This window comes from Carex rostrata, chromosome 20, assembly GCF_964058835.1.
Source record: "Carex rostrata chromosome 20, lpCarRost1.2, whole genome shotgun sequence".
Taxonomy (NCBI): domain Eukaryota; kingdom Viridiplantae; phylum Streptophyta; class Magnoliopsida; order Poales; family Cyperaceae; genus Carex; species Carex rostrata.
This window is the reverse complement of record NC_135937.1, coordinates 6,118,362-6,190,450: the sequence shown is the minus strand read 5'-3', so window position 1 is coordinate 6,190,450 and position 72,089 is coordinate 6,118,362. Positions and strand designations below refer to the sequence as shown.

Sequence of the window (72,089 nt, the reverse complement as noted above, 5' to 3'; positions counted from 1 at the left end):
CTGGCATGTTGTCATTTGTTAACAATTGAAATAAAAAAACAATAAAATAAATAAAAAGACGTTTTCATTTACCAACAAGTAAGATTTTCCCCCAAAACAACTTTTTCTTTTAGACCTTTCAACCAATCAATACGACCTCATAGAGCATCTTGTGCTTAAACATTCAAATAATTTGAACATACTATGCTGATCACTCTTTTTTGAATTTAGGAAATTATTTGGTATTTGATCCATCAAATAATGTAATTAAAATATTTTTAATAATATTGAAATATGGTTATGGTAGTAAGACTTATTACTATGCATATCACGGGTTGTTTCGTAATTTATATCAATATTTTTATTTTCAAAACCCTAACAGTTGATCCGAACCGCTCAATATAATCCCCTTATGAATATGTACTTACTGACCGAATTTTATATTTTATTTAGAATTTTTTACTATTGAGATAGATAGAAAATCACTTGATTTGAAAAATTTTGCACCATCCAAAAATAATAATTTTCTACCTATCTAAAATAATAGTAAAAAAATTCTAAAAAATATAAATTTAGTCGTCGTCAAGTACATATTCATATAAGAAGCATGTTGAATGATTCGGATCAACCGTTAAAATTTTGAAAGCAAAAATAGTAATCCGTATTACAGACCAAATCGTATTATGCATAATACTATAGACTCACTCTTTTTTCAATTAATAAGATTCAAAAATTCACTTAGAAATTGGGATTGATTACTCACTACTACGATTTGTTTTTTTTTGCTCACAACATGTTCTTAGATACTTGAAACACTACTAAACTATGGGATCCCCAAGCACATACAAAATATTACACAAGAGATGGACATTGTTAGCGGGGAACATTGTTTGTTGCACACCGTGGAAAGTAATAAAAGGTACTGAATATCACAAAATTAAAGAGTTTTTTTTTCTCATTAAATACTTTATCATGGGTCATCAATATATATATATATATAGCGAGAGAGTGTGTTACCGGTTCAAAGAAAGAGACGGTTTATATGGGTCGAAGTGCTACCGATTCAAATTTGAAATTTCAAAATCTAAAAAGTCGATCTAAACTGTTCATCTTGTTCTCCATATTAATATGTGCTTGGAGTCCAAATTTTACATTTTTATGATTTTTTTTTACTATTTATTAAGTGACTTTGAAAATCGTTGATCCAACGGTGGCTTCTAATTTTACTGTTTTGTTAAGCCACCATTGGATCAGCAATTTTTAAAGTGGCTTAATAAATAGTAAAAAATAATCAGAAAAATGTTAAATTTGGTCTCCAAGCACATTTCAATATAGAGATCACACCTAACGGTTCAAATCGATTTTTTGGATTTTAAAAACGAAAAAATGACTTATAAGCATATACCCTCATATGCTTATGGAAGTAGAGTAGCCAACCCCTCTCTCTCTCTCTCTATATATATATATATAGAGAGAGAGAGAGAGAGAGGTTGGCTAAGGCTACAGTGAGTTGCGAAGTAAAACACGTTTTTACTTCACGCAATATCTTCATTTTCAAAGTTCAAATAGCCGATTCAAACCGTTAGATGTTTAATCTATATTAAAATATGCTTGAAGACTAAATTTTACATTTTTTGGAATTTTTTTTACTATTTATTAAGCCACTTTGAAAATCTGAAAATCCGGGTGAACAGTAAAAATTTCTGGACCGCTGGATCGACGATTTTCAAAGTGGCTTAATAAATAGTAAAAAAATTCTAAAAAATGTAAAATTTGGTCTCCAAGCACATTTCAATATGTCGATCATGTTGAGCCGTTCGGATCGACATTTTGAACTTTAAAATCACAAAATATGAGCGTGAAGCAAAATAGTCGCTTTACTTCGCAACTCACCGTAGCCCAACTCTCTCTCTCTTTATATATATATATATATATGGGAGGGATCAAGTTACAACAAGCATTTTCTACATTTTCAAAGTCCAAATCATCGATTCAAACCGTTAGATGTGATATATACAATAAAATGTGCTTGGAGACCAAATTTTATATTTTTTGGAATTTTTTTACTATTGATTAAGATGGGTACAAAAACTAGTCAAATTCAGACCATTGAATTTTGTACCAATCTAAATAAATAGTAAAAAAATTTCAAAAAATATAAAATTTGGTCTCCAAGCACATTTTATTGTATAGATCACATCTAACGGTTTGGATCGACGATTTGGACTTTGAAAATGTAGAAAATGCTTGTTGTAACTTGATACCTCATATATATATATAGGCTAATAATATCAAAACGTTTGTTCCTGGACTCAGGAACAAACGGTTCTGTTCTCTAATTTGCAAAGTTCAAACATTCGATCCAAACCATTAGATATTCAATCTATATTAAAATGTGCTTGGAGACCAAATTTTATATTTTTTGGAATTTTTTTACTATTTATTAAGGGTTTGAAAGTCGCTGTTTTTCAGTGGTGCAGAATTTTAATAAAAACAGCGATTTTCAAACCATCTTAATAAATAGTAAAAAAATTCCAAAAAATATAAAATTTGGTCTCCAAGCACATTTTATTGTATAAATCACATCTAACGGTTTGGATCGACGATTTGGATTTTGAAAATATAGAAAATGCTTGTTGTAACTTGTTGTAATTCAAAAATTATTGTAACTTGATCCCTCCTCATATATATATATAGGCTAATATCAAAACATTTGTTCCTGGACTTAGGAACAAATTAACGGTTCTGTTCTCTGATTTGCAAAGTTCAAACAGTCGATCCAAACCATTAGATATTCAATCTATATTAAAATGTGCTTGGAGACCAAATTTTATATTTTTTGGAATTTTTTTACTATTTATTAAGATGGTTTGAAAGTCGCTGTTTTTCAGTGGTGCAGAATTTTAATAAAAACAACGATTTTCAAACCATCTTAATAAATAGTAAAAAAATTCCAAAAAATATAAAATTTGGTCTCCAAGCACATTTTAATATAGATTGAATATCTAACGGTTTGGATCGACTGTTTGGACTTTGCAAATCAGAAAACCGAACCATTTGTTCCTGAGTCCAGGAACAAACGTTTGTATATTAGCCACACTATATATATATATATATATATATAGGAATATGCTAGCATGTTATGCATAGCATAGAACCCCTCCATGCAACGGCTCGGATTTTGAGTTTTCAAAATCCTAACGGTCGATCCGAACCGTTCATCTTGTTCTCCATATTAATATGTGTTTGGAGACCAAATTTTACATTTTTTTGGAATTTGTTTACTATTTCTTTAGATTTATTGAAAATCGCTGTTTTCAGCAAATCTGGACCATACAAAAACAACGATTTTCAATAAATCTAAAGAAATAGTAAATAATTTTCAAAAAATGTAAAATTTGGTCTCCAAACACATATTAATATGGAGAACAAGATGAACGGTTCGGATCGACCATTAGGATTTTAAAAACTCAAAATCCGAGCCGTTGCATGGTGCTATGCATAGCATGCTAGCATATTCTTATATATATATATATATATATATATATATAGAGTTAGGCTGGGGTGCTATGGATAGCATAGTGGCCTCTATGCTACGGCTCAATATTCGAGTTTTCAAAATCCAAATGGTCGATCCGAACCGTTCATCTTATTCTCCATATTAATATCTGTTTGGAGACCAAATTTTACATTTTTCTGATTTTTTTTTACTATTTATTAAGTATTTTACAAAATTGTTGATCCAACGGTGGCTGCACAAAACAGTAAAACCGTTGGATAAGCGATTTTCAAAGTGGCTTAATAAATAGTAAAACAATTCAGAAAATTATAAAATTTGGTCTCCAAGCAGATATTAATATGGAGAAAAAGATGAACGGTTCGAATCGACCGTTTGGATTTTGAAAACTTGTATATTGAGCCGTAGCACGGGAGGCCACTATGCTATCCATAGCACCCCAGCCTAACTCTATATATATATAGTGTGGCTAATATACAAACGTTTGTTCCTGGACTCAGAAACAAATGGTTCGGTTTTCTGATTTGCAAAGTCCAAACAGTCGATCCAAACCGTTAGATATTCTATCTATATTAAAATGTGCTTGGAGACCAAATTTTATATTTTTTGGAATTTTTTTACTATTTATTAAGATGGTTTGAAAATAGCTGTTTTTCAGTGGTGCAGAATTTTAATAAAAACAGCGATTTTCAAACCATCTTAATAAATAGTAAAAAAATTTCAAAAAATATAAAATTTTGTCTCCAAGCACATTTTAATATAGATTGAATATCTAACAATTTGGATCGACTGTTTGGACTTTGCAAATCAGAAAACCGAACCATTTGTTCCTGAGTCCAGGAACAAACGTTTGTATATTAGCCACACTATATATATATATATATATATATATATATATATAGAGTACGGCTAACGCGCTTCCTCTAGCATATGGGCCGAAATGCTTCCGGTGGAAATTTGAAATTTCAAAATCCAAAAAGTCGATCTGAACCGTTCACCTCCTTCTCCATATTAATATCTGCTTGGAGACCAAATTTTACATTTTTCTGAAATTTTTTACTATTTATTAAGCCACTTTGAAAATCGCTGATCCAATGGTTTTACTGTTTTGTTAAGCCACCGTTGGATCAGCGATTTTCAAAGTGGCTTAATAAATAGTAAAAAATTTCAGAAAAATGTAAAATTTGGTCTCCAAGCAGATATTAATATGGAGAAGGAGATGAACGGTTCAGATCGACTTTTTGGATTTTGAAATTTCAAATTTCCACCGGAAGCATTTCGGCCCATATGCTAGAGGAAGCGCGTTAGCCGTACTATATATATATATATATATATATATATATATATAGGAATATGCTAGCATGCTATGCACAGCATAGAACCCCTCCATGCAACGGCTCGGATTTTGAGTTTTCAAAATCCTAATGGTCGATCCGAACCGTTCATCTTGTTCTCCATATTAATACGTGTTTGGAGACCAAATTTTATATTTTTTTGAAAATTATTTACTATTTCTTTAGTTTTATTGAAAATCGCTGTTTTTGTATGGTCCAGATTTGCTGAAAACAGCGATTTTCAATAAATCTAAAGAAATAGTAAACAAATTCCAAAAAATGTAAAATTTGGTCTCCAAATACATATTGATATGGAGAACAAAATGAAATGTTCGGATCGACCGTTAGGATTTTGAAAACTCGAAATCCGAGCCGTTGCATGGAGAGGTTCTATGCTATGCATAGCATGCTAGGTGCATTGCAATGCATAGGCCATGGTGTGCATTGGACCATAAATCACCGATTCAAAGTCCAAATGACCGATCCAAACCGTTCATCTTGTTCTACATATTAATATGTGCTTGGAGACCAAATTTTATATTTTTTGGAATTTTTTTACTATTTATTAAGCCACTTTGAAAATCGCTGATCCAACGGTGGCTTCTGATTTTACTGTTCCAAACAGTCACCGTTGGATCAACGATTTTCAAAGTGGCTTAATAAATAGTAAAAAAATTTTAAAAAATATAAAATTTGGTCTCCAAGCACATATTAATATGTAGAACAAGATGAACGGTTTGGATTGGTCATTTGGACTTTGAATCGGTGATTTATGGTCCAATGCACACCATGGCCTATGCATTGCAATGCACCATAGCCCATCTCTCTCTCTATATATATATATAATTTTACTTTTTGAAAATCTTCACAAATACTATGAAGTCATAAGAGAGATCGAACTCTTAATCTTTGAGTAACCAATAATCGTAAAAAAAATTCCCTAACCAATTGTTCTACTTCCTCTTTCTCCATCAACATTTATCACTGGCATATCCTCTGGGCTGCAGAGGATAGTATACAATCCACATCCTCAAGCAATCAAGCAGAGATAACATCTTTGAGTTGTTACTAAAAACACAGGTTGTATCATAGAAATAATTATATAAATAGCAACACTAAATTCCAGGTTGATGTAATATTTGTAGTTACTAAAAAGCATAGTTCATTCATGTGATTCCAAAAACACCAACACATTATCAGCAAAAAATGCTGATCTTTAAATAGGTTTGATCAACTTAAGAGCAAATTCAATTATATTAATCACAGTGTCAATTATTAATTGATTCTGACAGTGCTCCATTTAAAATCATATGATTTGAACTAAAAGACAATTTATCATCAAATGATCCACTGTTTCTGACAAGCTAAACCACCAATCTAATATTTTTGTACAAATTTGATTTAGCTAATTATTTTATTCCTAGTCAACAATCACATAAAAAAAATAATCATGTAAAAAACATGACATACCAGTATACCACCAGTATACCAACATACCATATATATATATATATATATATAGAGTTAGGCTGGGGTGCTATGGATAGCATAGTGGCCTCTATGCTACGGCTCAATATTCGAGTTTTCAAAATCCAAACGGTCGATCCGAACCGTTCATCTTATTCTCCATATTAATATCTGCTTGGAGACCAAATTTTAGATTTTTTTGAATTTGTTTACTATTTATTAAGTATTTTACAAAATTGTTGATCCAACGGTGGCTGCACAAAACAGTAAAACCGTTGGATTAGCGATTTTCAAAGTGGCTTAATAAATAGTAAAAAAATTCAGAAAATTATAACATTTGGTCTCCAAGCAGATATTAATATGGAGAATAAGATGAACGGTTCGGATCGACCGTTTGGATTTTGAAAACTCGAATATTGAGCCGTAGCATAGAGGCCACTATGCTATCCATAGCACCCCAGCCTAACTCTATATATATATATATATATATATATATATGAGATGGGCTATGGTGCATTGCAATGCATGAACCCTTTTATGCATTGCACTATAAATCATGGATTTAAAGTCCAAACGACCAATTTGAACCGTTCATCTTGTTCTTCATATTAATATGTGCTTGGGGACCAAATTTTACATTTTTTGGAATTTTTTTACTATTTATTAAGCAATTTTGAAAGTCGCTGATCTGATGGTCCAGAAAATTTTACTGTTTTTTACTGTTCACAGCAAAACAGCAATTTTCAAAAATGCTTAATAAATAGTAAAAAAATTCCAAAAAAATATAAAATTTGGTCTCCAAGCACATTTCAATATGGATTAAACATCTAACGGTTCGGATCGGTCGTTTGGACTTTAAATCCGTGATTATAGTGCAATGCATAAGGGGGTTCATGCATTGCAATGCACCATAGCCCATCTCATATATATATATATGAGTTTGGCTAGTATAACATCAGTGTCATTTCAACCTATATAACACCAACTCTAAAACCTATCAAATCGACTTCAAATGGTGAATCCAAACTGTTCAAACCAATCTACTTCATTAGTTGTGCATTTACATGCAAAATTTATAACTTTTCGAATTTATTTAGTATTAAGTCAAGCGGTCAAATGTGTGAGTTTTTAAGTTAATTTTAATACATTCATTTTTCAATATTTTTACCGCTTTATTTGATACTAAAATAACTCGAAAATATAAAAAAAAAAATTGTATGTAAACGCATCACTCATAATGTAAATCGGTTTGAACGGTTTGAATTAGTCATTCGAAGTTGATTTGATAGGTTTTAGAGTTGGTGTTATATAGGCTAAAACGAGTTGGTGTTATATAGAGAGAGATGGGCTATGGTGAGTTGCGAAGTAAAACGCGTTTCTACTTCACACCGTATTTTTATTTTGAAAGTCCAAACGACCGATCCGAACCGTTAGATGTTTAATCCATATTGAAATGTACTTGGAGACCAAATTTTACATTTTTTGGAATTTTTTTACTATTTATTAAGCATTTTTTAAAATTGTTGTTTTGCTGTGAACAGTAAAAAAGAGTAAAATTTTCTGGACCATCAGATCAGCGACTTTCAAACTTGCTTAATAAATAGTAAACAAATTCCAAAAAATATAAAATTTGGTCTCCAAGCACATTTCAATATGGAGAACAAGATGAACGGTTCGGATCGACATTTTGAACTTTAAAATCGCAAAATATGAGCATGAAGTAAAATAGTCGCTTTACTTTGCAACTCACTGTAGCCCATCTCTCTCTCTCTTTATATATATATATATATATATATATTGGCTAAGATAAAAGTTGTAGTTCCTGAGCTTTGGTGCTATCAATTCGTTTTTCAATTTTCAAAGTACAAAACGTCGATCCGAACCGTTCAAGTTGATCTCTATATTAAAATGTGCTTGGAAACCAAATTTTACATTTTTCTGAATTTTTTTACTATTTATTAAGCCACTTTCAAAATCGTTGATCCAACGGTGGCTTAACAAAACAGTAAAATCAGAAGCCACCGTTGGATCAGCGATTTTCAAAATGGCTTAATAAATAGTAAAAAAATTCAGAAAAATGTGAAATTTGGTCTCCAAGCACATTTTAATATAGAGAACAACTTAAACGGTTCGGATCGACGTTTTAAACTTTGAAAAATTAAAAAACGAATTTGTAGCACCAAAGCTCAGGAACTACCACTTTGATCTTAGCCAACCTCTATATATATATGAGGAGGTTCAAATGCCTCCATCATGCCTCTATTTTTAAAAACTTAAATAACTCAAAATTTAAATTATAAATGTCAAAATAAAACCGTTAGATGTGATTTATGTTATTTTCTCTATATGATCATAAAATATTATCACATTTCAATTTTGTTTTTATGTGAATTAATAAGTTGAAAAATCAACGTCTAGAAATTATCCACATTAGTACATTTTTGTACAATCTCTTGATGACAACCATAACAAAGTTGAAATGTCGTAATATTTTATATGTGCATAGATAAAATAATGTAGATCATATCCAACGGTTTTATTTTGACTTTAAAGTTTTAAATTTTTAGTTATTAAAATTTTTAAAAATAGAAGTATGCTAGAGGCATCAAAAATAGAGGCATTTGAATCCTCCTCTTGTATATATATAAACGAGATCAAGATACGGAGCACTGTTTGTAGTACAATGCATGATACAGTTCGTTGCTCTAAATTATATATAATAATCCCCAAAAATGTTCATGCAACAAAACATTTTTTAATTCCTCAATTTGTCATGGTCAGCTGCCACATGGCATCTCTTAGAGCCACAAATCATCCCTTGTTTCTAACCAAAGTATAGGATAAAGTCCGATTTTTTTATATATATCCAAAAATTAAATCAAATTACAAAAAATAACCGAAGCATTGTTGAATTTCGATTATTACCCAATCCGGTTATCCAATAACCGGATTTGATAGAAATGTTCGGTTATCCACTCCCCGGACTCAAAATGCACAAATCCGGTTAATGGTTAACCGGATTTGTGCATTTTGCTTCTTCTTTTTTTCCTTTTTTTTGAAAACAGAAATTTTTTATTTTTTATTTTTTTTGTATTAAAATATTAGAAATATTGAATATATTTCTTTGAAAATAGATAGAATACAATATAATTTGATTTATTAGAAAGACTGCAACAAATAACCCGGATCAATATTTTTCAGATCGGATTTTTCGCGGCTGTAAGAAAAATTAATATATTTCTTTATGTGTTATTGGAAAAAAATAAAAATAATTAGATTCTGAGTTATTGATCCCAGTTCAAAAGTCACTTCTAAGTAATCCAGAAAATATTGTGACATTTCTAGTACATTTAATTTATAAAAAGTTGTATCTATTTTGAGAATTCTAGCACATTTTAATATAGAGTTATTGATCCCGGTTCAAAAGTCACTTCTAGGTAATTCAGAAAATATTGTGATCCTTCTAGTACATTTAATTTATAAAAAGTTGTATCTATTTTTGAAAAAAATCAAAAACTTTAATTTATTTAATTATTGTTTTTCAAAAAGAATTCTCAAAATAGATACAACTTTTTATAAATTAAATGTACTAGAAAGGTCACAATATTTTCTGGATTACCTAGAAGTGACTTTTGAACCGGGATCAATAACTCAGAATATAATTATTTTTATTTTTTTCCAATAACACATAAAGAAATATATTGATTTTTCTTACAACCGCGAAAAATCCGATCTGAAAAATATTGATCCGGGTTATTTGTTACAGTCTTTCTAATAAATCAAATTATATTGTATTATATCTATTTTCAAAGAAATATATTCAATATTTCTAATATTTTAATACAAAAAATAAAAAAAATAAAAAATTTCTGTTTTCAAAAAAAAAGAAAAAAAAGAAAAAAAAAAGAAGCAAAATGCACAAATCCGGTTAACCATTAACCGGATTTGTGCATTTTGAGTCCGGGGAGTGGATAACCTAACATTTCTATCAAATCCGGTTATTGGATAACCGGATTGGGTAATAATCGAAATTCAACGGTGCTTCGGTTATTTTTTGTAATTTGATTTAATTTTTGGATATATATAAAAAAAATCGGGGATAAAGTACTAGATTAAGATACGGTGTACTATTTGTAATTTTGTATTATGCATGATGCAGTTCTTTGTTCAGAATTACTAATATAATCCCCAAAAATTATTCCTGCACCCAAACATATTTTACTTGCTCAATTTGTCACGATCAGCTGCCATGTGGCACTCTAAGAGCCACAAATTATTCCTCCTTTTTGTAACCAAGGCATCCGATAAAAGGGATAAAGATACCAAGTACTGTTTGTAATCATGCATGATGCAGTTGGTGATATTGAATTGAGCAAGGCTCAAAGAGTCAATCCAAATCATTCTTGTTTGGTGACACCAAATTACATTCTATATTTTTAAAGTTCAAACAGTCAATCCAAACCATTCAACATGATAGATATGTTAAAATGTACTTGCAGATGAAATTTTACATTTTTTTGAATTTTTTTACTATTTGTTAAGATGAGTACAAAAATTCAATGATCTGAAAACAACGATTTTGTAAAATACTTAATAAATAGTAAAAAAATTCAAAAAATATAAAATTTGATCTGCAAGCACATTTTAATATATCCATCATGTTGAACGGTTTAGACGACTGTTTGGAATTTGAAAACTTTGAAAATGAAGAATGTAATTTGGTGTCACCAAAAAAGGGTGTAATTGAATCCCTCCTCATATATATATATATATATATATATATATATATATATATATATATATATATATATTTTGAGATGGGCTATGGTGCATTGCAATGCATAGGCCATGGTGTGCATTGGACCATAAATCACCGATTCAAAGTCCAAATGACCGATCCAAACCGTTCATCTTGTTCTCCATATTAATATGTGCTTGGAGACCAAATTTTATATTTTTTGGAATTTTTTTACTATTTATTAAGCCACTTTGAAAATCGCTGATCTAACGGTGACTATTTAGAACAGTAAAATCAGAAGCCACCGTTGGATCAGCGATTTTCAAAGTGGCTTAATAAATAGTAAAAAAATTCCAAAAAATATAAAATTTGGTCTCCAAGCACATATTAATATGGAGAACAAAATGAACGGTTTGGATCGGTCATTTGGACTTTGAATCGGTGATTTATGGTCCAATGCACACCATGGCCTATACATTGCAATGCACCATAGCCCATCTCTCTCTCTCTCTCTCTCTCTCTCTCTCTCTCTCTCTCTCTCTCTCTCTCTCTCTCTCTCTCTCTATATATATATATATATAGTGTGTGTGACTAATGTGCATTCGAATGTATATGGGCCGAAATACATACGGTCCAAATTCGACTTTTCAAAATCCAAACAGTCGATCCGAATCGTTCATCCTGTTCTCCATATTAATATGTGCTTGGAGACCAAATTTTACATTTTTTTTTATTTTTTTTTACTATTTATTAAATATTTTACAAAATTGTTGATCCAACGGTGGCTTAACAAAACAGTAAAATTAGCAGCCACCGTTGGATCAACAATTTTGTAAAATACTTAATAAATAGTAAAAAAAAATTAGAAAAATGTAAAATTTGGTCTCCAAGCACATATTAATATGGAGAACAAGATGAATGGTTCGAATCGACCATTTGAATTTTGAAAAGTCAAATTTGGACCGTATGTATTTCGGCCCATATACATTCGAATGCACATTAGTCTCTTTCTCTCTCTCTCTCTCTATATATATATAACTGATCCAAACCGTTCATCTTGTTCTCCATATTAATATGTGTTTGGAGACCAAATTTTACATTTTTTTTGGAAATTTTTTACTATTTTTTTAGATTTATTGAAAATCGTTGTTTTTCAGACAAATCTAAATTATAAAAAAAACAGTGATTTTCAATAAATCTAAAAAAATAGTAAAAAATTTCCAAAAAATATAAAATTTGGTCTCCAAACACATATTAATATGGAGAACAAGATGAATGGTTTGGATCGATTATTTGGACTTTGAATCCGGTAATTTATAGTCCAATATACAAAAAATATATATGCATTGCAATGTATGGTATCCTTTATCTATCTATCTATATATATATATATATATATATATAGAGAGAGAGAGAGAGAGAGACCAAATTTTAAAGCGAGTGTTTTACTTCACATCTATATCTTCAATTTCAAAGTTCAAAACGTCGATCCGAACCGTTCAAGTTGATCTCCATATTAAATTGTGCTTGGAGACCAAATTTTATATTTTTTTTGAAATTTTTTTACTATTACTTTAGAATTTTTTTAAATCATTGTTTTTGATGGTCCAGATTTTTCTGAAAAATAGTGATTTTCAAAAAATCTAAAAAAAAATAGTAAAAAATTTCCAAAAAAATGTAAAATTTAGTCTCGAAGCACAATTTAATATGGAGATCAACTTGAATAGTTTGGATCGATGTTTTGAACTTTAAAATTGAAGATATAGATGTGAAGTAAAACACTCGCTTTACTTCACGAAGTACCGTAGTCCAACTCTATACGTGTGTGTGTGTTGTGACAACTGATGTTGGTATTCACATTAATAATGCATATGAACACTGAACTGTTTGTTTGGACTTTAAAAATAGACATATGAGTCCATAGCATAGGATGCTCAGTAATATGAATATTATCATAGCCTCACTCATTAATGTTCTCTATTAGCTTAAAAATAGTATTTATGGTTGCAATCTTTATGTTGTGGAGAGATGCCTAAAGTTTAGAGATAAGACCGCTCTAATTTATATTTGGAATTTTCAAATATTGAAAAAATTATATACTTTTTCAGACTCAATAATTATTGAGTTATTTTTATGGAAGCAGCTAACAGTCCTCCAACTCCAGTCCCCCAAAAATCCCCGGAGATTTTCAACTAATTTTGTAAACATCAATACTAAATTCTGTAAACTAATTCAACAAATCCTGTAAACATAAAAACGCGTGAAAGCTGTTAAAAACGCGTGACAGCTGTTGGGGACCACCTTCTATGAACATACACATAATATCCTGTAAACATACACATATTATCCTGTAAACATACACATATTATTCTATAAACATACACATATAATTCTGTAAACATACATAGTGTACTTGCAATTATAGCAGTTGAAATTATGGCAGTTGTGGCAGTTAAAAACGCTTCAGAACTAAGCTAAAATGGGAAGGCTTTTATACACGGAGATTTTTAGAGGATTGTAGCCTGAGGAACATTACCTTTTCTCTATTTTTAATTTGCTGAAAACAACTCTGTATTATGTTGTTATATCAGTAAAATCATTAGTCAGGAATTTAAGACGTACCTTATTTTCTAAAATAATAATTTCTTTATAAAATAATCCTTCTAGAAGAAATTTTTTTCTAAAATAATTTTGTTGTATCAACTTTTTTTCTAAGTAAAAATTAAAAGTCAAATTACTCAACTATTTTATATCTTTATCTATAACGATTTCTAACCTGCAATATGTTGTAGAAACTTTTGCTTCTGTCAAGTGGGGTGAAATTTTGCTTATGTCAAGTGGGGTGAAATTTTGCTCATGTATTAAAGAAAATTGTTGATGAATTAACAAAGAAAAAAGGTACAGATTGGTAAAATGATCGAAATATAATATTAAAAGGTTGTACATATCTTAAACCGCCGACATTTTTAAAAATACCCAATTGACTAATTTTTTTTAATAATAATAACTATGTTTGAGCCAAATTAATAAAAATGCCCAAACCGTGAAAATTTTCCACAGTTTGGATTTTTTTTTTTTTTGCAAAACAGAATTTTTTTTATTTTTGTATTAAAATATTAGAAATATTAAATATATTTCTTTAAAAATAGATGGAATACAATATAATTTGATTTATTAGAACGACTGTAACAAATAACCCGATCAATATTTTTCATGCCGGATTTTTCGCGGCTGTAAGAAAAATTAATATATTTCTTTATGTGTTATTGGAAAAAAAAATAAAAATGCTGGAGTTCTGAGTTATTGATCCCGGTTCAAAAGTCACTTCTAGATAATATAGAAAATATTGTGATCATTCTAGTACATTTAATTTCTAAAAAGTTGTATCTATTTTGAGAATTCTTTTTGAATAATAATCATTAAATAACTTAAAGTTTCTGGTTTTTTTTCAAAAATAAATACAACTTTTTAGAAATTAAATGTACTAGAAGGATCACAATATTTTCTGTACTACCTAGAAGTGACTTTTGAACCGGGATCAATAACTCAGAATCGAAGCATTTTTATTTTTTTTTCCAATAACACATAAAGAAATATATTAATTTTTCTTACAGCCGCGAAAAATCCGGTCTGGAAAATATTGATCGGGTTATTTGTTGCAGTCTTTCTAATAAATCAAATTATATTGTATTTCATCTATTTTCAAAGAAATATATTCAAAATTTCTAATATTTCAATACAAAAAATAAATCTGTTTTGTAAAAAAAAAAAAAAAATGAAACCAAAATCTGAATTCATCCGGTTACATTGAAACCGGGTTTGTTTTTTTGTTTTTTTTTGCAATGTACTAGAAGGATCACAATATTTTCTATATTACCTAGAAGTGACTTTTGAACCGGGATCAATAACTCATAATCAAAGCATTTTTATTTTTTTTTTCCAATAACACATAAAGAAATATATTAATTTTTCTTACAGCCGCGAAAAATCCGGTCTAAAAAATGTTGATCGGGTTATTTGTTGCAGTCTTTCTAATAAATCAAATTATATTGTATTCCATCTATTTTCAAAGAAATATATTCAAAATTTCTAATATTTCAATACAAAAAAAAATCTGTTTTGTAAAAAAAAAAAAATGAAACCAAAACCTGAATTCATCCGGTTACATTGAAACCGGTTTTGTTTTTTTTTTTGGCAAAACAGAAATTTTTTTTATTTTTTGTATTGAAATATTAGAAATTTTGAATATATCTCTTTGAAAATAGATGGAATATAATATAATTTGATTTATTAGTAAAGACTGCAACAAATAACCCGATCAACATTTTTCAGACCGGATTTTTCGCGGCTGTAAGAAAAATTAATATATTTCTTTATGTGTTATTGGAAAAAAAATAAAAATGCTTCGATTCTGAGTTATTGATCCCGGTTCAAAAGTCACTTCTAGGTAATACAGAAAATATTGTGATCCTTCTAGTACATTTAATTTCTAAAAAGTTGTATCTATTGAAAAAAGACAAAAACTTTAAGTTATTTAATGATTGTGATTCAAAAAGAACTCTCAAAATAGATACAACTTTTTAAAAATTAAATGTACTAGAAGGATCACAATATTTTTTCTATATTACCTAGAAGTGACTTTTAAACCGGGGTCAATAACTCAGAACCCCAGCATTTTTTTTTTCCAATAACACATAAAGAAATATATTAATTTTTCTTACAGCCGCCAAAAATTCGGCCTGAAAAATGTTGATCGGGTTATTTGTTGCAGTCTTTCTAATAAATCAAATTATATTGTATTCCATCTATTTTCAAAGAAATATATTCAAAATTTCTAATATTTCAATACAAAAAAAAAATCCGTTTTGTAAAAAAAAAAAAAATGAAACCAAAACCTGAATTCATCCGGTTACATTGAAACCGGTTTTGTTTTTTTTTTTTGCAAAACAGAAATTTTTTTTATTTTTTGTATTGAAATATTAGAAATTTTGAATATATCTCTTTGAAAATAGATGGAATATAATATAATTTGATTTATTAGTAAAGACTGCAACAAATAACCCGATCAACATTTTTCAGACCGGATTTTTCGCGGCTGTAAGAAAAATTAATATATTTCTTTATGTGTTATTGGAAAAAAATAAAAATGCTTCGATTCTGAGTTATTGATCCCGGTTCAAAAGTCACTTCTAGGTAATACAGAAAATATTGTGATCCTTCTAGTACATTTAATTTCTAAAAAGTTGTATCTATTTTTGAAAAAAGACAAAAACTTTAAGTTATTTAATGATTGTGATTCAAAAAGAACTCTCAAAATAGATACAACTTTTTAAAAATTAAATGTACTAGAAGGATCACAATATTTTTTCTATATTACTTAGAAGTGACTTTTAAACCGGGGTCAATAACTCAAAACCCCAGCATTTTTTTTTTCCAATAACACATAAAGAAATATATTAATTTTTCTTACAGCCGCCAAAAATTCGGCCTGAAAAATGTTGATCGGGTTATTAGTTACAGTCTTTCTAATAAATCAAATTATATTGTATTCCATCTATTTTTAAAGAAATATATTTAACATTTCTAATATTTTAATACAAAAAATAAAAAAATTATGTTTTAAAAAAAAAAATTGTTATTATTAAAAGATTTAGTTAATTGGGTCCCTTTTAAAAATGTCGGCTTAAACCGTCCCACTATAAATTGATGATGATTGATTCCTCAGTGCACAGATTGACAAAATTGTTAGCTATCGCTGTGACGCTGCTACATGTTCAAATATCAACTTGGGAAAAATTAAAGGATTTTGTATAGTCCTTTAAAAAGTTTAAAATTACATGTTTATATTTTAAAACCAGGACTAATTGAAAGAGCTCTTCGATTCTTCTCGAGGCTTTAATTATTCTAATTTAACTTTGAGAGATAAAAGTACAAAAAAATTAGAGTAAATCGATAAATTGAGATGTTAAATTGTTTTGAGTTTTTTTTGCGAGGGTGTACTTGCAATTCTGCTAAAAACATTTATTCTGTATCAATTATGTTTCCATTAAAATTAAAAAAAATAGTAATGTGATAATCTGGATATATGTTACTGATATAGACTTTTTTTTTTGCTGATGCGCTAAGAAAGAAAATGTCAACATATTGTTAATTAGTTCTCTTTTGCTGATGAGAATCTAAGGGACTATAACATATTAACATTTGACTTTATTTTACCACACATTATATTCTACTAGTTTTCAAAGACAAAAATTAAAAGCACGGGCCTCTCACGTGAAGGGTAGTTCTGAGTTTTGACGGTATCAAGAGGGCATTTTCGACCAAGTACTCTTTTTTTAATTTCGACCAAGTCCTCTATATATAAATATCAAGAGCAAGCGGCCTATCTAACTTACCTCTACGGCTCTACCCTTCCATCCACAACTTTCTCAACTCTTTCTTCTTCCCCAAAAAAAGAAGAAAACACAAATAAATCAAAGAAGAAAAAAAAACAAAGCTGCAATCTATAGTCTCTGATCATCAGATCCCAGAATAGGAATGACAAAAGTATACCCAAATCTGAACCAAGATATTATACAGTCTGAGGAGTTCAACTGTGGCAAAGGAGGCGGCGAGGCCGAGGTAGTGTTGACAGTGTGGAGGAAGTCACTTCTGTTTAATGGGCACGGGTTTACAGTTTTTGACCCGAAAGGGGATCTCTTGTTTCGGGTTGACAATTATGCATCAGAGAGTAGAGGAGAGATTGTATTGATGGATGCCAACGGCAAGCCTCTTCTCACCATCAAGCGAAAGGTTCAATCCATATATAATTATTTTGATCCATGTTTATATAAAATATTTATCTTACTTTTAATCTTTCATGCCTTTAATCATAGTGCCATGATAAACATATGTTATATTAATTTGCTAATTTTAATTTTATCTTTTTATTGTATATGTACAGAGGTTAAGCCTAAGCGAACAGTGGCTCGTGTACACCGGGGAGTGCACAACCGGGCAGCCCCTCTTTTCTGTGAGAAAGAACATAGCACCATTAAATAAGAAAAATTTACTCGAGATAACAACAACAGGCCGTGCATCTCGTCTCCATGTTGAGGGATCCTATACGCGCCGGTGTTGTTCTGTATTAGACGACACGTGTCGAGAAGTAGCCACAGTCAAGTGCAAGGAGTTGCCCTCTGGCAGTGGGGCCGCCTTTGGCCGTGATGTTTTCAGGTTGGTGGTCGAGCCAGGATTCGATCCGGCACGTGCCATGGCCATAGTTATCCTCTTAGATCAGATTTTCAAAAGATGAAAATTTTATTAGAAAAGGAAAACTTATGAGAGTAGAGAGTTTCTTGCACAGTTCGATCAAATGGCGTGCGTCTGAAATGTATGTGTCATTTTACAGTTTTACCCCTTAAGAGTTTTTATTCGCATTAATGGACCAGGGAAATTTTTATTTGCTAGATTAATTAGGGATTTTTTTGAAGGTTTTTTTTTTCTAGAAAAACCTGTTGATTCCTAATTTTTTGCTTGCTTCCCTGTTTTTTTTTCCTCCTGAAAAATATAGGAGGGAGGTCAATTTGGACAGCAAATAATAACTTTTACTGGGTATTTATGCAAAATCGAAATTAGAAGGGTTGTTAGATAAATTTGTCAGATAAGTAAAATTTCCTTTGTGTATATTTTTTTATGCTTCCACTTTATATGTAATATTGGGATGGTATTGATGAAGCATTTGTGTTCATTTTGAAAGTCTTTAATTAATTGCTTGTGATATCTGAATTCATAAAAGAAGAATAATCCTCCAGTAACTATATTGGTGATTTTTAAAGAACAATACAACTATATTTTTTTGTTCAAGAAATTAAGTGGCATCCTTGTCCTTAATAAAATTTTATTAAATCAAGAAAGAAACTATTTTATGACATACTCACAATCATTAAAAAAGAGAAATACCACTACTATGACTTTCTTCCCAACATGTAAAATAACACAGAAATTGGATTTTTGTACTGTCATTAATTCAACAGCTTGTTTTTTGGTGTTGCAAATTCCATAAATATGTAAGAAAACGAAGGGAGAACGATCAATTTGAGTTGTCCAATAACAGTCTGAAGTCTGAACTGATCCTAAATGCCAGCGCAAAACCAGGCGCAAAATTCTATGAACAATCAAGACACTGAGCGTGACTTATAAACCCAAATAATAGATAAGGGTTAATTTATAACACCAAAATCTAGAGTGAGGATATAGTAATATGCATATTTCAGATAGAGCTGTGTTATTTATTCATTTCTCTATTTTTAAAGTTCAAACAGTTGATCCGAATCGTTAAACATAATATTTATATGAAAATATATTTTCAGATCAAATTTTTCAATTTAGCATTTCTTTTAGATGAGTAGAAAACCATTTAATCTAAAAAAATTGGACCATCCGAAAGCAATGATTTTCGACCTATTTATAAAAATAGTAAAATAATTCTAAAAAATATAAAACTTAGTCTCTAAATATAATTTTATATGGAGATTGTGTTTAACAGTTCCAATCGACTAATTAAACTTTAAAAATAAAAATACGGATTCATTGCACGAGTTGATCCGTAATATACATTTTACCATAGCCTCACTTCCAAATTCTAAGCAATTTGTAAAAACAGGGGGAGCAGGAAGCCATTAGAATTGTTTAACCAGAATACAATCCACGGGGCGAAATTGAACAAGCATACACAATTACACATCTAATGATAAAAGAATTCAATTGTTTGATGCATTGCCCAAACCACTCTCAAATAGCACAAATTATGATAATAATAAGTTTGGATAACATCCATAAAAAATATTAATGGGTGTAACAGATGTACACCGTATCTTTGAGAACTGAATCAAGCTCCAAGAAAAACCAATGCCAAAATGACTGGACGCAATTTTCCAAATACCAGAACAACCTTATCTGAGTGACTGAGTCTGAGATCATTGACCACTGCCTTACAAATTCACAGTTTATCTGCTTCGAATCCTGTAAAAATACGAATCTTGATACAAGTGAAATAGACATGATTTGGTAGGCAGCGATCAGACCTGAGATGATATGGACTCTTAAGTTTGACATCTCCAGGCTAAGTTGCGCCTGGTATGAATCTGTATGGATGTGATAACACCTGCTTTGAATGATTGAAAAGAGAGTGGGGGTGGAAATTAGATGGCCTAGACGGATCCAAAAAATTCAGCTCCAAAGTTTGGATCTGAAAATTTTTCGGATCTCTCTATGCTTAAAAAAATCCAGTCATTCATTCTATTTTTCTATATTATTTAATAATAATTTCTATAAATAAGAATCTCCTCTGTAATAAATCAAGTCGTTTGGGGTGGGGTGTCATATCAAGCTCTTGCAATTATTGTGTACAAAGATTCCTTCCTTTTTTTCAAGAAAGCTACTTCAGATTGTAATTTTGTAGCGTATATTACAATTTTGGGGGTTTCTAGTCAAAAGGGCTTGTCTGTAAAGAAAGAATGTGGACATAATAATTCTGTTGAATCAAGGTAATGCACCAATTACAAAATTTAATTATAATGTTTACGAACTAACTATGATTGGGACAGAAGAATAAGTTCCAAAATAAAAGATAAATAATATCTAGTAGACATGACTAAGTCATTCTATAATAAACTTTTAAAGTACAAGATAGGATAGAGCAAGTCTCCATCAGTTGCATCATATAGAAACAATTATTGCTTGAACATATTATACGCAACTTATTGTAAGCATCAGCAGAATACAAAATAGTTCTCTAATAATAATTATTTTCGTACTAAACTCGCTAAACTAAAGCATATATATACATCTATTCTACTCAAATTTTAAACTGCTGACAAATTTAAAAACGAAAATACAAAAAATGACATGCCAAAGAACAAGAGGTTACAATTTTACATGTGTTAATCTTTTAGATCGCACGTTACTGATCTCAGTATTCCTGAAACAGGTCTCTGTTAACTCTGGTAATCTAAGATCAGCTATCTAGTCTAGAACTAACCTTTCACTTTCGGTTGTGTTGTCATTTGAATTTAAAACCAGTCCAATTTATGTTTTCTATCTTCTATTGGTAAAACCGTAAAGTTAAAACTCCGTGAACAACAAATTTACATGAAGGGGCTGAGCAAAAAGTCTCCAACAATTGGTAAAAATTAAATCCATGACAAAGCCTCGACCACAGCTGACATGGCAGTGGGACCTGCCTGTTCAAGTAGTGCAAGTGCAAGCTCGGACTCATTCCACCGCTTAAGCCCCCTTGCCAGCTTTGTCAGAGTCTCCAGACTTAAAACCGGGACCCATGTTGGTGTGAATCTAACAACCAAACCAACAAAGCACTTCACAAAAGCCTTCCATGCTCCAGGCTGGCAGTTGGGCTGTAAGTCTAGGTCCACAATCTTGGCCACAAAATCCATGTGTCGACCGAAAACCCGGGCCCGCTTAGATGAGTACACCCATGTGTATGCCGGTGGGGCCTCTGAGACACCCCACACAAGCACCCCAGAATAAAATAAAAGGTACGCAATGGCATACCCACTCAATATACCATGCATGGGACTTTTAGAATCTGCTTCACCCAATAAGAGAAGAGTTGGGAAGGTCTCCTCATACAATACCTGCACTAACTTGGGCCCACCAGTTATAATCAGCAAGCTTGCGCCAAGTGACACTGACTGACGCACCCTCGACAAGGCAGAAGCGAGAGAGGCCGCACCAGAATCAGACCTGACTCTGGCCCGCCCTGACATGCCATTACTCTTTACACATTCATCAGCTAAAGTGCGGGCCCAATCCAAAATCAGCCTGAACACCACCTCACTGACATAATGAATGTTGGTAAAATTATGACATGAGTGAACATAAAGAAAACCAGGGGCCACTGGAATGCGAGGCCCGCGGTCAACTTGGATGTGACCAAAAAGGCCACTGGACCCACGCCTCTCAACAAAGTGGGACCCGTCAGTAAGTGACGAGGTGCCAAGGAAGCATGTGAAGCAGCTCTTGATGAGCTGGGCCGTTGCATTCTTGTCTCGGGCGAAGGGGGAGCGGGTGCAAGATAAGACAACAAAATTGTGCCACCTACGCACCTTTTGGGTCCACAAGGCGCCGACAATTGGCATGCTCGGCCAGGAGCTGCTACTTGCGCAGTTCTCCAGTGCATGCCCGATGATGCCGTGCATATGGTCATCGTTTTTATCAAGTTTAAATGTGATCGTCAGGCTCACTAACACTGCGATTGGCAAGGGGAGCATTGGAAGTGATCCACCTACATATTTTTTTATTATTCTTAATAAAAGGTAAAATGGGTGCTTTATAAATTTAAAATGAGTTTTAATAGAAAAGACAATAAAATGGGTAATCTTTCTCAGTTTTTAAATTTTAGAAGGGTACATATGATATTATGAATTTTAGAGGGGAAAATAAGTAATTTCGAAGTTTTGAGGGGTATACATGAAATTCCCCCTAAATAAAAAGAATCTGAATGATGGGAAGTTTACGTGGGTAACTGCAGGGGACATCAACTCCGGCAGAAGCAAGGATATCTTTTATTTCTTGGTCAACTGAGAAAAGGTTTGCTGCCGGGCTAGGCCAGTCGATACCATTTAGGTGAACCGGCTTCCAAATTCCACGGGTGATTTCTGCTGAGAAATATGTAACAATTACTGCCAGTGAAGCTGGCAAGAAGTCAACGATACGTCTGAGTCCTACAAAATAAAATAGACTGTCATGTAGTTAATTTAGAAAGCTTAGGATTCTTCATTAACATACCATTATTAGAGAGATGAAACAAATTTATTATTACTTTTTCATGTTTTGGACAATTTTCATAGTGAATTTTGATGCTGTACTGGATAGGTCAGATACTGGTAATTACGAATTGATAACTAATGAAGAATGCTAGGGTTATTAACTGGATCTTACTTTTAACACAATCTAGTCTTAATCTAAGTCAAATTCAGGGACTGATCCCTGAAAAAACACTGAAGGTGTTGATAGGATTAGTTATGGACTTATGGTGGATACTGCTATCTAGTATCTAGTTTTGATCTATCACCATATCCTCACTCAAAGTAGAGTGAGGGTATAGTAATATGCATATGCTAGCGCTATGGACTCATGTCTCTGTTTTTAAAGTCCAAACAGTCGATTGGAACTGTTCAACATGATCTTCATATGAAAATGTACTTGCAAACCGAATTTCATATTTTTTTATATTTTTTTTTACTATTTTTTAAGATAAGTAGAAAATCACTTGATTTGAAAATTCTGGACCATCCAAAGGCAGTGATGTTCAGTTCTACCTTTCTAACAAGATGGTAAAAAAATTTCTAAAAAATGTAAATTTGCTCTCCAAGTACATTTAATATGGAGATCGTGTTTAACGGTTCAGATCAATTGTTTGAACTTTCAAAATAAAGATATGAATCCATACCACCGGTCGACCCATAATATGCATATTACCATAGCCTCACTCAAAAAGTAAAATAGTGCAGAGTGCTACTAACCTGTAGTCAGATCCCTTGAAGAAAGTTGACCGGAAGCGCAAGCGGTCAAAGCTGCCTCGAGAACAAATGGAATTGCCTCCAAAATCTCCCAAGCTGGAAGAGTTGGCCTCTGGCAGGACTCCTCTGTGGTGCCACTCCCACTTACGGGTAGGACCCCATTTATGCTCCCGCTACTACTAGAATTTGAGAAAGAATTAACCGATCCACTAGAGCCTGACCCTGTCCACACCATATTCAAAATCATGTTTGCAACCTGGTGCACCGGGTTCTTGTTAGACAATCCTGAGGGAGTTGACGATATGCATGCCTGGTTCTGAAAGTACCATGCACGCAATTTTGGGAAGGATTCGATGTAAACGGGTTTTGCATTAGGGTCCTGGAGGGAAACACGGCCGTTTCGCAAGAGAAGAAGATAGTCAAGAGTAAGTTCGTGCCTAGCCTGGGCCCCACGGGTCGGTAGGCAATGCTCTTGGGGTGGCTGGTGAAATTTCCAAAGGCGCAAGAGGAGAAGGAAGGCATAAGAGAAGACCGAGTAGACTGAGGTCTCCTCCGGGTGGCATGACTTGTGATTGGATGGAGGGGGTAGTGAACCAAAGGCCTCACATATCGGCATCAGGGCTGCTGCGACTTCGGGTATCTTCAAGGGAAGAGAAGTCAGGTATCAGAGAAAAAATATTTTCATGAACTCAAGGAGAGAAAAAAAGAGTGAAGGTGATTTGAGTTGTTTAGTAAGGAAATACAGTTGTTAAATCAAGGCACTCCACCAGTAATTGTAAAGATTATGACATTCTACTGTTGTTTATTTCCTGAATTAAGAAGAACAATGTATACTGATACTTAATACTAGCAACATCTGGTAAATATTCCCATGATTACATGAACATATTATCCACATAAAACAGCTTCAATTTGAACAAGTATAAGATGAAATGGCCAAGTGGAATATATATTTTGTTGTATATTTAGCCAAATAGAATTTGTATTGCAATTAGGAGGAATATTAGACTAGAGAATATTTGCTCACCAAACCGTATAAAGAAAGAATATGAACTGTATCAACCGAAGCCATGCCTAATAATAAAGCTTTAAGCATCCTCATGTGGCTAATATAACGATTTTCAATTTCAATCTCTGAGGAATCAAGTGATGACGAAGGGGATAGTAGCTTAACCATAATATCAACCGCATGTTCCTGAAATAAAAAATAACAAAAAGTATTAAAATTTTAACCCAGCAATGTTGGATCAGAACAATGCTGTATCTCTGGAAGTTCTAGAGCATCTGCATTGGGATAACTTTTTTATTTCTTTTTTTGAGGGTTAGCAGTTTAGCCGCTAACAAATTTATTGATAAAGATAATTCATTTACAAGCCCTATAGCATCCTCTCCTCAGCTATTTACAAAAGCAAAAGAAAATTGTACCAAATTAAAATTTTACATAGTTCAGCTAAGAGAAACAGAAACGCGTTTACTGTCTTAATTTTACTGATGTAGATGCCCAAAAATCTAATTTTCTTTTGTTAGATAGTACCTGAAAATTCCATCCACGGGTAAGTGACGCGCCGCATAAAATCCTTGAAGCCATTGGTCTTTCCTCTTCAGATCCATTGAGTGCAATAATGTACAATTTCTCCAGTTCTGCAACACTGAATCAACAATATTAAACAATGAGTTCTAACGTGTATAGAAACAAAAAATAAAAAATGACAAGTTTGATTTTTTTTTTTTTCCTGATACCTTGGAGCAGCAGTTATAGTTAAAACCTTCTCAAGAGAAGCAGTGAGAGGGGCTCCACCCATGAATGCTGCCCAAGGAGTATCCCTTGTTAGATGGGGTTCTTTTGGAAGTTGTGCAGCCAGGACCACATACCCCGGCCAAAAGTACACTGATGTGTCAATCAGGTTTCTTGCAATGCACGCCTCAACTATGAGATGCAGTATGTTGCCAACTGCAATAACAAATTAAGAAAAAAAAAAAAGATAAATATGTTAGATGGGCAAAAACTCCTAGGTAGAAAAAAAAAGCACAAACAAAGATGGTTAAAGATTGTATTTTATTAGACCACTGGCACACACTATTTAGGCTAGCGTAAGGCAAAAACAATTAACTACACATTAAGTACATGAAAGATAACAAAACATATTACTTGCTTTGATATTAGGGTTAGCATTGGAAATGAAAACAGCAGCTTTTGTTGCAGCCTCATTCGCCAGAGTGACAAACACAGGGAGAGGTGTGAGAAGAGCTGAAAACTGCCCCAGTACTTGCAGGGATGTCACCAAGCCGAGCCTTCTGATAAGATCATTGTTCACAAGTGGAACAATTGATAAAGGCACAATAGCTAACAAGATACTTAACCGTGCATCGAGGAGCGGTATAGGTCCTTCAACTTGATCTCTTCCCTTTTTTCAATCAATGAGAATATAACAGATTATTTAGATTAATCTTAAAACAAACTTGATTAATTATAAAATGAGCCAGTTCAAGCCTTATTTAAAAAAACAAGAGTCTGGCTAGGTGATATGCCAAAACTTATCGGGCAGGCTTCAAATGACGAATTCAAACCATTCCGACCGATCTACTTTATGAGTGATGCGTTTACATACAAAATTTACAATTTTTTGACTTATTTTAGTATCAAGTTAAGCGGTAAAAAAATGATGAAAATTAACTTAAAAAAATTACCACATTTGACCGCTTGACTTGATACTAGATAAATTTGGAAAATTATAAATTTTGCATGTAAACGCACTACTCATGAAGTAGATCAGTTTGAACAGTTTAGATTTGTCGTTTAAAGCCGATTAATAGGTTTTGGAGTTGGTGGTATTTAGGCTGAAATACCACTAATATCACGATAGCCAGACTCGAAAAACAAATCCTACATAAAGATAATGGCTTAAGTTTCAATCATAACCCTCCAAAGCTAATTTATTTTCCTTAAAAGGGTAATATTGTATCTGGATCTCATGTAAAAACTAATTTACACATGAACCATAACCAGGTTAGGCATATCGTATGTGCCAGTCAGGACCGGAAGTTTAAAGTCAAGTAACAAAGACACTATTATTATTAATGGGTCCTTTTAATTAATTAGCTCAATTGTTCTCCTTTAGATCTAAAAAATAGCTGGGACTTGTCCTATCCAGTACTTATATTGATCAGGTCTGATACCAGCAGAAAACAAAAGAATATCCAGAATCTATGTTGGTCTCACATGCAAGTACCAAATCTAGAATAGTGCAATTGCAAAGTTGTGGTTTATTTGCAGCTTATTTGGAAATACCAAAAAAAAAAATGAAAAAAGAGCTAGTCTCAACTCGTTGCACATGTCGAAGACATGACAGCCAGAGAGCTTGAAATGTTTCTTGCCACGTCGCCTGATTAAGCACTTGTAGTCCCTTGATGAGCTCTGTCTAGGAATAAGAAAAGTCAATAACCATAAAATAGGATTTAACAAAGTATCTAGTCCCTACAGCGTGTTGACTACATTTTTTTACTATATTTATCACTAAATTAGGGGGGTCATATATGTGTTGCCATGTTGAGAAGATTTCTAAAATGAACAATATATATCGAAAGGTAAGCTTTTGGACAGAGGCGGGCCCAAGGCCTAGGGGTAGGCCTGGATTTTGAAAAAAAAAAAATTTGGCCCATGTATGTTTGGGTTATTTGCCGATCTCTGGTGAAGATGTTTGCCTACCCCCGGAACAAATTCATTTTCTTCCCAACCCATTTTCTTGCCTATACATGGCCTAATTCCTGGGTCCGCCCCGGCTTTTGGACACAAATGGATAAGTATCCTAGATATCAGTAAAGAAAAAATCAGCAAAAGTTTACCTGTTAGGACTTCAATGGCAGAGACGACATGGAGGTGGCGGCCATCCATGCAATTCTCCATGAACACATCAAAGGGGATCCAGCAAGTGGAGTTACCGTAACTGAAGTTGTTTGCAAAGCTCAAATTTTTGGGCCGAGTGTTGAAAAGCACGCCAAGTTGCGGGTGCTTCTCCAACCGGTGTATTGCATAAGTCAACGCCTTTTGTATGGTAGCAAGCGAATTACTTGCAACATTAATGGTTGACGGAGAAGTGATCTTTGATATATGTGCTTCAACCAGCTGTAGCCTCTCCACTAAATTATTGAATTCTTCTGGCCTATTTAATTGCCAAGGAAAAATGAGTTTCATGGCTGCAAAATTTAATTGCCATATTTGCCCCCACATTTTATCCGTAATCTATGCCCCCCCCCCCACTCGGCAGTACATATGCCCCAAAAGATAAGCATTTTTAGAGTAATTGTCACGCTTGTTTGTAGGTTACTAAAGCTTAAATGCAAATATTGAGGGCAATATGGTCCATATCAACATAAATAAGAAATGCAAATTAAGTAAATTTTTGCTCGTTGCCAAAACAAAAATAACCTTGTTAGGGAACAAAAAACCAAAAATTTATATTGCAGAGTTCTTTAACCAAAGCAATCATTCGGTTTGAAGGTCTTTGAAAGTCTAAAGTAATGAAACAGAAATAAATAGGATAATGTATATATACATATTTATACTGATGAGGCGCAGCAAAACTTGGGCCTTCTTATTAGTAATTATCTTCTCTACAATCTCTAAAGCCAAGAGAGTGTTACTTGCATTTCCTCTTATATCTAAATTTTGCTGCATGTCAGTTCTTGCATATGAAAAACCAGAGTCTTCAAGCACACTATCTACTAGGGTTTTGACTAGAGTGAAAACGAATAAAACAATGGCATGACCCAAATCCATCTTTGGAACTCCATAGGTACGAGAAAGTTGTAATGCTTCGTCAATCGACTTCACTATCCTGCAAGAGTAATTATTAGTTGCTAAACAATAAATTAAGATTTAATAGTTACACAAGTACCAACAGGTACTAACTGTTACATACTGGCACCGAGAGTGAGAGACTAGCCAGATTAAATCAAAATTGTTCAATGTTACATATGATATGACCAATAAGAATATAAAATTTGGTCAAGATAACTAATAAAGATTATAGAAAATTAGATAGTAAGGTGGTAGTGGTCATTCAGAACAAATATTGAATTGATTTTTTTTTTTTTTTTTTGCAAAGATGCATGCCCGTAGGCTTTCATTAATTTCCACTTTGATTAAAGATTACAATTATAAGAGATTAAAGTTCCTCAGCTAGCTCTAACAAACTCATGACTGGTTCAAACTAAATATTGGATAAGAAAAACCAGTATATTCCTCCTTAAATAGGCTACCCGTTTTTGCTAAATAAAAAATTGACCAAAAGTCCAAGACCACTCAATAATAAATCCATTATAATATAAGCGCTAAAAATCAAGGAAGGTGAACTAGGTAGGTAAGTAAAAGTGCACAGCGTATTCAATTTTTTTGACTTGAAATTAAGCAAGCTGTATGTTCTCTAATGTATAAGGACATAAATGCCCTTGTATAAAATAACAAACTAAACAGGTTTAGTTTAAAACAACATGGTTTAGTTAAAAACTTCAAATGCCCTTAGAGAGAGAAACTTGCATGTCAAGAGATGGTACGGTCGATCCTGACGGTGGTAAGGTAACCGCATAGCGTCTTACCAACTCGAGATATAGCCGGTACGCACCGGGTTGCCCCATCCTTTGCGGTACCACTCTGTTCAAAACAGAGGAAATATATTAAAATAATTAAATGAAAAACAACAAGTTAGAATTTTGAAAAGAGAAGAGAAATTTACTTTTGGGTGAGAAGAGCAAGGATCTGGAGAGGGGAGACGAGGCGTGAGGCCATGGCTTGGTCTAGAAGCTTCCATAGGCAAGGAGTATGCTGCGAGAAACAGAGATTGGAGACGAGAATTTCGGCGAGATTGGGATTTGGGAAAGAGATGCCTCTTTCTTGGAGACGACGGGAGAGTTCCAGTGAGCGCAGGAGAGGTGCTTTGCTGTGCACCTCCGAGGCCTTCAACTCGAACGCTATTAGTTGATCCATGTTGGTATTGGAGACGGTTGTCTCCATTTCTATCTCCATTGGAGAGGACAGAGAGGTTGTAAGCTTCAACTGTTGAGAGAGAGAAGAGGGGAAACCGTGAGAAAGTTGAGGGGTTTATAAAGGGCGGCAGCTAATAAAGCAACTTGGCGAATTGGACGAGATGAGGAAGAAAAGGTTTAATTTCTCTGCAATGAGCCAACATTTTACTCAATTATTTCAAATGGAACTTAATTTTTAATGAGAATAAAAGAACCTCAAATCAAACATTTTTGTATTTTAAATTATTTTCCACGAACTTCTAAAATCGAATATTTGATTTATTATAATATATTTAATAAAAACTATCCTATTCTTTTAAAAGAGAACACAGAGGACTTTCAAATATTTTATTTTTTATAAGTTGATCTCGAGACTTTTAACTTAAATACTATAAATATCCGAGAAAATTTTGGTCATTTTCAAAATTAAACAATAAATACTAAGTTAATCATAAGTTATTGCAAATAATTAAATAGTTGGGTGGCAAGTGATTGTTACAATTGAAACTTCAAAGTTCAACTTGTCATAGCAAATTTGAAATCTCTCGTAATTTTTTTTTTTTTAGAAAACAAAACAGTGTAGACATTTCTAGATGATCACTATTATTATAATATTTATTCGAGATGGGCTATGGTGCATTGCAATGCATAGGCTATGGTGTGCATTGGACCATAAATCACCGATTCAAAGTCCAAATGACCGATCCAAACCGTTCATCTTGTTCTCCATATTAATATGTGCTTGGAGACCAAATTTTACATTTTTTGAAATTTTTTTACTATTTATTAAGCCACTTTGAAAATCGCTGATCCAACGGTGGCTTCTGATTTTACTGTTCCAAACAGTCACCGTTGGATCAGCGATTTTCAAAGTGGCTTAATAAATAGTAAAAAAATTCCAAAAAATGTAAAATTTGGTCTCCAAGTACATATTAATATGGAGAACAAGATGAACGGTTTGGATCGGTCATTTGGACTTTGAATCGGTGATTTATGGTCCAATGCACACCATGGCCTATGCATTGCAATGCACCATAGCCCATCTCTATTTATTCAGATGTCAAAATTATAAAAATAATATAATATTGTATTGTAACTTGTGTCATTTAAAAATTTTGAGCTACATAAAATTAGTTTATTTAAAGCTCATAAGTCATAAGATCTAAATACTCAAGGTTCTTTATTTGAAATTTCGACGATTTAAATATTAAAATACCTCGGGTACAATTCTTGCACGGATAAAATTACAATTCTAGAGGAGCGGATTAGATGAAAACCAACTGGGTACGGCGTTGAAGTGTTCGTCAATAGCAGGTTTACTGACAAATGGGACCCATTAATAAAGTCGGCCGGCAGGCAAGCAGGAATTCGCCTCCTCTGAGATATCTCAAACTTTGCGTGACTTTACGGAAAATTTTAACCGTTTAAATAAGTTCTACACGAATCTCAAAGCAAAAATAATAGAGGCCCCCGCGCTATCACCGAATAGGCACCGGACACGTCGGTCACGCAAAAGTTTGAGATATCTCGAGGATACGCACTCGGTAGGCAGGCATCCCCATTTACTTCTTGACAAATTTGATGCTCAGGTCCCACGTGACAGTCACTTATGGTAGTTGGCTGCGTCGTTACGACCGCCAGATAATTCCCAAACAGGAACGTGGACCATTAAATGTGATTCCTTGGTATGATAAAATCCGACCCGACGCGTGTCGTACTGTCGTGTCGGAAAGAAGGTTTTTAACACAAATGCGAATTGAGTTGTCTCCATTTTAAACAAACTGGAGACTTGTATAAATCCGAACTCAACAGTGAATACGAGGTAACGAGGGATCAATCATGCAGCGCACGAACTATAGAATCAAAACAGCGCTCTTATGGTTTTTGCGCTGCAGGAAGTCAAAATTATTCTGTTAATACCTTTACCCGATGATTCATCGAGAGAAAAAAAAACAAAAGAATACTTTTGTTTTTAAGCTATATAATTATAATCAGATATCTTTACATATTAATCTATGTACTCAGAGTACTTTTGTTCTGGTTCAATAACATACAAGCAATATTATTAATACATAATGGGATGCATTAATTTACGGTACATTAATACGTTTATTCATGTTTTTTATAAATTAAAATCATATTTTGAGTCATATAATTAATCATCAAAACGGACCGATATAATATTACACACAGTTTATTAGAATGTATTTTAAGTATATTGATGCATGAATTCATGTTTTTCATAAATTGTAGCCACAGCTCAAGTTTTATTGTTATCAAAACCGACATATGCTCTAAGTATTATCATCTACATGCTCGTAATTTATTACGGTAAATAAATAGTAGAAAACAACATATATAAGCACAATGTGTGCGTATATTCATGGTCTTTATAAATTGCAGCTTAAAGTCATATAATCATACATGTTCGTAATTTTTTTTTGCGAGAAATAGACAAAATATTAGCGGTTTAATACCCATACAAAATTATTGGGTTTGCATTATTCATGTTTTTCATAAATTACCTTCACAGAAATTATAAAATCATCAAAAACGAGAAATGTATTGTATTGTAAGTATTATCATTTACATGTTTATAATTTTTGCGGCAAATGAATAATAAACAATATTAAATGCACAAATCTACTGAATGTATTTACGACACATTCAAGAAGAAATGCACTAAGCAATGTCAATATATAAAATAGATAAATAAAATAAAAACCACAATAGAGCATAATAATCAAGCTCCCAACTAAAGTTTTATTAAATCTATATTTATTTCAGCACGTTTTTGTTTTTGTTTTTTTGAATTTGACGAATTACACCAACAAGACTCTGATTATTTAATATATTAGTACAAAAAAATTAATACTTTTAATATGCGATATTATTTATTTATATGAGCAAATTATTCACTAATACATTTATATTATATTTGAATTACAAACTTTTAAATAATCAAATTATATTTGAATTATAAACTTATGTCTGATTTCAAGTCTGGACCCCCATCAAAGCCGATTTTTTTAAAAATAACCAAATTTATAAATATCTTATTAAAAATAACCAAGGTTTGAGAGAATTTTTAAAAATATCCAACCCGTGAATATTTTTCACGGTCCGGAATTTTTAATCCCGGCCGTGGAAAAATTTCACTGGTGGGTTTTTTGTTTTGCACTATAAATAGGGTTTGGAGAAAGAAAATTTGGTATATGTATAATATATGTATAATATATGTATATATAATATAAGAGGTTGACTACTCTACTTACATAAGCATATGGGGGTATATGCTTATAAGTCATTTTTTTATTTTTAAAATCCAAAAAGTTGATTTGAACCGTTAGATGTGATCTCTATATTGAAATGTGCTTGGAGACCAAATTTTACATTTTTCTGAATTTTTTTACTATTTATTAAGCCACTTGAAAATCGCTAATCCAACGGTGGCTTCTGATTTTACTGTTTTGTTAAACCACCGTTGGATCAACAATTTTCAAAGTGGCTTAATAAATAGTAAAAAAATTCAGAAAAATGTAAAATTTGGTCTCCAAGCACATTTCAATATAGAGATCACATCTAACGGTTCAGATTGACTTTTTGGATTTTGAAAAAGAAAAAATGACTTATAAGCATATACCCTCATATGCTTATGTAAGTAGAGTAGCTAACCTCTATAATATAATACTAGTAATCGTGCCCGTGCACAGCAGCAACGGGAGCAAATTATGTAGTAGAAAACATTAAGCTCCTTAATAAGGAGGAGAGATAATTTAAATCAAATTTGTAGAGAAAAATAGTTAAATACTATATTTATCTACAAAATAACACATGTGAACTCTAGTGTAGTGGTAAGAATTTTGGCACCAACAGAACCCAACTGGGTTCGAATCCCGCCTTCAGCAGAAAAAAAAGGGTGCGCGGTGCACAGGCTCGATCTGCAGGTGCCGTGCGTGGTTCAGAGGCGCGGTCCACGGGTGCGGCGCGCAGTTTATGGGCACTGGGATCATATGCGGCGCGACCAATGCATATGTTCGCATAAAAGCGCGCACACAAAGTTTCAGGTACAGCGAGCTGCACCCTTTTAAACCGTGATTTAGCTTTTGAATTATGCTGCAAGTGCACAACTTTCGTTCAAGAGTATAATCAGGTATCGATCCTCAGGGACAGTACAATTCTATTCTAGATCACCACTTATCCTAGTTAGGTACTAGAAGTGAAAAGTTTGGTTTGAATTCGTTTCAATTTCTCAATTAAATAACAGAAGATGACATAAATAAATGTTTTGTTTCAGTCAATTTTAAAATGAAGTTTCCAGGATTTCAGATTTCATCCTCAACTTTGCCTCTCTGGACCCTCACGCGACTCGCATACGACCCTTGTGACGCGACCCGCATGGTCTCCCATGCGACTCGCATGGTCCTCGAGTGAATGCAGCATTGAACCTGTTTCTGAGTTATTCACTTGTACAAGGATCTACTGACCGTACCTAAGAATCTTGAGCCTCAACTCTCATTTATTAGCACCAGAAACCTAGTAAGGAATTGCAATTTCACCTTCTTAGATCTACAACCTCAAACTTTCGTTTACTAGTGTTCAATCTAAGTCATTTGTTCGGTTTGCTAAGGTATCCACTATCTCTCAATAGGTGGAAATCTCACCTTTCGGTTCAATTGATCTATCTTTTCAGATCTTTGATCTACCTCAAGTACTTGATTAAATTGCAAGAAAGATCAAGGTCAAGGTATTAGAAGAGATGCAAGAAACATTCAACAATAGACAACAAGATTCAATCAAACAATCTCAATCAAGCAATGAAAGAATAATACTCAATCAAATGAACACAAGAACAATTCAAATTCAGATTCAATGCATTACAAACAAAGCCTTAGATTACATCAACCCTAGAAACAAGAAAGATCTACTCAAACATCATAAAAGAGGAGATAAGAGAGAAGATCATGATAAAACCAAATGAAGCAATCTAGCAAGAATCTTCACTCCTTCTTCTCTTTCTTGAACAATACTCCAATTCTTGAGGTTTTGAATCTTCAAATTCGGAACGCTCTCCTCTGGTGGCAGGGGTGGTCTATTTATAGACTTTTCAAAACGAGCACTTCAATTCTGGGCCTTTATTGAGCCTTCACTGTCTGCTCTGGAGACTCGCGATGCGACCCACGTTAGGTCTAATGCTACCCGCATCGACTCTGATGAGGGTCGCGTACAGAGTCTCAGAATTCAGTAACTTCCCTGATTTTGCCCGTTTTCTGCAAAATAAGAATGAAATCGCAGCAGTACCACATTCTATGGATATTCAATGTAAAATACGCGATTTGGTGGTTTAAAACGTAGATTTTGGTACAGGAATTGGTCGGAACAATAGATCAAATATGGAGATGTCAGCATACTTAAGTGTTGAAACTCATAATTTGAAAAATTCATCTATGTGCGATCTGGAAATTCAACGGCTGAGCATCATTCCGAAAAAAAAAACAGTAAATCAGGACCCTTGCAGGATCTAGACATTAAGCTCCTTAATAAGGAGGAGAGATATGTATATGTATATATAATATATGTATATGGGTAAGGTTAAGGTGCTATGGGTTGCATAGTGGGCTACGGTGGTACGGCTCAATATTCGAGTTTTCAAAATCCAAACGGTCGATCCGAACCGTTCATCTTGTTCTCCATATTAATATGTGTTTGGAAACCAAATTTTACATTTTTTGGAAATTTTTTACTATTTTTTTAGATTTTTAGAAAATCAAATATCTGAATGGTGCATAATTTTTTAGATCAACTGATTTTCTACCTATCTAAAAAAATAGTAAAAAATTTCCAAAAAAATGTAAAATTTGGTCTCCAAACACATATTAATATGGAGAACAAGATGAATGGTTCGGATCGACCGTTTGAATTTTGAAAACTATAATATTGAGCCGTAGCACCTTAGCCTTACCCTATGTATATATGTATATATAATATATTTATTTATATATATATCAAATTTGACCTCTGCTGGTAAATTAGCAAGTCTGGACTGATACAAGGATCAAAATGCAAAAGTGATTAAAACAGCATGCAGAGCATTCAAAAATACACATAATTGACACAAATTTCAATTTATTTGGATTTTTTTACAGTTAGTTATGAATTTCCAAATTTAAGCTTTTGAAAAAACTTTAAACAACCATAACTTTGGCTAGGAAAGTCAGATTTGTGCGTATGACCACTTTTTAGAAAGGGGGGATGAGACAAATCTGAATATCACCCGGGCCACCCCCGGGCATCCGAAGCATCAGAATTTAAAAAAAACGTCGTTTAGTGCCTCAAAAATTCAGTTTAAGTTTTCGTTCAATGGTAGACGTACAACTATCGATATTTTGTTTAGTATAATTTAGGTTTTTGTAGTGTAATTATTAATTATAGAATTTTTTAATTTGCATACAAAGTAATTTAGCTTTTTGTATAATTATGTTATATTATACAATTGTACAAAAACCTAAATTATATATAATTATATGTAATTATATGTAATTATATTATATGGCTGTGGCTAATTTGCTACCGGCAGCATTTCTGTCGGCGGTGCTGCCGCGTTTTATTTATTTTTTGATGTCCAAACAACAAATCCAAACCATTAGATGTTTAATCTATACTATAATCTACTTGGAGACCAAATTTTACATTTTTTGGAATTTTTTTACTATTTATTAAGCTAGTTTGAAAACCGCTGATTTCAATGCTGCAGAAATTTACTGAAAACAGCGGTTTTCAAACTAGCTTAATAAATAGTAAAAAAATTCCAAAAAATGTAAAATTTGGTCTCCAAGTATATTATAATATAGATTAAATATCTAACGGTTTGGATTTGTTGTTTGGACATCACAAAATATAAAAAGAGGTGGCAACACCTCCGGCTAAAATGTTGCCGGCAGCAAATTAGCCGGACCCTATATTATATATACATATGTTGTGGCTAATTTGCTGTCGGTAGCATTTCTGCCGGCAGTGCTGCCGCATTTTATTTATTTTGTTATGTCCAAACAACAAATCCAAACCATTAGATGTTTAATCTATACTATAATCTACTTGGAGACCAAATTTTACATTTTTTGGAATTTTTTTACTATTTATTAAGTTGGTTTGAAAACCGCTGATTTCAATGCTGCAGAAATTTACTGAAAACAGCAGTTTTCAAACTAGCTTAATAAATAGTAAACAAATTCCAAAAAATATAAAATTTGGTCTCCAAGTAGATTATAATATAGATTAAACATCTAACATTTTGAATTTGTTGTTTGGACATCACAAAATATAAAAAGGGGTGGCAGCACCTCCGGCTAAAATGCTGCCGGCAGCAAATTAGCCGGACCCGTATACATATATACATATGTATATATTATATATACATATGTATATTATATATACATATACATATGTATATTATATATACATATACATATATTATATTATATAGAGGAGGGTTAAAATGCACCCTCTTTTTGTGCTCCTAACGTGCACCCTCCCCTTATATCTTCATTTTCAAAGTTTAAATAGTCGATTCGAACCTTCCAACGTGTTCTTCATATTAAAATGTGCTTGGAGACCAAATTTTATATTTTTTGAAAAAAATTTACTATTTTTTCAGAATTTTTGAAAATAATCACTTTGCTGAATTTTTTATTATTGCTTAGTTTAATAAAAAAATCTGAAAAAATAGTAAAAAATTTCCAAAAAATGTAAAATTTGGTCTCCAAGCACATTTTAATATGAAGAACACGTTGGAAGGTTCGAATCGACTATTTGAACTTTGAAAATGAAGATATGAGGAGAGGGTGCACGTTAGGAGCACAAAAAAGAGAGTGCATTTTAACCCTCTCTATTATATATACATACACATATATTATATTATATTATATTATATTATATTATATATACATATATTATAAAAAATGAGTTTATAAAAAAAACCGTGGATATTTTCTTTCTCGAAATCCTATTTATAGTAAAAAAAAAAAATCCACCCGTGAAATTTTTCCACTGCCGGAATTAAAAATTCCGAACCGTGAAAAATATTCACGAGTTGGGTAATTTTTAAATTTCTCTCAAATCTTAGTTATTTTTAATAATTTTTTTTATAAATTTGGTTATTTTTAAAAAACTCGAATTTGTCTGTCCTCAGCCACTCTTAACTTTTTATGTAATTCCAATAAAACTGATGAATAATGACTGTTTTCTCCAATTGCTCTCTTTGACTTTCAGCGGAGTCAAAATATAGATGGGTATAATATATATTTCTACCTCGTTCAATTAATATATATCCCGAGTAAAAGATGGAACAATATTCTCATATTCTGATATGATTTCCAATTTAAAATCACCCAGCCGACACGTGTTCTTAGGCCCAAAGTCCATTACCGAGGTTAGGTCAAGTCCAGTGATTTGTGATTCTGCGTGCGTGATTTAACTCAGCTGCGGATCCGACGGAGGTCAAACTTGATTCCAACTGCTGATCACCTTCCCTTCCTTCTCATTACTCAGCGACAGAGGCAAGAGGCGAGAGAACGAAAGAGGAGACTCGATGGGCTCATGAACCGGCCCGGCTCAGCTCAGATTCGGCTCTGTCCTATTAAATTAAATTATTCGGATCCAATTAGAATTGGGTTTTTTTAATAAAAAATATTCGGATCCGATTTGAAATCACATATTGGTTTTCTATGCAGATTCGAACCGCATACGAATATTTGGCCACATAGACCGCATTTTATTACACTGATGCTAACAAAAGCCGGATGAAGGGTTAGTAGCTGGAATTAGGGGAGCTGAATGGGATGCCGTCAAATTGCCTTCTTAGTTCATGGAGAACTGGTGCTACCATAAGTAATATATCTTTATTCCTTTTTCACTAATGCAGTCAAAGAATAAGATTTTTGTTGGTGAAACCTCGAATCAAATTGATTAGAATTAAAACCCTTTTGCGGTGTCCTTGTTTTGGTACTTGTTTGCCCTATATTCTTGTAGTGTACAGATATTTTATGCATCAGTACAGGCTCGATTAGACTCAAAGACCAGTATTGTGTTTACTTACACCATGTTTGGATGGAGAGTAGAGGAGGGGAGGGAATGGAATAGATAAAAAACTTTCCCTCCAATCGTGTTTGGTTGACAAAATTATGGTGGAGGTGAGGGGTACAGGAGGGGAAAGAGTTAACCTTGTGTAACTGTAATGAATAGAGTCGATTTACCTCCCGATTTGGGGTGTAACGGATGGAAAGAAATTGTGTAGCAAATATTTTCAGAAAAAATGACACAAATGCCCTGTCCTATATATCTTATTTCTATATAATTACCATTCAATTTTTTTTCACCACAGACCTAGCAGCCACCGTAGCCATCATAGTTGATTGATCAGGTTAGTTTTTTTTTTTTATATATATATTTATCGAACTTCAGTATGATCCTAAATATTGTTTCGTGGTGGGTTGGGGAGGGGAAGTCAAAACCTAATAAATACGAAATACTATTTCTTATCTGATAAATGTTTGGTCTTCTGTGAAATATGATCTCCAGAATTAATATTCAGCCTTGCTTTTTTTTTTTGTTGTTACCTGACCTTCTTTTATAATTGTTATTGTTGCATTACTTTAATAAAACAAAATAATTCTTTCAAAAAATATTCCCGACTTAATATTTCAAGTTTTTTTTTTTCTTTTGCAATTTGAAGCCTGTGTACTCAACACTAGTTATACCAGAGAATGAAATTCAGTAAATAAGTTGGAAATGGTTTTTTGTTTACTGTATGAAGTTAATGTAGTTATTTATTTATTTTGTTTGTTGTAGTCGTTCATTTATATATAAATTATTACGTCCTTTTTTTATAGATTTTGTAAAAATGGCCGCTTCCAGAAATTTAGAAAAGAAAAATATATGTGTCATCATCCATCGTCAACATGTGATGCAATTAGTGCAAGTGCTTTGTTTATTAGTTTATTGGATAATACTAGAACAACGGGCAGACAATCGAATTTCTCAAGAAGTTCGAGACAAAAGAGATGAAGTGAGGCAAGAATTATTGAATGAAATCCCAGTTAGTCATAGAACTCGTGATATCATTAGGATGAGCCCTCAAGCCTTTATTGATTTCTGCAAAAGGCTAGTGATGTACGGTGGCCTTAAACCAAGTCTTCATGCATGTGTCGAAGAACAAGTTGCTAAGTTCCTCTACATATTGGGTCATAACGTTAGGAACCGTTCAATTTGCTTCTTCTTTCGTCGGTCTGGAGAGTCAAACTGTCGACATTTTCATAATGTTCTAAAATCAATAATTATGCTGGAGGAGATTTATTTCCAACAATCAGATGGATCAGAAGTTCCAGTTGAAATAACATCAAACAACAAATACAATCCATACTTCAAGGTAAAATATATATATATATTTATTCTATTTAAGTAAGATAGATAACCGCATTATCTAAATTTATTTTAAGATAACAGGATTGTATTGGGGCTATTGATGGAACACACGTGCGAGCGAGAGTTTCTTCTGAAGATGCACCAAGATATCGTGGAAGGAAAGAATATCCAACACAAAATATACTAGCAGCTTGTTCATTTGATCTAAAATTTACTTATATTTTACCTGGTTGGGAAGGAACAGCATCTGACTCAAGAATTATGAAAAATGTATTAACTCGATCTCATCCTCTCAAAATTCCAGAAGGTAATTAAAGTTATCATCTCAAGTTAGTGAACTCATTAGGAATTGTTTCTAAGAAATAATTCAATACTTTAATTTTCAATATAGGAAAATACTATCTTGTTGATGCGGGATTTATGACAAGGAGTTCCTTGATTACACCATATAGAGGAACACGCTATCATTTGAAGGAGTACTCGAGGAATCCACCTCGAAATCCTCGTGAGTTGTTTAATCTCCGCCATGCATCTCTACGCAATGCAATTGAGAGAGCATTTGGTGTTCTTAAAAAGCGATTTCCGATAATAGCAAGCTCCACTATACCAACTTACAGTGTGGAGGCACAAAAAAAGATAATTGTGGCTTGTTGCATCCTACACAATTTTTTAATAGATAAGGATCCCGATAGGCAAATTGTTGCTCAAGTTGATGCAGAACTTGCTAATAGAGCAAATGAATCAGTAGATGCTGTTGAAGGAGAAGACCCTCAAGAGATGATTAGAGGAGAGCAAGTTAGGGATGGAATAGCTGCAGCAATGTGGAGGGATTATAATACATGAAAATGGATTTGTTTAGATACTTTGAAAATTTAATTTTTTTTAAGCTTCTGAGTGTAATGTGCTTCTTTACATCTTAAATTGATTTCTTATTAGGTGTTTGTCTGCCAGTTCAAATAAGTATCGGTCAAAGTTAAAGTATAATTAAATTGATAATGCATTCATTCATACAGCAAGGTAATTGGGATTTCTAATTGAAGATGCTCTGACAATAGGCCAACCTATATTAGAAAAAAAAATAGTGAAAACATATATATAATGTATCAGGAAAAAAAAAGAGACAAGTATGCCCTTGTACATGAGTACAACACAGTATCTAAACACTGGTACAACATAGTACCTAAATATTATTGTACTAGAATTCATCTAGTGTGTCATATATGTGATGAAGTATGTAGGTTTAATTTATTTTGAAATTATAATAATACAATTTCACTACAGCTCTTGAGTTATGGGGAAAAGAAAGAATGCAACAAGCAACACTGAAAATAATGGAGCTAATGGAGATAGAGCAGAGATGCTTACTTGGTCTCATGCAATGGATGAAGCTTTAATTGATGCATTTTTACAACAGCATGAACATGGAAACCGAGTTGGAGGTACATTCACAACACAGGCATATGACAACATACTCAAAGAGCTTAAGGAAATTTTTCCCGACAAACCTGTTGATAAAGAAAGGATAAAAAATCGCATGAAGTATATTAAGAGAGGTTTTGGAACTTGCTATGATATTTTTAGAAATGGTTCAAGCGGTTTCCAATGGAGCCCTTTCACCAATATGTGGAGTGCAGAGCCGGAAGTTTGGACTAAATTAATTGAGGTACATTTATTTATTTTTTTCAATGATTGACAAACCTATAATTTAAAATTTGTACAATCTTTGTAATGCGACTTATAAGTTATTAGAATATTAACCTGCATATTATTCTTCAGTCACACCAGAAGCAGCTGATTGGATGAACAAACCAATTCTTCATTATGACAAGTTAGTTAAGCTTTATGGACATGATCGAGCAACAGGGGAAAATGCTGAGACTCCATCAGAAATGAGGCAGCGAATGGCAGCACAAACCGAAGAGATCGAGGGTGAAAATATTTCAGAGATTGATCGCTTGGTGGCACAGAACGAGGCAACACTAGAAGGAGTTGGTGAGGAAAACATAAATTCTCCTGAAGCAAGGAGGAGGCAGAAGGGTAACGCTTCAAGAGAAGAGGTTCAAACTGAGATAATAAAAGGAATTGAAAATGTTGCTAATGCTATCATGAAATCTACAGAAGAGCTAGTGAAATCTAACCAGCGCCTTCCTATTTCTGAAAAGGAAATATGGAATCATGTTGTTGAGTTAAGTCTTGATTCAAACAAAAAAATGCCAGCATATCTCTTCTTGATTAAAAATCCTGATATGCTTGGAGCTCTGCTTGGTTGTCCTTTGGAAGAGCGTAAGGAACTACTCATGAGTATGATCTCTAGTTAGTTATGAATTTTAATATGTGTCATTGGGCATTGGATTTCTATATTATTAGTGGTAAAATAATTTAATAAGATGTAGTTGATCATCAATTTTGTTATTTGTTTTTAGTAAAATGATGATGTAGTGTTGGTTCTTGGAATTTTGGGATAATAACAATTTTATTTTAATGAGTTTGTTTGTTTCTTCCTTGATTTATTTTAGTAAAATGATGATTTATGTGTTTACTTTTAAGCTAGATAACTCAGTCTTTTATTTTTAGCTGCTGTTGTATCTTTCTTTTTTAGATGTTGTTGTCGTATCAGTAAAAATCAACACTTTGAAAGATACTTTCCTGAAAAAAAACACTTTGGAAGATACTGGTAAGATGTAAGGTGGTCAGAAGCATGGAGGAATTTTTTTTCAACTTAGCCCCTAACATATTTCGTATTTGAGCAGAGAAGAAAAGGGGTGGAACCGGGGCTGTTAAATGGGCCTTCAAAGTAGTAGAGAGATTTTTACTTTTAATTTATATTTCAAGCACTTTAGTTTTTTAATTTTGTAATGTAGATTGCTTTTCCAGTTTTTAATGAGAGAAACCTACGGGTCTTGAATCAAAAAAAAAAAAAAAAAAAAAAACTACTACTATATGCTGGTGTCAGGGTAGTATGGTATTCTTGATACAGTACCTACAAAAGGTGTTGTACTGATGACCCTTTGGACCTAGTCTATACATGCATGCTTTCATTAAGAACAAATTTTTTGGTCATGAGAAGTTCAACATACATTTCTAGCAAGACCAGTTTCAGTTCGAAAAAACAATTGATGTGGTATCTATTCCCAGTTGTTAATTTTGCAGGGTTGAGCATTCACACAGAGGATGTATATAGCATATCTATTTTTTTGGTACAACATTGTTCTTGACACACCAGGCCATGCGGTACATACCACATAAACTTTTATTTATATTCTTCTTTCTTTTTACACATTATTGTAAAGGGTATAATAGTCAAATATACTAAAAATATTTGATTAACCTTCTATAATTTTAATTAACCAAACAAGAAACAAGATGGAAAGGAAAGTTAAATTTATTTTCCCCCATTAATCATCCAAACATGAAAAGGTTAAATATGTTAATCTTCTTTCCTATTCCATTCCATTCCCTTCTATTCTTCACCTCCCCTCCCTTTCTCTACTCTCTATCCAAACAAGGTGTTAGTGTTTAAACTTAAAAAGAAAAGAAAAGAAGAGAATAGCATGTGGTTGTCACCAGTGTGGTTTTGTTCTGACATGCTAACATTATTGGTTTGTAATGGACTTGAGGTTATATAAGTTGAACATGGGATATACTTACTGAGTAATGTAACTGATAAAGTCCTTTAGAGTCAGCAAATATCACCGCATTATATCCCATTGCTTTAATTGGTCCCATATGAATATGCAATTCTGCATTAACCTGCCAAACTTAATTAAGAAAAAGAGTAAAGTTAATCTTTCTAGAGATGAACAAACATCATAAGATAAACAAATAATTTTATTTTAAGGAAAATTAAGTGAAATGAGGAAGAAAAACAAACATATAGCGCTCAATTAGAAGCAAAAACTTTCTTGTGCTCCCAAGGTGATAGGTCAGCGTTGTTCTTTAATTCGGCACTACTCTATGTTACCAGTCTATTCATCTGAAAATAGAAAAATAAAAAAAAAAATAAAAAAAAAGGATGAACATTAGAATTTCACCAAAACAACCAAAAAACAAAAAAATGGAGAGTGAGGGACTTGCATGTCTCGTAAAAATCTTTGGCTTTGTAATATCTTCGATTCCCATGAACATACCAGGTACCAGAACATACCAGAACATTCCCATGAACATACCAGGTAAAAATCTTTGGCTTTGTAATATCTTCTCTTAATTGCTCTTACTCAATTATTTGTGACCTGTGAAATGATACAGAACAATACGGCAAAAATAAGAATTCCTTTAAATTGAAAAATACTAAATCAAGTTCCAGCAGTTATGCTACTCTTTTAGAAACTTGTTCCGCAACAAAAAGTGAAGAGTTTTTTTTTTAAAAAAGAAAAAATACAGTACTATCTTGAGAGAAGTCACAAAGACTTTTTTTGGACTTACACAAATGGTATGATTGCCAAGATAAACCTTAGCACCATGACTACTGGCATCTTCATAAACACCCGAATACCTTGACTTTGGTGCAACACCTCGCAGGGGTAAATCCTTCAATTAATTCAATTTATGTCCAAAATTTGAACTAATTACTTTGTTACAGGTCACAAACAATTGAGTAAATTTTTAGGTACTCAGCAATTAGGTTAAAAAAAATAGAAGAAATTTAAAAGAAGAAAAAAGCTGCTTAATGGACATTAATTATGAGGAGAAACGACAAACATAGTAGTAAAATAATATATCATTTTATTTCTCTTTTTCCTCTTTGATGAGCACATGCACATAAAAACTTAGAGAAATTTTCCCAAAAAATAAAAAAAATAAAAAAATAAAAACAATTAGTGGCATCACTTGACTCAATGATCATCCAATATGAAAAGAAATATTAAAAAAAACTGAATTGGGAAAAATATATTTTTGATAAACAATTGATCTTTCACTTAATCCTGCTTCACATTCTACTCACTATCAATTTTACAATACCAGTACTTCTGTTTGTTCAAAGTAGAAAAAAGTGAGAAACATGAGATAAATAGCATTACCGTAGTTCTTCATCTCTTCAAAGTTTGTACTGCCTACATCGAAATCACCTACATGAAATTTTAACCTGGAAAAGAAAGGAAACAATAACAAATCGTTAAGAAGAAAGAAAACTATCAAAGATATTGCTACAATGTACCTTGCTTAAAGGCATAAATCAAATAGCGCGAAATTGTGAGCCTTCCTCTTTAATGAGTCATCTGTATAATCTATCAAAAGAGATTCATTCACTCATCAGCTGAAGAGATGATAGCTATTTGTTTTTTTGCATCGGACAGAAAAGCTCTTTATACTGTGGATTGGTTCTTCTAGGTCTTAAAGGTTTAGCTTCAACATTTCAAATTTTATCTTGCACTAAGAAACCAGTCACACAACTGCAAGAGGCGAGCAAAATCGAACAGAAAATTATTTGTACTGAATCAATTTGTAGCGAAATAATTTGTAATTTGTATTAAATCAATTTGTCTTGTTAATATGTACAACATCAAAACTCAAATATTGAGCGAAGATGAGGCACAGTTCAAGCACTTTAAGACAATACAAAATGAAATAAATATAAAAGACATCCTTTTATGTCTAATTTCAACTCAGAAAAATACTGCCCGGATGAATACAACTGATAATTTCAGTAATGACACCTTCCAAGAATGAGAAATATTTCTCTTTTTTGAGTGCTCTTTGGAGTTGGGACCTGTAAGCAACAGCCAACAGGTATGGATCCTTCTCATGCCTATAAAGCAAGCACTACTTCCCAATGCCAAATATGAATCATATTATCATACAATTTCATTAAATGATCTTCCATCTTATATCGGTTTCCACTGAATCCGAATCCATCAAATATTACAGCCACACAAAATGAGAGACAAAATTAGAAACCTGAATACCAGAATTCTGCTATATAGCTTCAATTGCAGCAGAACCAGAAACCATACTGCCATTGCAGTATGTGATCAAACTTAAGTTAATCAATATACATTCTACTGGTACAACTTTGCAAAAATGAGGCAATTTTTCCCCCATGAATTCAACTATTAAAAACAGTCTACTCCACAAACTGTCATAAAATCCTAATACATATATCCATTGATCCTAATGCAAGAAAAATAAAATGATCCACCTCTCTACATATTCCTCTTAATCCAGTGATTCCTAAAGCCCTTCACATCACAGGGTCCTTCACCGAGCTGTCAAATATGTACCTAACAAAAAAAAGAGGAAAATTCATACCAAGTTTACCCTTCCCCCGTACTACTACTACTTCTGGTACCACCCCTCACATAGTTTCCCTTTAATCCTGCCCAATTCCTCGACCACCTCCCGTGCATTCGGCCGGTCATCTTTATCTCCGGCCACACACCTAAATGCAAGCTCAGCTACAGCCTCTACGCTTGCCATCACATTTTCCGGCACTAAAACCGGGTCCACCACTTCCCGCAACTGCCCTTGCTGAATCTTCCCTACTATGTAATCAGCTAAGGCCATCTCTCTCATGTCTCTACTCACATCCACTGCCCGCATACCGCTCACAAGCTCCAACAAAACAACCCCGAAACTATACACATCACTTTTGTCAGTAAGTCTAAAAGACCGGTGGTACTCTGGGTCTAGGTATCCTGGTGTACCTTGTGGGCCAGTACAACATATTAATTCTCGTGAACCGGAGATAGAACAAGCATCAGCAGAGGTTAACAGTCTAGAAAGGCCAAAATCACCTACCCGGACCTGCATATCAGATTCAACAAATATATTCGACGAGGTCACATCTCGGTGTACCACAGGTGGTTTCAGACCAAAATGGAGGTACTCTAGTGCCATGGCAGTTTGGAGAGCTATGCCAACTCGGATGTACCAAGATAGCCCATGGCTGGTACGGCGGGAACCATGCAGGTGCTCGGCTAAGGTACCATTCGGTACATAGTCATACACGAGTAATAGCCCACGCGGGTCGATACAGTATCCATGTAAACGTACTAGATTTGGGTGCCTAAGAGATGAAAGAATTAGTATCTCATTGTAGAAGGATTTTGTTGTGGTGGCAGCTAAGGCAGCTTCGGGCTGGTACTGGTGTAACCGTTTAACAGCTGCCAAACTGCCGTCACAGAACTCTGCTAGGTATACAGACCCGAACCCGCCATCCCCAATTTTACGAATTGGATCAAAGTCCAACGTGGCAACCTTCAGTTGGTCGTATGTAAAGACAGGGGACTGGAGGTGATGGCCCCGAAGAAAGGCTGACACAGGCTCCGCACCAAATGCCACACGGAAGCTACACCCACGCCGGCTATGACGGATTAAAGCTGCAGCGCAGTGGTAGAGAAGTAGGAGGACTATGAAGCATGCCACTGCGAAGAGGATTGTGGTGAGTAAGAGGAAGTGTCCCTTCTCGCGGTGTGTGGCATGTGCGGTGGCGATTGTGTGGCTTTTAATGGAGCTGGAGAGAGAAGAACTGGAGGAGAAGCAAATGAAGGGTTTGGATGGGAGGGAAGTGTTGTACTCGCAAGTGCCAGTGCATGAGCTACAGTTGATGTAGTACGGGTCGGATAACGGGTCCCATTGTACCCGAATCCCTGCCTGGAGGAATCCCAATATGGAACTCGGTACGTCTGCGGCACAGGGAATGTGAGTCGAATTACCAGAAGTTGAGTTGCGGGAAGAGTTCTTGCAGGAGGTGATGAGGAGGTGCGGTTGGGATGAGAGGCGGTGCTGGAAGCTGGTGAGGCCACAGGTCGAAGAGGAATTGAGAACTGGAGAGTGGCAAAACTGGAGGGAAGAGAGACGATCGCACGTGTCCGGTGAGATGTGAAACGGAGTGTTGGAGAAATCAATTGGGTGGTAGGGAAGCCGGGGACACGGACTGGAGGAACTGGAGAGGAGAAGAGGGGAGGGGGAAAGGAGGAGGGAGGTGGAAGTCTGGTCGAGGAGGAGAAAAGTAGAGGATGAAATGGAGATGGTGGAGTGGGGCAGCGAACAGTTGATGCGGAAGGAGGGGTGACCGCAGCCTGGGGAGGAGGAGAAAGGGAAGTGGAGAACTGGAGAACGAAATGGAGGGCAGGATGAGACGGTCTGAGAAGTTGAGCACTGGTGGGAGGTTGTGGAGACTGGAGAGCAAAGCAGGCAGAGGAGGAAGGGAAACAGCGTCAATGGAAAGAGAGGATGCATCGAATTTGGGGGAAGAAGAAGGGAATGGGGGTGGGAAATGATATCATGGGGGTTGATCTGTTGCAGCGTAAATAGAGTAGTGGGAAAAGGAAGCACGAAAGTAAGAACGGAAGAAAGAGGAAGAAAGGACAGTAGTATCCTCTGCGGTACCGGAATACGTAGAATGCTACCAGCCGAGTAAAAACCTCAAAAATCACTTCGAAATCTGGGGTCCACTTTGAGATTCGTACCAGAATAAAACAGAAGACTCAGGTCTCATTCTACATAGTCCGGTACCGCGTTAGATCTGTCTTCAAGAAAAGGAGGGAAAGAGATGCGGCGGAGATACTTCAAAGCTCCAATTCAAGAAGTACGAAGAGGACGCAACAATCGCTGGTAAATTCGGGGCGGAGCAGATAGTGCAGGGCGTTCTCTAGCGTCTTTGCTGATTTCTACTGGTAAAAGGAAGGGCTGTCAGATGCAACAAAGGAAAAATTGACTCCGTTAATGTTCTTTCTTTCTATTTCTCTTTTATGTTTCTGATTATGTACTAATCAAATATACTCACGGGTGTTCCTCAAAAAAAAAAAAAAAAAAAAAAAAGATGCAGCGGAGATGTCACGTGCATTGCCTTTTGTCGTGTTTTGACTGCAATATATATTTCTGTTTTCGTAAAATGTGAAATAAAAAGGAAACTAAGCAAAAAGGAAAAAAAAGGAAGAAAACAAAAACAAAAACGAAAATTTATAATTTTATTATATTTTATTGCACGTATTAGGGTTCGGCTTAGGGGTGGTAAAAAAGCTCGTAGCTCGTGGATCAATTGTGATTCGTATCTGACTCGCTCGATAATAGCTTGATCGTTAGTGAACTGAGCGATTAACGAGCCAGCTCATCACCGATTCAAAATTAACAAATTTGAGCTGGGGCCAATTATGAATTTGTGTGAATTTAGTATGCATGAATTTATTTCGTGAACTATGTTTGTATGAATTTTAAGATTTAGTATTTTAATATGTATGAATTTAGTTACAAACTTAATTTATTATAATTGATTTTATAATACATTATCTAATACATTTGGGCTTTTGACCCACGAGCTGGCTCGACTCGCTCGTTGCCAAAACAAGTGAGCCACGAAACAATTTTTCAGGTTGGATCCAAATGTTCGGTTCGAGTCGGTTCATTGCCAGCCCTAGTTCGGTTCCTACATAAATTACCCTTAGAGATTCCAGGATACTAAATCACCTCTACAATTACTCAATTAGTCAATGTGACAAAATAAAGACAAACCACCTCTACATATATTATTTAATTTAGATGAACATTTCAAATTACATTTCTTTTTATATTAAAGAAATTAGTCAACGTGACAGAATAAAGATAATATAGAAATTTATCAAAATTGTTTGATTTAAAATAGACAGTTTAAATTTATCTAGAACTTTCTCATGAAATTTGCAATTGGAGCACAGATCAATCCAGAAATTATGGAGTCAAAATGGCACACATAGTAGTGCTGGAATGAGGCTGTGTTAGGCTGGCAGCTCCATTGACAAGATGGGGAGTGGGTCCGTTCAAAGTCCAACCGGGCCCCATGATGTCACACACTAATCATGGTTTTTCTGTGCAAAGTATCAGTCTAGCGACAATACTTACAAATTACAATCAACTTCATATGTAATAATCTATAACATCTACTTTGTAATTTGGTAAAAATCATGAGGCGAGAACTACGGTCAGACTTCTAAGTGCCGACCAGCCAAATTGGGCCATATTCTTTGACTTATTTTGTCTACAAATATAATGAAAAAGGGAGATATGCTTTGGATGCTTTGGAAAATTGAAGGCAAAAAAAAAATTCCGGTTCCAATTAGAACTAACGCAATTGTCTACAAATATAATTAAAATTTAGTATGGGACACAGCCCAATTATATATGTCTTGTTCGTATTGAAATTCGTGCGACGGATTTAAAACTAAGAGAAACTAGATGCATTGTTGCGGCTTTGCCGCAACCGTTTTCTTGGTGCGTGTAGGTATACATGGGTGACAAATTTTTTTTTCTATTCTTTTGTTTACTTATTGAAGGAGATATTCCCTGTCATAATCATAATTCAGCAAAATAGAAGAGTAAGCAATTGCATAGAATTACCATGACAATAGATCTTGAAATATCTTATGGCATTCTTTTCCATAATTTTCAAGTCAAATATGTACAAATTAAATATATAGATAATAACAATTACATACATATATTTCTAGCAGTACAAATTTTAGAAAACCACACAAAAAAAGACCCAACTCTTTAACCAAAGTTGCACTGGATCTGTACCGAAATGACCCAACTCAGGTTGTTGTGCAGCTAGATGTGAACAAAGGCAGCCCAATTTGATCTTATGGATATCCAAAGATCAAAGAAAAAGCAATGAAAAATTAAATAATTACTTAGAGAGAGACAATGAATAAAAATTGGTAAGTAGCAAGGGAACAGTGGCAGTTTTTGCCAATTTTTAAAAGAAGCAAGAGATCACACGGAAGACTTACATTCTACGTTTCTCTATGTCAATCTTCTGCCAGCCTTCGATTCATCCTCGGCAGATGGAGTTGCAGGTGGAATGTCACCTTCTTGTCCTGGAAGTAATTTGTTAAAGAATAATTCGAATGGATCAATAAAAAAATCAATCAACATGTAGACTTATTCTGCCAAGAGATATGCGGCCAAAAGCTGATTTTTAATTGGTTTTTTTTTTCATACTGGCACAATGTATTAAGATATAAAAATGCATAGGAAACTAATAAAGCAAAGAGGACAAAAGGAGTTAAATTTGAACTTTCATATTATTGAGGTAAATAGAAGTTTTGACAAAATGATTTTCATGTCTAATTCTTTCATTCCATAACAATTGGACATAGAAGGACTGATTTTGAAGGGCTCGGTGCACGAATTGATCTATGCTGAAAATATTTAAAAACATAGGAGTAAGGTTTGATGGGTTTAAATTTCGGTGCATATCTTTTGATAAGATAAGAGCATACATTGGCAATATATTGAACTCGAAAAAGGTTTCTGCAGCAAAAACCTGGACTCAGAGTCTTGTCCCAAAGAGCCATAATTGCACGAAGGACAAAATTAAAATTTATGAGAATTTAATATCAGAAAATTCTACAAGTAGAACAGAACAACGTTAAGATCCTAAACTTGTACAAAGCATTTCTTCTGTTAAAGACTAAGACAAGTTTACCCTTTTGAGAAAGTTCATAATTATTAGGACCATTTTCGCATCTTTCCCAAGCCCTTAGCCTACAGTGAACATATGTTGCAAATAATGTGAAGTATATTCATCCTGGATTCTAAGATATAGTTTAAATTTAATTCTAAGTATGCCAAAGGGCATTTGTCTAAAAAGATCCTAGTTATGTTGTTCATCATCTTGATTTATCATTTATTAAGCATTCTAAAGGACATTAATTTCTTTACAGTAGTAGATGTTGAAAAACTCACCCAGACAATAGAGGAGAGTAGAAGCCTGTCACAAACAAAAAGGAGTTTCTACTTTTTATTGGTCATGTTAGAAATCGATGTTAGAAAAAAATTAAACATTTAGATCTAATTTGCAACAATCTAAAAAAATAGTGTAGACAATAATATAAATATCTTTTATATTATTGATTGCATAACTGCTTGTTTATTTCAAATTTTGGTTCTCATAAATTTATAGGAAAGCAACATACAGGTTAGATTTTCACAGTAAATAAGACTCAGTTAGCTTCTAGAGGTGAATACAGAGAGCAAGACCGACCAGTAATGAAGCAAAACCAACTTGTGTCAGTTTTTTTATGTATTCATTCTCTCCACTATTATGCTGGAGTTAAAATTACAAATATTAGAAGGAAACTGCAGCTGCATGTCTGATAGTAGACATGAACCACAAATAAAACATGTCAACTAACCGCAATTAACACGTCAACTACAATTATAACACAAAATCTACCTACTTATCATTTCTGAAACTATGGATTCTTTTTATATAGATAGAGAAGTGGAAGTCTAGCATACCAACTTCCATTTAATTGTCTATTAAACTACAGATTCTAATTACCTACAAATAATGAACATATAAAACATGAAATAAAACTTATAATATGAATCAAACAAAAATCAAGTGAGAATGTACTGACCTTAAGTGCATACATTTGTGCACAGGAAGAAATAGCTGAGGTTATAGTGGCGTAATCTATTGTAACCCTAGCCAATTGCATCTCCCTAAATAACTCCATGGCTTTCCTATGTTTAACAAATTGCACATATCCCGCAAGCAGTGCACCCGAACAAACCACATTTTTGTAGGGAATTTCATCAAACACCACACGTGCATCCTTTGTAAATAATTTATTAACCAACTTGCCCTAACAATAGTTTTGGACATGCAATTAGGATATTTTTTGGCAACACCTTGTCAATTTGTACCAACCAATTGATCATTTTGGAAAATACCAACAATGCTTCTTCAAATAAGTTATTATCCAAATAATCTAAAATAAAACTATTTCAGGAAACTATGCCGCAAGTCTCGTCTGGGGCAGTTTGAAAAACTCATTCTGACAGACCCATCATTCTGCATTAAAAATGCATGCCAATTAGGGAGTTAAGAACAGAGGTTCGAGAGGACTGAAATTGGAGGAACGGGATACACGGGAGGTACAAATGAAATTGTGTTGGGTCAAATTGACTTACTATGAGCTGACGTAACTTGCTAGTTTGGCGAACAACTATGTGGGGCAAATATGTACATGGATAGTAATCCATGAAGAACCTCTCAACAATGTTACTGATAGAACCACCGCTACGTATTGGCATACCACCTACCAGAATGGTAAGATGGTGGGGCATGGGTTTCGATCCCATAAAGCGGGACACCCTCTTAGATAATATGTATTTCTACTCATAGAAAGTAAAAGATGAATAAGATAAAATATTAGTAACTTATGAAAATTACATTCTACATGATCTTGTTCTTGAAAATAGCATCCAAAGTTCCTGATATTGAGAACTATCATATTTGTTGCAGCAGAGACGATGTCTGTATTACCAATTTTGTGTCTCTTTCTGTCATGCTTAGTTATTGTAAGTGAGAAACAGTAGCTACCATTTCTCGTGGGACAGTTTAGCCATTACAGCTTATATTTTTTTCCCCTTTTAACAATGGGCTATATATGCATCAGTAATTCTTTTGAGTTTGCTAGCCGGCATCAAACAAACCAATTTTGTAAAGGACGCAGAAAGAAATGTTGTTTCTACTAACTCTCTCAACACAAAAAATATCTAAATCCAACAGACAGATCAACAGTCTTGGAGGAACCATGATTTCATGGCCCACATCCCTCTTTTTTTTTTTTTAAACAAGGCATATATAGCCCATTTGCATTAAAATATAGAGGTCATAATTACACCCTCAAAACAAAATCAACTAAACCACCTTAAACTGCACAAAAAGCCCCCAAGTTACTGAACATATATGGGTGAGAGATCTCAGCCTATACCTCCTGGACCTAACATTTAGTCCCATATTACTATTCAGATACTAACCTACTCACCTGGTACCTGATTTTCAACAACCAAAAACACTGGTATATACCAGTAGCATCAGATACCCCACAGTTAGAGAACACTTGCTTATTTAGTTTACTATTTACTAAAGTTGGACAATCGAACGAGAAGATTTTCGAGGCAACCTCTTCTTCCTTTTCTGCTGTTTCTTCATAAGTTGTGGTGTCCACAGCAGAACTACTTGTGTAGTTTCATACAATTCTTGCAAGGCTCTGAACTTTTTCACTGGTGTATCACCATCAAAATCACCATTTTCATCTTCAACGACCTAAACATGCAAACAAAAAAACAAAAATATATATATATAATTCAATCATCATCAAATACAGATACCAAAACGACACCTTATGTATTTTTCATGATTTTGCACAAACATTTTATTTCATTTGCTTGAGCAGAGACTACCAACCAACGGGATAGATGGTCCCTTTTATTACTACCGGTAGAAAATATATCAGCAGGGTCACTTTACTCAATTTCTGCTTGAGCAGAGACTACCAACCAACGGGATAGATGGTCCCTTTTATTACTACCGGTAGAAAATATATCAGCAGGGTCCCTTTTATCCCTCATGAGCATCACTCCCAGAAATATATCAGCAGGGTCACTTTTATTACTACCGGTAGAAATTGAGTAAAGATATAACCTTTTTATTACTTACTGGTAGAAATTGATTTATCGTGTCTATCACCACCGGATCGACTGCCTGACCTGGTGCTTCTTCTTTCTTCTCTTTCCTTTTCCTTGTACCAGAAGTGATAGTTCTGGTTCTTGCACGGCTTTTGCTCATGGAACTCTGAATCCTTTGGTTCTTCATTTGAATCATTTCCTCATCTCTATCATTTATTTCTCCCATAGAAAAACCTGAGATATCGCTGTATATTGCGGCCACCCTTCGAGATCTCAGAAGAGGGCTGCCATGTTCAATTGTCTCAGATTGAGGCATAAGTTTTTGTTTGATCTCCTGATCCCATTCAATCTAAAAGAACGAAATGAGAACAACAGAAAATCAAAATCATATACGCTATGAACTAGTATATTTACTTTATCCTCTTATTATTATTCAATTTCATCCAATCTTAGAAAAAAAATTGAAAGAGAAAAGTTATATCAAATGGGTTATGAATTTGTATGAGGTTTGAGTCACATTGGATATGAATTAATTACCAACCAATCTTTACAGAAACCAAAAAAGATACAAGGGGATCAGAGAGTACAAAACCAAAAAAGAAGATATTTATCTTACAGATTTGAGAGATTGCAGGGCATCAGCCATAGCCGCATTGGTCAAGTTTGTTGGAATATTGTTCTTCTGAAGGTAGGACCTTGGGATCCTATGGAAATCCATCGCTAGAGTTTCTTTGAGAAATATTCACGAGAAGAGAGAAAGTAGAGATCAGTGAGATGGGAAATGAATGAACTAGGCTGCTGAGATGGGCTCTGGCTTATATAGAGCGGTGGGGTGGTTTCAAATTTGAAAATTTACCGTTTTCTATTTTTTTATGAAACAAATTTATCGTTCGAAATGCAGCCGGCGCGCTTCGACTGGAGATCGGTTCCTCTGATGACTCTTTTCATGAACTATTTATGAAGATCTGTGCTGTCTATTTTATATCAGACGATTTGTATCTGGTATGACGTGTCGGGTATACTAGGCAGGTAAAAAAAAAAAAAAAGACCTATGGCCGATTTTTTTATTTATATCCAAAAATTAAATCAAATTACAAATAATAACCGAAGCACTGTTGAATTTCAAAAACTACCCAATCCGGTTATCCAATAACCGAATTTGGGATAAATGTCCAGTTATCCAATAACCGAACTCAACAAATATAACCGGTTATTCACTAACCGGAAAGTTATGTTTTTGTTTTTTTTATTTTTTATATTAAAATATTAGAAATATTGAATATATTTTTTTAAAAATAGATGAAATACAATATAATTTGATTTATTAGAAAGACTGCAACAAATAACCCGGATCAATATTTTTCAGGCCGGATTTTTCGCGGCTGTAAGAAAAATTAATATATTTCTTTATGTGCTATTGAAAAAAAAATAAAAATGCTCAGATTCTGAGTTATTGATCCCGGTTCAAAAGTCACTTCTAGGTAATCTAAAAAATATTGTGATCCATCTAGTACATTTAATTAATAAAAAGTTGTTTTTATTTTTAAAAAAAATAAAAACTTTAATTTATTTAATAATTGTTTTTCAAAAAGAATTTTCAAAATAGAAACAACTTTTTATTAATTAAATTTACTAGATGGATCACAATATTTTCTAGATTACCTAGAAGTGACTTTTGAACCGGGATCAATAACTCAGAATCTGAGCATTTTTATTTTTTTCCAATAGCACATAAAGAAATATATTAATTTTTCTTACAACCGCTAAAAATCCGGCTTGAAAAATATTGATCCGGGTTATTTGTTGCAGTCTTTCTAATAAATTAAATTATATTGTATTTCATCTATTTTCAAAGAAATATATTCAACATTTCTAATATTTTAATATAAAAAATAAAAAAAATTCGAAATTTCTGTTTTTAAAAAAAAAAAATTACTTTCCGGTTAGTGATTAACCGGTTTTTTTTAAAAAAAAAAAAAAAAACAAAAACATAACTTTCCGGTTAGTGAATAACCGGTTATATTTGTTGAGTTCGGTTATTGGATAACCGGACATTTATCCCAAATCCGGTTATTGGATAACCGGATTGGGTAGTTTTCGAAATTCAACAGTGCTTCGGTTATTATTTGTAATTTGATTTAATTTTTGGATATAAATAAAAAAATCGGGACCTATGGTGTAGGTTATATCTTCAATATGAAATGAACGGTTCAGAACCACCGAACGACCGTTTCATTCATTCCGTGCGATTGGAGACGGAGATATTTTAATACTTCAATTAAAAGATTAACAATATCAGACAAATAACAAATAACTATCGAATAACTATTGGCTTGTATAATCTAAGTATGTAACTTAGAAACATAATAAACAAATAAGGCTGCATTTGGATGGAGCAAGAATAACATTAATCCGAGAATAGCACTATTTTTTTGGAGCTATTTGATATTTGGATGGAGCAAGAATAACACTAACCCATTATTCTTTGTTTGTCTTATATGAATTAACTCACTATTCTACTAACCTAACAAAAAGTTGGGTTAGCTACTATTTTCAAACTTGAGATAGCTCTATTCATTGTTTCATCCAAACGTACCCAATAAATATTATTACATTAAACACATCATACCGAGTTTTTTTAAAAATAACCAAATTTATAAATATTTTATTAGAAATAACCAAGGTTTGAGAGAATTTCTAAAAATACCCAATCCTTGAATTTTTTCACGGTCCGGAATTTTTAATACCGACCATGGAAAAATTTCACAGGAGGGTTTTGAGAAAGAAAATTTGGTATATGTATATGTATATATAATACTAGTCAAGTGTCCGTGCGTTGCAACGGAGATTGAAACATTGTTTTGAGATGGCCGGTAGCAGAGCCAACTATAGTTAACGGGTTCAATTCCATTCAAAGCAGGAATTGCATGCTTGATTTTTCAAAAGTTACCAAGTCGTAAATCAAATTAAAAGGATATGCCTTTGTAAGGCTGAATCTTCAAGTAAAATCCTCCCCTGATATAAAAAACAACAATAATAACAAGCAATAAATAAATAAAATCAGTTCAAATTGTATTTCTTGATGAACTAAAAAGGAAAAAAATATGCTATGTACATGTCAGATCCATCAAGAGATATTGCTCGTACATTTCTTGATGAACTAAAAAGGAAAAAAAAAAGATGCTATGTACATGTCAGCAATAAATAAATAAATCAGTTCAAAAAGATGCTGCTGACTCTGTCTGAAAAAACTTGTGAGTTAACAAACAATATAACTTTAAAATTTCAATGTTCCAAAAATTAGGGATAGCTCTTCCAGAACAACTTTTGTGTTAATTGCACACCGTCAAATTTAAATTGAAATACAGGTATTCGATTCCAGCAATTGTATTACTGAATCTCATTCCTGTATTACTTCACAACATAGAAAGGCTAAAGTTTTGCATACATATACCAGTATTTATTTCATTGTTACCCTAAACCCTAGTTTTGTGAAGAAAAAAAACTTAAAATCAATTTTGGTTCTTATTCATTCAAATTTCTGATATCAATTTCTGCACTCCCAAATACCAGTATTTATTTCCCTTTTAAACAAGATTTGGATGGACGCATGTGCAATTTGGAGATTGTACCACTATACAAAAAAAATAAAAAATGACAAAACCCCTAACTTTTGCTCTGTACCAGAATCCCATTAACAGTACAATTAAAGTTTCTCAAAAGAGAAATCATATGTCAAGAAACCACAAATCGGACATGTTCAAAGAACAAGAAAAATAAAAGCTACAGTGTGTGAAACAATCAAAGGGTGTTTTAAATAAAAACAATCAAGAACAAATTCTATTTCAAAATCCAAAATCCAGTACCAGTATTTTGAATACACTCTGTGCATGACTACATTAGTTTCATAAAAAAAATCTCCAAGAACAAATTAGCACCAGATAGGCATAGTTGAGTACTACTATTAATTTTGATTAAATTAGCTTAATTGAATGTCATTTAATATTGCATTAAAAGCTGAATATATAAATCTTTTTTTTGTTAGCAAATTGGAGAATGCTCATTTGTTGCTTCTCTAATCGACAATGAAATTAATGACGAAGCAATACAATCGACAAAACCCATAGTACATACAACAGTAAACTATTATAGTTTAGTTGTACTGAAACCCATAATACAGATTCATCTTATCACATAACCAAACCCTCTAAGATCCTCAAATGCAACATCAGCTCTAAGATTCTCAAATAGGTATTTCATCGAACAACTTGCGTGCATCCCTAAGATATACACATTTTTAAAGGGCATGATTTCTAAGATTCTATATGACATGATTTCTAAAGGGCATCAACCTGAGGTTGTGACCATAGTACTCTCATATGGGGGTTGTGCAAGAAATTGTGTGAGAAAGATGAAATTGAGAAGGCAATGAAGCAAAGTAAAAGTATGCTTGAAAGCTTACCTGGCCAAAAACACCAAAACCACGGAGAAAGAAACAACACTACGTTGATGAAGAAATACTCAATTTGGGAGGAGGGAAAACGAAAGAAGAGGCGCGAAAAGGATAAACTCGTGAATTGTCACGATGGGACCCTTTCTCCTTCCACTACACCCCAATTTGGAGGGGACAAATTCCGTCGGTCTAGAGTAACCGGGTCACTCTCGTTGTGTTACTTTCTCTTCAGCATCTATTTTGTGGAGCGAGTAACATGGAGACTTCCCCCCCGCTCTCTCTTTCCTTCCCCTCAGTTCCACCGTCTGGAGCACGCCCTTAAGAGTTTCGATTTGGGGGATTTGAAGGAGAAGGGGGCTTCGAGTTGTGGGTTCAGCGAAAGAGAGAAGGGAGACCGGGAACCCTAATTCGATCCATTTGCACAACCCTCTCGTTTTCCCCTTTCTTCGTTCAACCCCCTCTCTTTCTCGTTTCCTTCTTCTTTAAGCTTTTTCTTTGAGAGAAATTCTTTGAGCTATCGTAGAAAAGGAGAGACAAAAAGAGAAAGAGAGAAGAAGGAGAAACGCGTTGTTGCATCGGGAAGGAGAAACGCGTCAGAAAGGAAAAACGCGTTACTTTTGTTTGTTTAACTGAAACAATTTTCATGTGACTTTTCATGTGGCAGTATGTTTGTAAATAAATTTAGACTTCTAGAGTTTTGACAACGTGAAACAGATGTATGAAATCAAAATTAGTGATTAATGGCTGAGATTGAAATATATTTTTGATGAGTGGCTCAGATCTTTTCAATGGATGGCTCAGATCTTGTCTGGACAAATAGATGCTTGGATCTCAAAAAATCCAACGTGCTATTAGTAGTGAGGATAAGAGGTTGGCTACTCTACTTACATAAGCATATGAGGATATATGCTTATAAGTCATTTTTTCATTTTCAAAATTCAAAAAGTCGATCTGAACTGTTAGATGTGATCTCTATATTGAAATGTGCTTGGAGACCAAATTTTACATTTTTCTGAATTCTTTTACTATTTATTAAGCCACTTTGAATAATCGCTAATTCAACGGTGACTTCTAATTTTACTGTTTTGTATTATATATAGAGATGGGCTATGGTGAGCTGTGAAGTAAAATGAGTTGGTGCTCCATGGCACTATATTTTTATTTTGAAAATCCAAACGACCGATCCAAACTGCTCAACATGATCTCCATATTGAAATGTGCTTGGAGACCAAATTTTACATTTTTTTGGAATTTTTTTACTATTTATTAAGCCACTTTGAAAATCGCTAATCCGATGGTCCAGAAATTTTTACTGTTTACAGCAAAACAAAAATTTTCAAAATTGCTTAATAAATAGTAAAATAATTTCAAAAAATGCAAAATTTAGTCTCCAAGCACATTTCAATATAGAGATTACATCTAAAGGTTCAGATTGGTTGTTTGGACTTTCAAAATGAAAATACGAATTGGAGTACAAATGCGTTTTACTCCATGGCTCATCGTAGTCAACCTCATTATATATACATATACATATATTTGAGTAGAACTAGGGTGTTCTTAAGTTCACCAAAGTGTTTGGTGAGCTTAACTCCAAAACTCATCAAATCGATTTTAAATGATGAATCTGAACTGTTGGAACCCGCCTATCTTACGTGTGATGCGTCTACATGTGAAATTTTTAAACATTCAAATTAGTTTAGTATAAAATCAATTGGTCAAAATTAGAAGGTTAATAAATTAATTTTAGTGCATTCATTTTTTGAACATCAGATTAAGATTTGAAATATTATACACGTAAGGTTCTCAGCCTCCCATCCACACAGAAAAAATCCCTAGCTGCTTTCATTAGATAAAAGTGGAATAGACCCACTGATTTTATTAAACATGGATGCCTGTTACACTGTTATTATAGCACTTGGTACTACCTAGGGGTTTGCTCTCGGGTAGGGTATGGGTACCTCGGGTATATCCGGGACGGGTAGTCGGGTAGGGCGGGTACGGGTAGGACAGGTAGTCGGGTAGGGTGGGTACGGGTAGGACGGGTAGTCAGGTAGGGCGGGTCTGGGTAGGTCGGGTAGGTTTTTAAAAAAGTGTACCCTACCCGTTTCAAACCCGTGCCCGTCTCGGGTAACGGGTACGGGTAGTCGGGTAGGGCGGGTAGGGTACGGGTATTTTTTTTTTTTAGTTTTTTTTCATTTTTTAATACTGTTTTTTCTGTTTTTAATACTATTTTTTTCGGTGGCAAAATAATTTTGAATTTAAAAAAAACGGGTAAACAGGTAAAGGTACACAGGTAAAAGGGTAAAGTAGGTCGGGTAAACGGGTGCGGGTAGACGGATTTCGGGTACGGGTTGGATAGGTTTTTTCCCGATTCGTTGAGTCCGGTCCGTCTCAAACCCGTACCCGTTTACCCGCCTATACCCGGGTACGGGTACCTCGGGTAGCGGGTACGGGTCGGGTAAAACGGATCATACCCGTTCGGGTAAAAGCAAACCACTACTACTACCTCTCTGCAGAGGTGGAGCCATTCATAGTCTCTATTAATTTTTCAAAATCTTCGTACTTAGACACGATTTTGTATATAATTTAAAATAAATACTATAAATATTATAAAATTGACCCCTATAATTTTATAAATATTTCATATGATTGATCTCCATACGAAATTTTCAAACTCTCATAACTTCAAACTCTGGTACCAAAACACCAAACTGAAACTACATAACCTTGTATTGAAAAATACCAGTACTGCACCTAACCCAAAAAACCTGGCAATCAACATAATAGCAGATCAAAATAACAGACGACAAACAAACTGGCAGAAATTACAATTATGCAAATTAGTCCCTATCAACTAGTAATTTCCAACAAAACAGCTGCATCCTTGATCTCTCTGCTTTCACCCATCACCTTGATCATCCAAGTCGATCCCTCTTCCAAGCAAAGAGATTGTAGCCTGCACATCCTCCATACGGGAAATATATACATGTGAACCTCCTAGGCTGCTAATTGAACAGGACAGCCCATAAACAAACGGACTGAACGGTTATCAATTTACTATCGAACGAGCTATAATCTGAACATGGTCCGAAGTTCGGTTCATGTTCAAATTAATTATTACATATTTACTTGTCCAGTGAACAACTCATTCGATGTTCAGTGAACAGCCCGTTTGAGCCCATCTTGGTTACGCCTCACTTTCTCCCGTTTGAGCGCCTCTTTCATCTCATTGCCTCTCCCCTAGTCACTCTCTCTCTCTCTCTCTTTCTCGTGCCTTTGCCGCTGCCAGTCTTAAACTCTCAGTTTGCCTCTCTCTAGCCGGCGCCACCTCTCCTCCGTCGCTTCACCTTTACTCAGTCGCGCCGCCTCTTTGCGTCTCTTAGCCGCTGCGCCTTTTTCACATTTTCAGGTACCGTTTCGCCTTTTCAAGTGTACAAGTGAATTCATTTTGGGCTTCGTTCAATTTAAGGTTTTAGGTCTTTAACGTTGTGTGATTTGGTGAGATAATATTTTCAAAGTTGTCAATTTTGCTAGAATCTGAAATTATAGCAAGACCAATTAACACCATCAACTTATAAGAGAACTCAATTGCTACTGCATTACAATCACAATCACCATCCAGCTCTGTGTATTTTTTTTGTTTTGATCGAACAAATTGCTATAGTTTTGCTAAATTATTTTAAAGTTTGTTACCAATACTGCAGTGAATGATATTAGCTTTTTTTATTTTACCAGTACTATTCTACAGCCACAGCAGCACAAACTTTTTTATTTTAAGTAGAAAAAAGGAAGAAACTCAAATCAGGAGCTTGAGCTATCTACCCACAATTTTATTTCAATTTCTTTATTATGTTGATTGTTTAATCTAGTATCCCATGGGTTTGAACCCGATTTCTGTCCCCCTGGCAGAAATCTTGCTCCTGCATAGGTGAGATAGAGAGATAAAAAGAGAGAGGTGTGCACGGACGAATCTGGTGTAAGGCATACAAATGCTCCATGAGCTTTTGCTTGCGCTGCTGGGCTTCACTGGCGATTTCGTCATAGACGAGACGGAAAAACTAGAGGAAGAGGACGAAGATGGTGACTGTCCTGTGGGCCCCACTTTCAGGCTCGCTCCAGATCTCTCCTTCGTCGATCCTTCCCAGAGGTAGGTAGTTAGTGCTGCTTTACTTCAGTTGCTTGAAACCCTTGCAAGTTTTATGCCGTATCCCAAAGAGAAATATTTTGGATGAATGTTCCTTCAAGTTTATAAAGGTTTAGTAATTTGTTGGTCCTCTCTATTCCTTTAATCTTGTAACTAAGCTGATTGAGGAGAAAAAACCCTTGCAAGTTTTAATGTACACTTATATTGCAATTTGCCCACAATTGTAGAGCTAATAAGAAATAACCTGTGAAAAATGAATATTAATTTTATTAAGTATTATGGCATATCTTACCTAGTCAAAATGGTCCTGCACTGGAGTTTAATAGTTAGTTTTTTAATGTACACTTTATTGCAATTTTCCCGCAATTGTGGAATTTAATAAGAAATAACCTGTGAAAATGAATATAAATTTTATTAATAAGTATGATGATGTATCTTACCTGCTATGGTCCTGCACTGGAGATTTAGTAGTTAGTTTTTAATGTACACTTTTATTGTGATTTGCCTGCAATTGTAGAACTCAATAAGAAAAACCTGTGAAAAACAAATATAAATTTTGTTAAAAAGTACAAGGACATAATGGTCCTGCACTGGAGATTTAATAGTTAGGTTTTAATTTACAATTATTTATTTGTATTCTCTTTCTGTCTTTCTCTCAGGAGTGCTATTGAGAGACTCGTACAATTGGGTTTCTACTATAGAGAGCTCAACTGTTTTGCAACCAAGTCCCGTAATTTGAGCTGGGTACAATCATCCCTGGAAATACCTGTACCGATTCCGCAGCTGGAGAAGAGAAGAGGGAGTGTTTATCGCAGGGCCATTGCCAATGGCATTGTCGAAATTTTGTCAGTTTACAGAGCTGCTGTTTTAAAGGTCGAACAGAACCTTCTATCAGAACCTGTACCAATATTAGCAACTGTTACTCAAGGATTACACAAGGTACGTGAAAAGTTTCAAATGACATATCTTCCAACTGAAACCTCAAAGTTTTGATGTGTATGCTTATTAGACTTTAAAAGCTTTTGATACCTATAACAGTCACAGGGAACCATTAGTTATACCCATTCTTCCAACTTGTTTTGCAAAAGTATGGTAAATACTGTCTGCTTAATTAACAGAGTGAAAGATGATGAAAATGAGGTTTTACTTTGGACATCATATCAGGAACTAGAGATGAAATGGGTGCAAGCAAACAACTATAGAATGGTTTCTCATGTTTTTGAAATGGTGTAGATGATTTTCTGTTTCTTATGGGTGGGACAGCATTGAATGGTTGTTTATCCTTGATTAACACGAGCAACTTTCATACAGTTTGAGGTGCTTTTACCACCTCTGTATGGACTAATTGCAGAGATAGAAAAGAAAGATATAAGGGGAGGCCAGCTCCTCAACCTTTTGCACAAAAGGTGCCATTGTGGTGTTCCTGAGTTGCAGAGTTGCATCCAGAGGTAATATTTGCCATATGTGGAAATGTTTCTCACCTACAGTTTGGCCTTTCATCAGGGTCATGAGGCCCCAAAAAACTAAATTGCATGAATTTTATGATTATTGTACCAGGAATTTTATATTTCGTGTGCTAGAAGTTTATTCTTGTAGTCGAGATATTTTAAATTCAAGAAAGTGTCTCATGTTGAGTCTAATGCATGTAAGTCTTGTCCAACATAAAATGGTTTTTTGTTTTCAGAAACATCATACCAAACTTTATGTCAAATAAAGCAAAAAAAAATTCGCTGGGAATTTTTTTTTTCAAAATAAGCTTAGTTTCTCGAGACATAAAAATGCATGTCTGTGTATTAGTAAGTACATCGGCAGTTACAGTTGGGCAGGTCTTATTATTATGGCAAAGAGTTTTGATTGCTTTTTAAGATATTACACTTCATTTTATCTTTATAAATGTGTTTTCACATTTTGGATGTTAGATTATGCTTAAGCATACATTATGCTTATGAATATCTGATACTTCCTTTGTAAGGTTCAGATTTCTGAAAATGTTGATGAATAATCTATGAATCAAAGGGGAGCATTTGTATATGATTCAAATAAGGGGCATTTGTGTAGGTTCATTTTTTTTTTTTTTTTATGTGAATCATCTTATTTTTTCATTTGAAAATAGGCTTCTGTGGCATGGGCATCAGGTGATGTATAACCAGCTGGCATCTTGGATGGTATATGGAGTTCTTCAAGATCCTTACAGTGAATTTTTCATTCAAAGGTAAATTTGGAACTTCAAATTTCAAGTACCAACCTTGAAATCAGGATTTATTAATTCTGTCCAAGTGAGTGTTGTACTGTACCCGCTAGCATGTATTGATTTTCTGGCACCGTATTCTGATATGGTATTCTACTGCTCTTGGGGGGTAATTTTTAGGAGGATATTTGGTCAATATTGTACTGTACCAGAATCTGGACAAGTAAAGAACTAGACCATACATACATGGCTGAAACTATCCAAATACCATCATTTACATTTTCTATAATAATTTTCCACAACTTATCCTTTTTTTATCTGCAGACAAGACAGACAAGAAAGAGAAAGCGAGAAATCAAGTGCTGATGTCGAAAAAACAATGCACAAATCAGCTGATGGTGCAGCTCTCAGTATTGATTGGCACTCTGGATATCATATTTCTTTGGTAAACCAATCCACATCTTATCATTCTACACATACAAACACACACATACATGCAAACTTAGATACCTAATCTCTGACATCTATCTTCTTGAAATACAGGATATGCTGCCTGAGTACATACAGATGCCGGTAGCTCAATCGATCCTTTTTGCAGGGAAAGCGGTACGAGTTCTGAGAAACCCTAGCTCTGGGTTTCAGTTAAAGGACGACTCATCAAACCAGAATTCAGGGCCAAAAGGGGCATTTTTCGGGTTTCATGGTTCTATGAAGGATCTATCAGATGAATTTGGTTTGGTTGTGCAAGAATTGCTGCCCCAATCAGAGGCGGAGAAAATTGATACTATGCTTCGGGAATTAAAGGTATAGAACCTAATAGCATTTGGTACAGAACTAATGTGAAGAAATCGATTCCCTGCTACTATGCAGACTAGTATACTGGTATGTATGAATAAATGCTCATAGCAGTTCCAGTACTGACTAGTTAAGTATTACAAAGATACCAGAATGTATGCTCCTGGTGATAACTAGCTGAGAGATGAGTGCAGGTACGGCGGGATATGTTTTCTGAACCAGTTTTGTCCTAGACTCCTAGTTAGTCGGAATATAATCAGTTTGTACTCAATTTATGCTTTTTTTTTAATTTAGGTTTCAACAGAGTTCCACAAGAGGCTATTTGAGTCTGCTGTTAGTTCAATACGTACAATTGCAGCAACTCACTTGTGGCAGGTGTGTACCACCTTTTGTCTGAATATTGGTTGCTGAACCAGATTCTGATATACAGTTTAGTACCGGTTGGATAATATTTTTCTTTTTCCCCCCTTCATCCTGCACCTTTTGATCAAGATTTTATTTCCTCTAAAAAGTTGCATGGTGTTATATTGTTCAGTGCTGTTAGTAATAATCTATAAACTTGCATCGTTCTGACCAAATTTGCAAATTGTGAAAATATGATGGTACTTTTCTTTTAATATTTTAACGGATATTTAAATCACTTTGTATTTTTGTTTCATTATGGAAGCTTGTGGTTGTACGGGCAAATCTAAATGGCCACTTGAAGGCTCTCAAAGATTATTTTCTCTTAGCAAAAGGCGATTTTTTCCAGGTATTAAATTGATATATTTGACAGTTTTTAGGTTGAAAATGAGCAAAAAGCCATTATGATCGCATAAGCAGCCTTTTCAGTAGGTCTGTTGTTTTCTATTGTTATCAGTGTTAAAATGAAAGAAAGATGGACCCAGATTGCTTCTGGCAAATATTTTCTTTTAATGCAATTTTCACAAATCGATCTTCTCTTTCGCTCTTGCAATTTCTATTTGTATGTATCCTTAATTAAAAAGATAACTTAAAAATACTCCTTTAATTGTAATACCTATTATTCCACTGCAAATTAATGTTATAAGTACCTCATGGAAACACTGAGAAATATTAGCACGTATATTCCTGCACAACATAAAAGATATCCTTGATTATTTTTTGACTAATTGAAGGAGCATTATTTGTACTCATAGGGGATGCACGAGGCATTTCACCTTTCAGAGGGTAATTTGAGGTTCACTTAGATACATATGATGTCTTCTTTTCTGGTGTATTATTAATTCTCCAGTAAGATTTTTTTTTCCTTTTCTTATATGATAGTGTTTTCTGGAGGAGAGCAGGCAGCTGATGCGCCTCCCCCCTCGGCAGTCTACTGCTGAAGCAGATCTCATGGTTCCTTTTCAACTGGTAAGCATATCTTAATGTACCAGCCTGCACGGCAGAAAAACACAAAAATTATCATAATGCACTTACCTACTATCCATTAATGATTATAGCTATCAGTGATCTTGCAATCTCGTAATTCTTTCATAAATTAAGATTTTGTATAAACTATCAAGGCACCACAAGTAGGGTTCCACGCCAGTATGGTGGTTACATATTTTGGATACTATGGTAGTCAGTCATTTTGGTAGGGCATCTCATATGGATTAAGTGATATCAGAATCTGCTTTTTTTGGTATAGGCGGCACTCAAGACCATCGGGGAAGAGGATAAGTACTTTTCACGAGTCTCATTAAGGTATGCATAAACTGGTATGCATAGTGTACTAGTATTGGCTTAATTGATGAATTTTTATGATAAGACCGAAGTTTATGTTGAGGTAAACCGGTAAACTATTGAATTTCTCAATTGAGCTTATTTTAGATAGATATTTCGTCTATTTTTGAAGGTCAGCACAAATCACTATTAAGTGAATGATTCTGTGGTCAACAAACTCTCACATGTTAATTTATTCTCTAGAATGTCATCCTTTGGAGGTACTAATACAACCGTAGCTCAGAAGGAGATTGCAGCGAAGTCCTTGGTTGTTTCTTCATTACAAAGGAACACTGAGTCTGCTGAGCTGGCACTAGATGGATGGGATGGTATCTCTCTAGAATATTCTGTTGAGTGGCCGCTACAGCTCTTCTTCACCCAAGAGGTCATCTCCAAGTAAGTTCCTATTCGAGATTTTAATTGTTGCTTGGTTTTCTATTGCCCAGACAAAAGTTAATTTCAGGTTTTGTCAGGTTCTAGTTTTAGTATTTTCACCCTTCTTTTGGTTGTTGCTCTGGTGTTTTGATATGTAATGAACAGTTCAGAGGATTCGGTGCTTGATGTTGCAGTTTGGGTTTACTTGAAAATTCGGGGAGCTTGTACCAGTCTGTCCTGGTGCCGAATATGTATTGGGATTTATGTTAAGCCAAATTTAAAAATAAACACGAATTAATAAAAATAAAGAATATCTTTTACTGGTGAATTGTGCTTGTACACAAATGCTGAGCCACATTTTTTTTGTCAGGTACCGAAAAGTTTTCCAGTACCTGATCAGGCTGAAGAGAACCCAGATGGAACTGGAGAGGTCCTGGGGGGCGGTCATACAACAAGACCATGCAGATTTTTCTACCCACAGGAGGAACCGAGACAGCACCCCAGTCTCTGTGCTGCGAAGGCGGCGCCACCAGCCGATGTGGCGGGTCAGAGAGCACATGATTTTCCTTATCAGGAACCTTCAGTTCTACATTCAGGTAGATGAAATTTTGCTTTAAAAAACATAAACTCTATGATAAGATGAGAGTATTTTTAGCAATGCAGTAAGCCTCAGTTCGGTTTGACCAAAATTAACCCCAGTGGTGCAATTGAGATTCCCATTCTCCCATTATATACAAATATAGTTTTGATTTGCCCTTGGTTGATATATTACACATGAACCAAACTGAACTGGTCACTTTTCCTCTCTCATTTTCTATGCTCTCCTGCTCTTAGGTTGATGTGATAGAGTCTCAGTGGAATGTGTTACAAACTCATGTACAAGAATCACATGATTTCACGGAATTAGTTGGCTTCCATCAAGAGTAAGTCCCTGATAAGTGTTGCTGGTCATTTGTGGCATTTCATTAATGTTGCTGGTCATTTGTTTATTTCCAAACATCAATTGACATATCAACACCCTATATTGGTCTGAAGTCTGAACTGAGCAAAAAAAAAAATTCCCAAGTCGGGATGAACAGTTGTTGATCGGTATAGCATTACTGGCTGGTACTGGAATCAATCAATGTGGCATCATTCCAGTCTCATGACTGTTAGTACAAGAATCTGCATCTTATTTATCATGCTCATCATTCCAGTCTCATGACTGTTGCTGTATAATCATTTCTGTAGTCATTTGCTTTTTCTAAGACCTAATAACTTTAGTTCAAGAAAATAAAAAAGAAGTAAAGTTAGGTATGAAAACTTTATAGTTCAGATGTTTTGACTGATAATAATTGTGAACACATGGAACATAATTTATCACACCGAAACAAGCATTCTGGTCAAGTCGCGTAACTTGTTTGACAATACGTCTGGTTATTACTGGTTTAGAAAAGCTTATTATCCTAATGCAAAATAACAGGCAGTCAAATTGGCGATGAACTTCTAACTAGTTATTTTGTTTAATCAGGTACTTGATGGCGTTGATTTCACAATCGTTCCTAGACATTGGTTCACTCTCTAGAATTCTTGATTCTATAATGAAACTCTGCCTTCATTTCTGCTGGAGCCTCGAACAACAAGAGAGCACCTCTTCTTTATCTGAGCTTGAACGCATAACTGAGGTACTATTACAGGAATGATCTATTTGACATAGCACATATTGGTCTGTACTATGGATTAATATCTCCATTTTTAAAGTCAAAACAATCAATCTGAAACGTTTAACATGATCTCCATATCAAAATATACTTATAGATCAAATTTTACATTTAAAAAAAAAATACTATTTTCTTTAGATAGGTAGAAAATCACTTAATCTAAATATTCTAGACCATTCAAAAGTAGTGATTTGTTCCCCATCTAAAAAAATTCTAAAAAAAACCCCCCAAAGTGTAAAATTTGGTCTTCAAGTACATTTTCATATGAAAATCATGTTGAACGGTTTGGATCAACTATTTGAACTGTGAAAACGAAAATAATGATCCCTAGTATGGACCAATCCACGCTATGCATAGTACCGTAGCCTCACTCATCGTTATTACTATTTTTTTGTCAATTTAGATTCAGCATTTAAGTGAATTTGGAAAAAATATTAAAAGAGTCAAATCGTTTATAACCATATAATTTTTGTGGAAATCTAAAGATCTTTTGTATAATTTTAGTTCCTTGTACCTTAAAGAGAAAGAGGTGCTTTTCAAATACATGAAAAACTGAAAACTTTTTGAGCAAATGTACTTTTCTTTCGGAGTGATCTAACCGCTTGGTGTTACCTGCGTTTAATCTTGTATGGTTTGTTCCGGTACGCAAGCTTGACTTGTTTGATGAGATTTGTTTTGTACCGATGAGTTTCAACCAATTAGAGAGCAGCACTTGGTCTATTTCAATTGCCATGGAATTAGAGACTGGCATCAGATTTGAGTTTAAACCATTTATCATGTATTGGGAAGTTTTTGATTGCCATTGAAATAACATGCCTTGGCCCCTTAATGAGATTGAAGTTTTCTTTTTTCACATCAGGAGTTCAATAAGAAATCAAACTCTCTGTATACAATTTTGCGGAGTAGCCAGATTGCAGGAAGTCAAAGGGCACCTTACCTGCGACAATTTCTCATGCGGCTTAATTTTAACAAATTCTTTGAGGTAATTGAATTGTACAACTTGAAAGTGAAAAATAAAGAGACCTTTTCTTTTTCCTTGTTTTGTTATTTGTGTCCAATCATGTTGAGGTTTGTTCTATCGGGAAAAATAATTAAAATTCTGGCATTCCCAAAAGGTTCACCAATTTGAGTTCCAGTAGCAGTTTTCATTGGTGTTGTAGAATTATACATTTTGGTAGTAAGTAATATGAACTGCTAGTTCCATACTACTGATGTTTCATAATTCTGCTTGTCATGTGCATATCATCACTTCGAGTTCAAGTACAAGAGACGACTCGTAAATATTTAACTTAGGCAAGTATTTTGTACTAGATTGGTAAATATTGCTTTTTAAAGTGTTTTTCTTCTTCTTTTCTTATCTGATAGGATACTGCTAGAGGAGTGATTAGTGTGGAAAAGTAACGGACATAGCAGTCTTTTTCTTTATTTTTTTTTAATTGTTTATGATTTAACGTAATTTAAGAAGATTGTTCATATAGGCTTTTTTGTATTTGTTTTTCTGTCTTTTTTTCTTTTTTTCTTTTGGAAGTGTTCTTGTATTTGTGCGAGTAAGATACAAGTGCTATTGTAGAATTTTTGAGCTTTTTATGGCCTACTGCCTGCATGATTCCAAAGTCATTTAGAGTGCTGACTATGAACCAAGTTAAGGTGTGCTATGCTTGCGAGGAGGATTTGGTGAGCATAATTCCAAAATCTATCAGATGGATTTGGTGTGCTACTGCTTTGTATTGTGTGTTCTTGTACTTGCTTTTTATTAACGCTGTGACTGATGTATGTATTAGCTATTTTAACGCTCAATAGAATCGGTGGCAAGTCTAGAGGGAGGCTTTTTATTAAGGTTATTAGCACGAGGAGGGTTAAAATGCACCCTCCCTTTTGTGCTCCTAATGTGCATCATTTCCTTGTATCTTCATTTTCAAAGTTCAAATAGTTGATTTAAATTTTCCAACGTGTTCTTCATATTAAAATGTGCTCAGAGACCAAATTTTATATTTTTTGGAAATTTTTTACTATTTTTTTAGAATTTTTGAAAATCATCACTTTGCTGAATTTTTTATTATTGTTTAGTTTAATCAAAAATTCTGAAAAAATAGTAAAAAATTTCTAAAAAATGTAAAATTTGGTCTCCAAGCACATTTTAATATGAAAACACGTTGGAAGATTTGAATCGACTATTTAAACTTTGAAAATGAAGATATGAGAGGATGGTGCACGTTAGGAGCACAAAAATGATGGTGCATTTTAACCCTCCTCTGTTAGCACTGTCGGTTTTGCGTCTGCTTTTTGGAAATAGAGTTGCTAAATTTGTGCCAAATTGTG

General features: G+C 34.0%; 3 protein-coding genes, 1 long non-coding RNA gene and 1 pseudogene across 6 annotated transcripts; 2 read left to right on the top strand and 3 right to left on the bottom strand.

Moving 5' to 3' along the window:
* The first annotated feature begins 17,439 nt into the window (after positions 1-17,439).
* LOC144572423 (protein LURP-one-related 8-like) lies at positions 17,440-18,764 on the top strand. The gene is made up of 2 exons (XM_078322008.1): positions 17,440-17,827; positions 17,979-18,764. Exons 1-2 carry the CDS (start codon positions 17,573-17,575, stop codon positions 18,327-18,329), a joined length of 606 nt encoding a protein of 201 aa, XP_078178134.1. The 5' UTR covers positions 17,440-17,572; the 3' UTR covers positions 18,330-18,764.
* A 1,975-nt stretch (positions 18,765-20,739) lies between these two features.
* Positions 20,740-29,640, bottom strand: LOC144572260 (mediator of RNA polymerase II transcription subunit 33A-like). 2 transcript variants are annotated; one of them, XM_078321750.1, is made up of 12 exons: positions 29,289-29,632; positions 29,093-29,206; positions 28,110-28,391; positions 27,400-27,716; positions 26,880-26,971; positions 25,706-25,961; positions 25,297-25,507; positions 25,091-25,205; positions 24,584-24,751; positions 23,560-24,196; positions 22,552-22,758; positions 20,740-22,319 (listed from the first exon to the last, which is right to left on the bottom strand). In XM_078321750.1, the coding sequence occupies exons 1-12, from the start codon at positions 29,576-29,578 to the stop codon at positions 21,208-21,210; spliced, it is 3,801 nt and encodes a 1,266-aa protein (XP_078177876.1). In that variant the 5' UTR covers positions 29,579-29,632; the 3' UTR covers positions 20,740-21,207. The 2 variants fall into 2 exon arrangements, with proteins under 2 accessions (XP_078177876.1, XP_078177877.1); XM_078321751.1 differs by lacking the exon at positions 29,093-29,206 and having other exon boundaries at positions 29,289-29,640.
* A 13,882-nt stretch (positions 29,641-43,522) lies between these two features.
* Positions 43,523-44,750, bottom strand: LOC144572742 (uncharacterized). The gene is made up of 3 exons (XR_013517797.1): positions 44,419-44,750; positions 44,071-44,225; positions 43,523-43,969 (listed from the first exon to the last, which is right to left on the bottom strand). It is a non-coding gene; the product is annotated as an uncharacterized LOC144572742 (long non-coding RNA).
* A 1,208-nt stretch (positions 44,751-45,958) lies between these two features.
* Positions 45,959-48,205, bottom strand: LOC144572830 (LEAF RUST 10 DISEASE-RESISTANCE LOCUS RECEPTOR-LIKE PROTEIN KINASE-like 1.5 pseudogene; annotated as a pseudogene). The gene is made up of 2 exons (XR_013517812.1): positions 47,867-48,205; positions 45,959-47,775 (listed from the first exon to the last, which is right to left on the bottom strand). The product of XR_013517812.1 is annotated as an LEAF RUST 10 DISEASE-RESISTANCE LOCUS RECEPTOR-LIKE PROTEIN KINASE-like 1.5 pseudogene (transcript).
* A 13,880-nt stretch (positions 48,206-62,085) lies between these two features.
* GCP4 (GAMMA-TUBULIN COMPLEX PROTEIN 4) lies at positions 62,086-71,387 on the top strand. The gene is made up of 17 exons (XM_078321733.1): positions 62,086-62,255; positions 62,756-62,993; positions 63,650-63,929; positions 64,302-64,438; positions 65,104-65,202; positions 65,503-65,623; positions 65,722-65,982; positions 66,268-66,348; positions 66,641-66,724; positions 67,258-67,344; positions 67,622-67,677; positions 67,900-68,091; positions 68,441-68,666; positions 68,905-68,993; positions 69,581-69,734; positions 70,630-70,752; positions 71,136-71,387. The coding sequence occupies exons 2-17, from the start codon at positions 62,836-62,838 to the stop codon at positions 71,169-71,171; spliced, it is 2,184 nt and encodes a 727-aa protein (XP_078177859.1). The 5' UTR covers positions 62,086-62,255; positions 62,756-62,835; the 3' UTR covers positions 71,172-71,387.
* Positions 71,388-72,089: the final 702 nt, after the last annotated feature.

What these genes read in the sequence shown, in the direction of transcription:
- LOC144572423 (XM_078322008.1), top strand. Translation starts at nt 17,573, where the DNA reads ATGACAAAAGTATACCCAAATCTGAACCAAGATATTATACAGTCTGAG. An exon ending in TTCTCACCATCAAGCGAAAG is followed by an intron (nt 17,828 to 17,978) that starts GTTCAATCCATA and finishes GTATATGTACAG; the next exon opens with AGGTTAAGCCTAAGCGAACA.
- LOC144572260 (XM_078321750.1), bottom strand. Translation starts at nt 29,578, where the DNA reads ATGGAGATAGAAATGGAGACAACCGTCTCCAATACCAACATGGATCAA. An exon ending in TGCCATTGAAGTCCTAACAG is followed by an intron (nt 26,972 to 27,399) that starts GTAAACTTTTGC and finishes ATTCCTAGACAG; the next exon opens with AGCTCATCAAGGGACTACAA. An exon ending in ACTATAACTGCTGCTCCAAG is followed by an intron (nt 25,206 to 25,296) that starts GTATCAGGAAAA and finishes TTGTTGATTCAG; the next exon opens with TGTTGCAGAACTGGAGAAAT.
- GCP4 (XM_078321733.1), top strand. Translation starts at nt 62,836, where the DNA reads ATGCTCCATGAGCTTTTGCTTGCGCTGCTGGGCTTCACTGGCGATTTC. An exon ending in CAGCAACTCACTTGTGGCAG is followed by an intron (nt 66,349 to 66,640) that starts GTGTGTACCACC and finishes TCATTATGGAAG; the next exon opens with CTTGTGGTTGTACGGGCAAA. An exon ending in TCATGGTTCCTTTTCAACTG is followed by an intron (nt 67,345 to 67,621) that starts GTAAGCATATCT and finishes TTTTTGGTATAG; the next exon opens with GCGGCACTCAAGACCATCGG.